The sequence below is a fragment of the Cololabis saira genome, chromosome 6 (genome assembly GCF_033807715.1).
Source record: "Cololabis saira isolate AMF1-May2022 chromosome 6, fColSai1.1, whole genome shotgun sequence".
Taxonomy (NCBI): domain Eukaryota; kingdom Metazoa; phylum Chordata; class Actinopteri; order Beloniformes; family Belonidae; genus Cololabis; species Cololabis saira.
In genome coordinates this window covers 24,657,862-24,729,950 of record NC_084592.1, presented here as the reverse complement: position 1 = coordinate 24,729,950, position 72,089 = coordinate 24,657,862, and the positions used below count along the sequence as shown (strand labels likewise).

The 72,089-nt window shown below is 40.3% G+C and overlaps 3 protein-coding genes across 3 annotated transcripts; 2 read left to right on the top strand and 1 right to left on the bottom strand.

Annotated features, from left to right (window-relative positions):
* The first annotated feature begins 19,789 nt into the window (after positions 1-19,789).
* On the top strand, positions 19,790-31,590 carry pou1f1 (POU class 1 homeobox 1). The gene is made up of 7 exons (XM_061724513.1): positions 19,790-19,925; positions 21,282-21,443; positions 21,802-21,900; positions 29,237-29,497; positions 29,640-29,804; positions 31,203-31,263; positions 31,350-31,590. The coding sequence occupies exons 1-7, from the start codon at positions 19,790-19,792 to the stop codon at positions 31,588-31,590; spliced, it is 1,125 nt and encodes a 374-aa protein (XP_061580497.1).
* A 2,923-nt stretch (positions 31,591-34,513) lies between these two features.
* chmp2ba (charged multivesicular body protein 2Ba) lies at positions 34,514-47,671 on the bottom strand. Its single transcript, XM_061723780.1, has 6 exons — positions 47,484-47,671; positions 41,607-41,698; positions 38,256-38,450; positions 37,392-37,494; positions 37,112-37,218; positions 34,514-36,085 (listed from the first exon to the last, which is right to left on the bottom strand). Exons 1-6 carry the CDS (start codon positions 47,515-47,517, stop codon positions 35,972-35,974), a joined length of 645 nt encoding a protein of 214 aa, XP_061579764.1. The 5' UTR covers positions 47,518-47,671; the 3' UTR covers positions 34,514-35,971.
* Positions 47,672-60,697: 13,026 nt separating this feature from the next.
* On the top strand, positions 60,698-63,347 carry vgll3 (vestigial-like family member 3). The gene is given in 5 exon segments (XM_061724512.1): positions 60,698-61,047; positions 61,049-61,162; positions 61,687-61,996; positions 62,110-62,664; positions 62,764-63,347. Coding segments are annotated over 5 exon segments (1,182 nt in total). The 5' UTR covers positions 60,698-60,885; the 3' UTR covers positions 62,805-63,347.
* The last annotated feature ends 8,742 nt before the right edge of the window (positions 63,348-72,089 follow it).

Below are 72,089 nucleotides of genomic sequence, written 5' to 3'. Positions count from 1 at the left end.
CTGTGAACATCATCCATATTTTATGTGTCCCTATGTTACCCCTCAGGGAGTTGGGGCATCAATTATTGACCCACTGGCTCAGTTATTTTGAGTTTTCTTAAACTTATTTGTTTGTTTTTGCCCACATTTATTGTATGTCAGCTTTTAAAGAATTTGGCTTGTTACGAATGGTGATGGTAAGGTTTTGAACGGGTTATTTTTGGAAGATTTAAAGATATTTAAAATGGTTGCAATAGCTTAGAAAATGTGACCGTGTGAAGTAGGTACAATACAAGATCAGTGTACTGATGATGCCCCATGATCATCAATAGGGTAAGGTAGGTACAATGAATGCATGAGTGAATTGACTGAAAATGTGGGACCCTTTTTATTGAACACACACATGACTAAGGAAAATGTGTGATCCAAGTGTCATCTGAGTAATATGAGGAACATTTGCAAGAGCAAGATCAGTTTTGAAAGTATATAACCGTCAATTCAGTCCTTCTCACTTCTAACAAAAATGTTTGTAGAGCGCCTTCACGAGTGAGAAACTTCAGCTGCCAAACATTGTTTCTTCCCCAGAGGCCGATCTGCACAGTGAGGGCACGGGGCTCACAGAGTGGGTCAAAGTCCATGATGTACCCCTTTGGGCAGGATGGGAGAAGACAGATGCCAAGAGAGGAGCCCTGGAACCAGTGAGAAGACATCTTCCTTCTTCCATTCTTTACTCTTAGGACCAAAGACGGAGCAGAACTCAGGTCATGCAGCATATTTTTACAGTGTAGCCAAAGTTGGGCCAGTGGTTTGGACTTCTTCCAGGAGAGTAACATCACTCTTTTGGACCATCCTGCATGTGCCCCTGATCTAAATCCAATTGTGAACATTTGGGAATTAGATGGCAAGGGAAGTTTATAAAAAAGTTCGAGACAGCTGGATACCCTTCCTGAAACCATCTTCACCACTTGGCACAGCCTTCTAGACATACTTGCATCAATCATGCTGAAACAAATTTTTAAGTGATCAACAAAAATGGTGGAGCTAGGCATTACTGAGTGTGTTTTTTTTTAAACCCTTTAATTTCTGTTTTGAGGGCATTTTAGGTTTTTTTTTGTGCTATGATCTTAAACTTTTGATCAGCTGAAATGGGCTGTTCATCAGCCCATTTCAGTTAAATTGTTATTTTCCACAAATTGTATGCTCAATTTTTTTTCTCTTGCTCCCATTTCTTCTTTTTGCATTTTGAAGCTCTAATTACCTTCTTAAAGGTATTGTGACATAATTTTTAACATGCTTTTAACACTATTAAAAGTCTTGGCCAATATCCCTCAAATGTGTCTAAAAGGGTGTAACAAGAAAAACTTCACTCCAGTACTCCATGCCTGGCTTTTTTCATGATGGTGTTTTTTGCCTGTGAAAAACGCGTCCTTTTCCCCCTTTCCTGTCAATCATTGCCCCGCTCCTCCTCCCTACCCCCCCCCCCCCCCCCCAAACTCCCCGCACACAGCAGACAGTGGATCAATGGTATGTGATTTTGTCTTGCACACCGTCCACGGGCTGAGCCTCCATCAGACTCGGGCACCCGACCGCAAGCGGTCTTCCGTACGCCACATTTCCCCCGCCCGCCGCTCGGACGGGGATTCGGCGCTGAGCTCTTCCCTCTTCGCTCGCCGCTACTGAGCTGAGTTTCTTTTCCTCCGCTTAGTAATATGCTTATGCAGCGGGTTGTCTCGTCTGATCTGAGGTCGTAGGCGAAAAAAAAGCAGAGCGCGGGTGGAGAGGAGAGACGTCTCTCTCCCTCCAGCCCGCGGCTCAGTGCTGATGGGCAGGGAGCTGGGTGGAGGGGGCGGTGATTTAGCGGGTCGTGACGTCACGACCCGCCACCAAACCAGATGCGCCGTTTTTGCATAATTATGCGGAAAATCCCAGAAAGCACACAATACACTGAATGTTAAGAGTTCGTTTTTTTTTGGGTGTAATTGATGTCAAGACACCCAACAAAACACAAAAAATCAAGAAAAATTTGTTTTTCATGTCACAATACCTTTAAGACACCTACATACTCACTCCGCAGTTTTAGGGGACAGATAGTCGCGGTAGCCTAGCTTCGATTCGGTCCCGGGGACCTGGGATGGTTGCTGCTTGTGTCTCTGCCTGGTCTCGTTTGTTTTTTCTCTTGCAGATCTCCGTGTGCTTGTTGTGCGTTTCCCTGTGTTTTTCGCGTCTTGGACTAGCAGCGGATATCACCCCCCCAGACCTACACTGATATACAGTGTGGGCAGAGAGGCTAGCCCCAAGCCAGAGAATAGGCCCTGGACCGAGATTCATTGTTTTTTCTTTTTTATAATCAGTGGTGGGACTAACACGTTATTTAGTAACATGTTACAACAACGCTGTTAGTTTTGGCGGTAACAAATACTGTAACGCATTACTTTTTAAATTCAGTAACTCAATTACCGTTACCAAACGGTGCGTCACCCTGGATTCACACTGAAAGCGTCACGGGCGTCATAGGCAGCCATTCATTTTCTATGAAAGCGCGTGTCGAGAGGCAGCGGGAGCAGCGGAGGCAGCGCGTCAATTTGAAGTTGAAAAATCTCGCCGAGGCAGCATCCAATCACAGACCGGGATTCCCGAAGCAAGAACCCTCAATGCAGATTGTATTTTCGTGTAAACACAAACTACACTCATTCACATGCGTACATGAGCATAGCTGTGCACTAACAAACTTATTTAATCAGAAATTAATATATTTCATCCAGTAAACTGACATTTTTGCTGATTTGACTTCCATTTTTACCTGAATTGCCCAAACAATTTTATTTGCTACATCGATCCAACGCAAAATAATCAAAACCCGTGCTTATTAATCACAAAACACAGTTTAAACAATATGACCAAATCTTTTACAACCCGGTGTGTCAGTGGTGTCATCGCAGACAGACTGCAGCTTCACCGGGAACAACGGCTCTGACGGTTGCTGTTGATCCACGGACCAAACTTGTTAAGGAGCAACAAACTCACTCTTATCTAAGCGGAAATAACGCTAAAATATCAAGAAGGCTTCCCAAAGAGTGATCTATGGTGAAATAGGAAACTGAAGATGTGCACGCTATATATAGATATATGTAGACTATATGCACTCTGTTCCCTCCAGTTCGGCAGCGCAGCTTTAGCCCCGCCCACTGCATCCGTCGACAGTGCATGCAGCTTTCAGTGTGAACGCACCAAGCAGCGCGATGCTGGCGTCAGGAGATTTTTGACGCTTTCAGTGTGAATCCAGGGTCACTCCGTTATTTCTGGCCAGCTACAGTGAAGCTTTTTTTACCCACACGCGGAGACCCGAGGAAATGTAGTGGGCGTGTGTGTGCATTCAAAAACATGACCCGTCATGGCGAGCAAGGCGAGTTTCGCAATGTGGAGATATTGTCATTACAGTAATCCCTCGTTTTTCACAGGAGTTACGTTCCAAAAAGAACCCGTGATAAGTGAAATCCGCGAAGTAGCAACCTTTTTTTTTTAACAATTATTATAGAAGGCTTCAAATTGCGGAGATCAGCACCGCCTCGCACGTATTTTACTGCTCTTCTGACTGCGCCGCTGCATCCCGACTTGCTCTGTAGCATCTTTTTCTTGTAAAGCTCGTGGTGCAGGTGTGTTCTTTCGAGAGAAGAACATAGTTATGGGCAGTTGTTGTCGCTCTTTTTTCTTCTGGGCAAAAAGATTCTTATAAACCGACATGCCACCATTGGTTATATTTGAGAACTGTAATGAACGATTCATCAAAGGCTCCCGTTCTTGAGCTGCTCGCTGAAGCTCATTGGCCGTTCTCAGCTTGTTGCTAAGCGACCAACGATATTGACACAGTGAAGAAGCGGGGAGACTGTTTAGCCAATAAGAATGCAGAACACGATGCACAATGCAAATCCATACAGTACCATGCTGAAATGAAGGCTAGAGGGGCATTAATGGGAGCATTTAAAATAATGTTGTTTTTTTTTTAAGTAATTAAAAAGTTACTTTTCATAGTAACTCATCTGAAAAGTCAAAAGGACAATTATGTACCTGTTCAAAAGTAATAAAGTCACCACTGGGGTTATGTTGTTACTCTCAGAAGCTTTCAGTTACTGAATTCTGAATTCTGTACTCTGTCGTGCTGTGACAAACCTTCATTTCGCTCCTTTCCTACCACCACCGCTCTAGATATTTCTCAGCCTGGTCCCTGCTCAGATCCTTGTTGCAGTCCCACCTCCACTGTGAACTCCTCTTTCACACCTACAGCACACCTCACCTTTGTCTTACGAAGACACCGTGCGGCTCCGACCATATCTGTACTTCTGTATCAACATCCTCAAGCAAAAATTGCACTCTTTTTTTAGCATGAATTCATACTGCTGTTCACAAATCCTCAATTCTACCCTTTGTCTAGATTCTACAACCTTTTCCCAAAACTGTGAAGTTTACGTTAGAAGTTATGGCTCATTCAACTATATTTGTCCGTAGTTGCCACAACTCTGCACTTCTCTATTGTTCTTAAAATTTGCAGGAGAACACCTCTCCTGCATTATTCAGGCTATCTCTCACTATCTAAGATCTTGTTGAATGTCTGAGTCAAAAACACTTCTGCCACTTCTCCTAGACACTTACAGACCCCCATAGGGATATCATTAGGATCAACTGCCTTTCCACTCTTCCCCCTGGCTTTCATGCTTCATTGCCCTCCTCACTTAACCTTACTAATCTTTAATACTTCCTAGTCCACAATGGTCGTTTCTGCGAATCTTTGTTCTCTTTCATTTTCCTCGTTCATCAACTCTTTAACGAACTCTTTCATTCTTCCCATCAGCCCTTTGGCACCTGTCAAATCCTTTTAATCTCTATCCTTAATCACTCTAGCGTGTTTCATATCCCATCTCTCTCTCTCTGTGTGTGTCACCAAACTGTATAAATCATTCTCTCCCTCCTTGCTGTCTAACCTAGCATACAAATTATTTTACTCCCTTTGTCTAACCTTTGCCACCTCTACCTCTACCTTCACCTCATGCTGTATCTCTCTGCACTCCTATCTGTATTTGTCAGTCCTCTCATTGTCCTATTTCTTCTTAGCTAACTGCTGTACATATTCCTGCATTTCCTCATTTCAGGTGCCACGTTAAACTGACGAGAAAAGACATCTCTGACACAATCAGGGAAAAGACACAGCTCCGGCCCAATTTAACCTTTTCTTATGACAACAGCATGCAGTAAAATCTGTTCATGGATGCAGTGGAGATAGCCTTGCCAAAAACATTTGCATTTAACTGGATGACCTATGTTGATATTAACAGACAATTCATTGATGCACAACAGCTTTTATTACATAAAACGGATCATGATACAGTTTAGCAATTTCAAACTTACTTGGCTGTTTAATGTAAAGTTAGACAGCGCATTATTTCATTGGACACTTACCTTAAAACTAACACTGGCATGCGTTGAAGTCTGATTGACATCATGTAGCATACCCCCCCCCCCAAAAAAAATAAAAAAATGAAATGGCAAGTCCTCTGCATCCTCTGCTCTGCTCTGTCTTAGTCCTCCTCTTCATCCTTCATGACCACCAGTCATCCATCCTATGCTGTCTGGCCACTACTTTGCAGTCACTGATCTCCTTCAGGTTAAATCGTTCCTACTGCCACTTTTAAAAGTCACCATTATGTTATTCCTCTCCTGGAACAAGCATCACTACACCCATTTTCTTCCTTCTTGCAAAGTTTAGCACCATCTGTCCTGCATTTCTATTTTAGATGCCAAACTTGCCCACTACTTCCTCATCACATGTGTTGCTTTCTCCAACATGTCCATTGAAGTACAGTATGTGCCAATCAACTCCCTTTCATCTCTGGGGATACTCTCCATCACTTCATCAACCTTACTCCAGGATTTCTCCTACTCTTCTAACTCGTATTCCATCTGTGGAGCTTAACCACTCGCCACAATAAGCATCACACCTTCAGTTTCTAGACTCATTGCTCTATCTGAGACTCTCCTCACCTCCAGAACATTCCAGAACAAGCTTCTCCTTCAAGACTCCTACTCCATTTCCCTTCCCAACCACAAGATGATAAAACAACTTGAATCCTACTCCGAGGCCTCTACCCTTGCTACCTTTCCACCTGGTCTCCTGATCAGACAGAATATCCACGTTCCTCTTCGTCATGTCAATCAGCTCTCTAGCTTTTCCTGTCACAATCCCAAAGTTCCGACTCTCTGGCGTAGTTTCTAGCTTTTCCTCTTTTCTTTCTGCCTCTGGACACTGCTTCCTCCTTTTTTTTTCAATCAAACAGTTGCCCATTCTCCATCAGCACTCATCACTCGTCAGCAGCACTGATGGCGGTTGCTGTTAACCCAGGACTCAACCAGTCTGGCATAGGGTTCATGTTTTTTGTTTTTTTTATTTGCATGTTTAGTTTGTCATAGATTTTAAGTTGGATAACCTTCCTGACACAAGCCCCTGCATATATCCAGGCTTGGGACCAACTCACAAACTGGCTTGTGACTCACCCTAAAACTCCATTCTTCATTAGCATCACTGTCTGTTATTATATGAAACACCTACAGTAGTTACTTTATGATTCTGCTTTGCAAATCCCAGGCAAATGTCCTCACAATTTCCCAACCAACCAGTTATGTTTCTCCTTCCTTCACACCAAGTCAAATATCTGCGTAACCTGTAACGATTTTTTATTTTCAAATCTTCTCACTGTTTTGCCAAATGAAATAAGACTACATTCTTTTGGGCTTTCATTTTCTTATCCAGGTGCACAAAGGAGTGAGAAAAATAAAGACCAGTAGATTATGTTTTGTAACATTTTCAGAAGCCTCATTAGTGCATCGGAATTAATAATTAAATATGTCTAAGAGAAAAAACATAATGGAGAGGTGACTCACCACTAATGTCTTTTATGGTCACATCAGACATCTGGTCTTGATTCACAACCTGCTTGGAACATCAAAACTAATGAGCAAAGTTAGCAATTAACTGTTAAACCTGTTGGAAGCTTTGAAGGCTTAAGATACACATTCCTTTGAGGTTGATTGTACAATGACAGAAAACGGCAGATGTCTGGAAAAGACATCTGCCTGACCGCGAAGCAAAATTAATTGAAGGGTTTTGGTGAGCTGTTCACATGCTTCAGTTATTAAGTTTATATTAATTAAATTGCGTGCACATTTTGTTTAATTTGTACACACACACAGCCTGGACAGCAAATCAGTCATCTTAGAGTCGCCTCCGTGTAAATTCCAGGACCTCCTCCTTTAAATATGAACTTAAGGTGCGGGTATGGTTCTGCGTCACACACACGCAGAGCACACGGCGCACACGTGACGCCGTCACGAATCGTTCAGAGTTCTCCGTCTCTCCATTTGGTCGCAGTGCAGTACCCCCCGCGGCCACTAGTTAGCGATCTTTTTCTGAATGGTTTATCCGACTTTTTCCGGTCACAGTAAATCAAAGAAATAAGGACAACTATTGTGCAAAAAACAAAAACAAAAAAAATCACACATAAACGAAGAAAAAAGCCCTGGAAGTTCACTACTGCTTCAAACCGGAAACCGGAAATGCTTCGCTTTCAAACAAACCAATCACAGCCCTCTCGGTCTGCGTGTGGTCGGCGTCTCCTCGACGCGTAGTTACAATTTTCGGGAGGTGCACGTCAGTGACGGCGCATGTGACGGCGTGTCCTCTGCGTACAAAAACCACACGCCGTAGACACGGCGTCGTTTTGACGCAGAAGCATAATTCAGCCTTTAGTAAGACTGTTTATAGAGAATAATAAAGAAACGTGATGCAAAATGCCTTGAGCTATGGGTGTTTCAGTATCACAGTCACATAGGGAGATCAATAGATAGATGGATATAGATGGGAGCGGCACAAAGAAATTAATAGTTATTTAATTTGAGTAGTAATTGTGTTGATTTTACACAGTCGATGCATTGAAATGCATTCAAAAAGATATATTTGACTTTTTTGCATCTCAAAAAGAAGTCAACCTTCTTTAAGCTCACACTTTACTGTAGCTTCAAGGTGAAAGAGTTGTCACCTCTAACAGCAGCTTTTGTTTTTTGTTGAGTTAAGTGTTGCGTCTGCAGGGGAGGGATAAGTACCAAGGGTATTGTTGAGCCCCATTTTATACTTCAGTTTATCTGCTTGTACCTGTACATGTCACATTGGCTTTTATAGTATGTGAACAGCTGCCAGTCATAAGTCATTTTATAAGCCTGAATGGATCCAGATAAATAAATAAGCTGATGTGACGCTAACAAGCTTGTCTCAGACCGCCACGATCTTGTCAGCATCTGAAATACATCCTTCAGCTTTCCTACTATTATACCAATCCAATGAGAATGAGGATTTTTTTTTTTTTAGTGTACACCAGCTGTAATAAAATGTGATTTAAACTGCATGCAGTTGAGCTCTGCGGCAGAGGGGAGCACCTGTTGAATTTGCTGCTAACTGACGGGCTGAGCTCGACTCAGTGCTTGTCATAGCTTCCTGGTGGTCAAGTAGGCAACAGCTCAATGTCTGACAGGGGAATGCAATTCTATAGATGGATGAATAGCTTCATTAGGAGGTCTACTGAGTTCAAGCCTATTGTAACACAAACATAAGTCTACATTCTGAAGCCTGGGAAAATGATATTATATAGTAGTGCCCTGCAACAGAAGCAGAGCTCTGCTTCTGCAATCATAGTCCATGTGTGAATGAGAAACACATTGTAAGATGCTTTGTGGAAGATAAACAATGTTAAACAAAACTCAACATAAGCGCAAATTATTTTCCATTTTTTTCTATGGAGTGAATTGTTAAGATGCTACATTGTAAGATGAGATGTTGGAATGACCCAAATGCAGGAGATTTGGAGGCAGATAAGGATGCCTCGATACCGATACCGGTATCAGTATCCGATACCGGTATCGGTATCGGGGCCAATACTGCTCTCATATACTCGTACTCGCAAAAATTCTCTGATACCACGCACCGATACTTCATTGTTGTAGTTACTGGTTAGCGCCACCAGGGGGAGATGTTGAGCCTCCCCGCGGCTCCCCGGGTCAGTCTGCAGCCTGGCTGAGCAGCAGCAGAGCGGCTGCTCAGCCAGCTGTTCCATGTTTCAGTTTGTTCTATCTTCCTTAACAAACTGGACGGTTGAGTATTACCCTTACTCACAGGGAGCTTTATGAAACACTCCACGTAACTCACAGTACAACATAAACAATCCCATTGTTACATTCCGGTTAGCCACATTAGCCGGTTAGCTGCGTTATCCGCATTAGCCGGTTAGCTGCGTTAGCCGCGCCGACAACCCGCAGTCTGCCTTGCTTTTGTCGTTGTCCCTTATTTTGAAATATGTCCACCCTGCTGACATCCCGCTTGCATTAATTGTCACTATCTTGCCTGAAACGGCTAACCGGACTGTAACAATGGGATTGTTTATGTTCTTCTTCTTCTCTGTTTAATTGGCCGATTGGCAAACAACTTTATGGTGCATACCGCCACCTACTGTACAAGAGTGTGTAACATAATTTCATTTAGCCTGTTTTTTAAATTCTATTTGATTGTTTATGTTGTTTCACACAGACGGCTTTAGGTGAATCACCGCACATGCTCAGTTGATGTACCTGCGATGAGACTAAAGCGCGGAGGAAAGCCCGGCCGGCTGAGTTTTGCTTAAAATTGAATTTCTGTTGCAAATAAAACCTGTCTTCCAATTCATTGCATTTTTCATTGCATTTTTAGCCTAGTTATTTTTGTGGTAGAAGTATCGGATCGGTATTCGGTATCGGCGAGTACACAAATTAAAATACTCGTACTTGTACTCGGTATGAAAAAAATTGTATCGGGGCATCCCTAATAGCAAACAAGGTCTGTTATGTTAAAGCAGCACTATGTAACTTTTCCACCTTAATATAATATTTCCAGAGTCATTGTGATGGTACATCAACTTCCAACAGGTTTAATGACACCTCTGTCATGGTCTGAGGGGTCTGTATCGCCTTCACTGGCACTATGTAACTTTGAGGAGCATGGTAGGAACCCTTCCACACTAAAAAACTACAATTTTTTACGGCTTTGACTGCTTTACGGCATATGTCACTTCCCCCTCCTTCCCGATTCGTAGTCGAGACGAAAGGTGGGTGCTGCATGGAGCGCAGAGCTCATGGCCGAAGCAGCGAAAAAAACGAAGAAAATAAAAGTTTTATCGGAGGAGGCGAAAAAAAAAAAATGCCCGGACAAGAATAAACATTGGCCCGGCGTTCACTTGCTGGATGAAAGCCGAAGAGGGATGTCCGACCGATGGGGATTTATGGGGATAAAACAAGAGACAGAATTTTTATGATACAAATGTAAATGTAGAGTTCTATGTTCAATAAGAATCAAAATTAGAATGTTTTCACATACAGGGGATTCGTTTTGGGTTCTAGTATTTTTCCTGAGAACTGTAAAATTGTGCAGAGCTGATCTGCAAAATATAAGGAATGGGCATTCAGTTATTCACAGGTTATAAAGTATTTTTTTATTTTGTCAGTAAGTATGTTGGACTACTAATTTATGACGAAGTCCCTCTAAAAAACGTGACAGGAAAAAGGTGCAGAGCGTATGAGTTTGTAGGGCGCATTATCTCGCTGAAACAACTTAATAAAACCAAGTTGAACTTAGTGTTTTTCAACATCGTCATATTATATTGTTTAGACAAAAATAGATACATTACCTCTTCGCTATCCATCCTGCAAACGACCGCTGAAAACAGAAAAGTCGTTTTGAAAGTCTGTCCCGTCTTCTCTCATCAAAACAAATGCACGCGACGGTGACAGGAGTTTTCCGGCAGTAAGCGCTGGTGCTCATGGGAAATGTAGTGTTCTTTCTGGTAAAGCACTACCGACTTTGTCCAAAGGAGCCGCCAAACTCAACAAAAGCTAAAAGTTACATTCTGCTGCTTTAAGCGAAAAGATCATCCAAAAGATAAACGAAACTAACAACTGAGAAAGCTGCCCAAACAGCATAGGAACGCAACAAGGTCAGACAGACAAGGAAAGACAGAACAATATATACTCGTGCAGGCTGACCAGACACAGATGTCAACAGTCAGTACGGATGGGACCAAGGGTAGTCAAACAGACCTAAACACACAAACTGACTTTCAAACTAAAACAGGACGCAAAGCGACCAGGACTAAAGCAGGACACAAAGGACTACAAGAAAACAAGACCAATGTCAGGATAACTAAGAAAACCTCAAGAAACACACAACTTATGAGCCAGGTCCTGCTCAAGGTTTCTTCCCTCCTAAAGGGGAGTTTTTCCATTGCCACTGTTTATGTTTATTTAATAATTGCTCGGGGCTCATATTCTGGGTCTCTGAAAAGTGCCTAGAGACAACATATGTTGTAATAGATGCTATATAAATAAAATTGAATTAAAAAATGTTTAATTCATTTTTTATTTTAATTTTTAAATTAAAAAAATGATTGTATTATGGTCTTTCAATTCTCATTTAGATGGCTTTGTTAGACGTGATTGATGAGTAGCCGTTTTCGGGCCATTGATTGACCAACTATTAAATGTGAACTATGTGACCCTACATAGTATAGATAATGGATACATGGACTTTTAAAAGTAATCTTAAGGTTACGGACAAATTTCCAGAGTTGGAAGAAAAAATTCCTAAAGAGTGTTGTTTGGGTTGAGCCCTGCTCTTGTGATCTCAGTCATTAGATGTGAGGCTTTAAGTCGACTTGGGCTTTTACATCCTGCACTTGTACGAATCAAGTCTGCCGCACGCATCCTGGGATCGTCTGGTGTGTCCGTCGCACTCTTCCTCTGAAAGATGTGATGCGGATATGAGACGCACATAAGGGAATAAATACCAAAACTGCACATTTAGCCCGGAAGGTTGTAATCAGCGCGGATTACAGGGAGTATTTTCTTTGTCTTTTCAGTTACATATGTAAAGTTAAACATATTCAATCACAACCAAAAGCGACTCTGAAAGGAACAAATGATGGACTATTTCTTAGGCATTCCTCCTCTGTTCTACCATCAACATACCAAATGATGGAATATGTTTTGAAAAACTTGTGTGTAGTAAAGCTGTTCTGATGCTAAACTCTGACCTGACACCTTTCATCGAGACTTTTATGATTGTGTTTGCTTTAGTTAGTTCCTCATTTGTTTGTATCAAACTTACAACATTTCCAAAAAAAGTGATGTTCAGTAACCAAGGATACTGAAATATGCAGAAGAATCAAGCAGAATTTAAATACATAATAATATATGCGTGGCGCATCTTGGTTTACAGACAAAAGAATAAAACACACAGGATATCACCAGGACTGTAAACTGTCATGCCTACACTATATCCACCACAACTGGCACAGTTCTGGTGTAAAGTGTCAAAAGCAATGACTTGCAGGGATATTTCTTTCAACCTAAGTTAACTAATGACATCTACAGAGGATGACATGCGCATAGAAAATGTGTTTCCTCCCCAGCAGCTTTCATTTGTGGACACCGACGGGGCGCAGTCCTTTTTCAGCAAATGAAAAGATAAATGGAAACTCATAACGCTTGAAGACTTACAGGGCACATGAGTAAACTCCTCTCCCTTGGTGTCTGTTGCCTAGATACAGACTGTTCAGTCTGGAGGAAGTTTATTCTATAACGTTGTTCTTGTTTTTATCTGTGGGTGCAGGGACACGACTTCGGTGAAGATGATCGTAACACATAGAACAGTCCACATGCATGTCAGATACATTACTGGGCTCCTTTATGTCTCGTTATTTCCAGAAACTCCTCCCGAGTCTCTGCATGTCAGTCCATCTTTGATCCACTCGCTGTACTCTGAACTTGCCACACACCTGTTCGACTGTTTTTCATCACAAGCCATTAGGACAGAAGATGTCGTGAGGACTGAGTTTGAAATGCACTCTTGCCTGTGTTATTTTAAAATGGTTCCTAAATCTCAAACGGCATCATCCCCAGACATGTACAGTACATGATGTTCCCATCAGCGCTGAGAGTATGTATAATTATTCTAAAACCTGCCTCAAACACAGAGTCCCTGCTCTCCCTTCTTTTTATCTGTCCGTCTTTATCTGTTTTCTTTTCCTTCTGCAGCATTTTGTTTCTAATCTCATCCGTGGTTCGAGCGGTTCGGACAACAAAAGACAGAGGAGGAGAAAGGAAAGGTCTGAGTGACAAAGAACAGCGTGCAGCAGCAGCAGAGACGTTGACTATGTAAAGGCGATGGGCGAAACTCGGCTGGTGCCACAATTGTGTATGGATTGTAAAATAAAAGTCTCTTTAAAAATTCAGTACTCTGTTAAATAAATATATTAAGCAAGTCCAATACCGTTAGTGTGTTTTGTCAGAGGGAATAAAGCTTGCTCCCACAGCTGGGACTCAGTTGCTGAAATCTGACTGACGGGTTCAGGAGAAATGGAGGAAACTGAGTCCCCAGGTGGAATTTCACAGTAGGTTCAGGCACTAATTATACGTCTGTGTTTTTCTTGCACGAGCGTGATTATTACTGACTCTTTTCAGCAGATTGTATTTGCTGGATACGCTGTGATGCATGTTCTTGGTTTTGCACATGAATGGTGCTGTTTGGAAGGACGTTCCATAACTTTTGATCGATTTTATAGTACAGTTTGAAACCTTTCATGCAACCTTCTTGAAAGGCTCAATGAAGTTATAGTGAAAAGATAAGACATGGAGCCTTACATTTGGATTCAAGGTTAGCTGTCTGTTTAAAGCGCTTGTTTTTTTCTTATTAAAGTATCGAAGGGTTATGTTGGCGATATTATCATTCATGTTGTTGAGCTTGATGGAGGTTTTTATGGTCTATTGCATTTTTATTTTTATATGACAGACATTTCAGTTGAATTTGTATTTAAATACCTGCTTATAAATGAACAAAAAAAATAAAAATTGTTTACTGCAACAGGATCTCTGAGGAGTACAGAAATAACGTTACCACCAAGCAAAGTTGCCCTTTGATACTTAACCAGGATCTGTAAATGAGGATTGGCATTTTGTCATTTAGCAAGCAAATATTTGTAGCTGACATTTACTTAATGAAGAGAGATAGCGATCTGTGAGAGACAAGGACCGTGCATCCTGAACCTGCTCATGTTTTCTCCTATGCACAGTTAACCTTTGCTGTTCGAATGGGGTCTGTTGAATATGTTGATGAAATTAGCCATGTTGTACGTGTCCAGGCGGTGTTTGTGCACTGGTTGGTGAGTCAGGCACAGCTCTGGGCAGATGGTGGCCGGGGCTGTGCATAAGGTTTGCTTGATATTCATGAAGAGCTGACCTTGGTGATGAATGTATTCAAACATCAAGCAAACTTCACTCCATGTTCCCCTCTGCAAAATGAAATAGATGCAAAAAAAAACTCACCGCTGCATGTTGTGGAAAAATAAATGTAGAGATATTTTTAAAATCTTTAATCTAAATCTTGACGAGGTTATGAAGAACATGGGTCAAGAAAGTGCCCACACCAAATTATGTCACATATTTATTTACTTATGATTAAATTAATTTCCTGTTCTTTCTTTGCTTATAAGTAACAGAAAATCCAAATTGTTTCACTGCACAGAAATAGGAATAGTTTAACAAGTTCAGGCCAGGAAGAAGATCCATAACAGCCAAACCTTTAAGTTAGCTGATGACAATGCAAAGCTCTATAGGACCAATAGATTTGCTTTCTTTTTTTTTTTTAATATTTACATTTTTCTTTTAACTTCTTATGTAAACTGGTCTGGTCCACACAGGAACCATTAGATCCAAACCAGATTTGGAGTACTCGCTTGTCTGACTAAATTTTTTCCATCACAAACTGATGTCAGTGCGGTCTCAGGTTAACCAGAGGCTTTACTTTATTTTGGGCATAGAAAGGTTTTAAAGCAGCACAAAGGCTCTTTTGGCCTGCTACTTGTGGATCCTTCTTTGGGACTTCTCATTTTTATGATGCTACCTAAGATTTAGCCTCTTTCTGCGTAAAACCTGATTACTCTTCCGTCATTATGTTCCTGAGCCTTTTAGTCGTCTCTGCTTTCTTATCCTCTCTGTAGTTAGCATGGATATATTATAATGTGAATCAATGCAGGGACAACTGGGATGGTAGTCCAAAACTGTTTTGGTTGGTTTTTGCTGTTTTTGCTTCTATTACCTTGGTAGTCATCAGTATGTAGCTGATGAGAAAACAAAATAAACAAAAAAAGAGAAATAAAATGCCATAGTGTCCATGGCAACCAATCAGTTAATTCAATTCATTATACTTTTTGATATGTAAAACTGCTACGTTAAGGTAAATAAGAAATTTGTATGCTTTTATATATATATATATATATATATATATATATATATATATATATATTATACTGTACTTTCCAGACTATTGAATATAAGCCACACCCACTAAATTTAAAAAGAAAACAGATTTTGCACATATATAAGCTGCATGCAAATCTAAATGTATCGGCGGCATGAAGCTCGTTAGCCCGTAAAAATCCATAAATCAGCCACATTGTTGTTAAAGCCGCACAATATATATATATATATATATATATATATATATATATATATATATATATATATATATGTATATATATATAAATATGTGTGTGTGTGTGTGTGTGTGTGTGTGTGTGTGTGTGTGTGTGTGTTATGTCTGTGTCTTACGTTGTTCACCGGCTGTTTCTGTGCACAGAACCCGACACGCACGCTATGTTTACATTATTAAGCTGTTGGAACAGTAAATATGTGATATATATAATATGTGATATATCAAATCATGCTATTTTATTTCCTGCAGTTTTATGTGGTGCCCTCACATTTTCATCAACACACACACACACACAAATAAACCCTCAAATACGTACATAGGCATGTTTGTTACACACCAGAATAACCCCTTGGAGATGTGACAGCTCATTTGCAATGTGCTAATGTTCTCTGTTGTCCTCATGCTCACGGAGACGGGCGAACACACCTGGTACACTGTACGTATGGAGGTGATACCTGTGAGAATGTGTCACCTTGCACTGTTCCCACTGTGCTAGTGATCAGTGGATCAGTGCCTTTTATTCTGTATGTGTGTGTCTGTGTATGTGTGTCGGGGTGGGGGATATGCCTGTGTGATGACAATTGTATCTGTGCTTTCCTTCCTTTCTTGTTTAAATGTGTTCTTATTGTCTATATAATTGTCTTTATAAAGATCAGGATAATTGTTTTCGAGCTCTGCAGAAGTGCGTTGTGTGTTTGTGTGTGTGTCTCCGGTGCGTGTGTGTGAGCGAGAGAGAGATGGTGAAGGAGGGGGGTGTTTTAGGACAGGTGCTTTAAGACAATCCCTTTGTCTCTTCACTAATTACGTTTAGGCTCTTTATGTGCATATTTACCTGCATGTTTGTGTGCGTGTGTGTGTGTACGTGAGTGTGTGTGTGTCCATGGGAAAGCTTTGCCTTTTCCATTCACTCATCCTCTGATTATCTTCAGGAAAAAAAAATCCTTTTAAAAGCACATTGCTTTTACATTTGAACGGAGTGATATATATTTCCATAGAAAAGCTATTAAAAAAAAAAGCATTCTGAATGTTTACCTTGATGCAGATAGAAGTACACAAGCATTAAAAAGAAACACTTTGATTTCAATGTAATTTACATTTCTGCTGAGTCTTCATTATTTAACAACAACGGTGACATTCTGGTCATATTTTATTCTTGAAAGTCCACATTTTATGAGAATATTGTTCTGTTGTTTTGTCTTTTTTACTGCAACCTGCGCATCGCTTTACAACAGAGCTGGCTCTGTCTCAGCGTGTGGAAATAGTTCTGCATTCATCAGCTGGGAACATGCTCTTCAGCCTGCGTAGGAGTTGTTGGCCGAAAGAAAAGAAGACAGAGGGACAAATATTTTCACGGTAATTCTGTTTTTTCTCTTATAACACACCAATCTCAGGAGTCTTCGTAGCACTCTGGTATCTTTTTTTGGGGGGGTTGTTGCTGTTTGCTTCTTTTTGATTGAGTTCAAAGCTAATCTAGTGAAAATAAAATGATCAATTATAAATCAATTTTTAATGTTTTTAGGCAACACCACCAATACTATCATTGTCAGAGCTAAATTTTTGCATGTTTTGTTTGATCAAAGCCTTCAAGTTTTTACTTCTGACAGGGTTGCAGAATGATGATTAAAGCCTTCAAAATAACTGCTATCAATAAAAAGAGTTCTCTATATCTTGTATTCATTTTTTACCACCCTAGAACTGAGCAAATTAATGAATTCAGTAAACAGAATTTCCACTAAATTTCCACTTCCAAGAAAGTTCATTTTTAGAGGACTGAGTTCAACCAATCCGACTTGGCCCCGTGTTTGAGCAAGCTGAATCGTGCCTGCCACCCACAAGCTATTTTCCACCTGCTGCCCACCTACATCAACAATAGTGAAGTAGAGCTCGGGATAAACACAACTACAGACACAACAGAAGTGCACATGGTGGCCACGCTCGCCAGATTAACCTTTATCCACCCCGATGAGACCCGCTGTCGTTACCTGGAGCTCTCAGCATCCAGCACCAAGTGGACACCGCAGTGAAACAATGGTAACACTTTCCTTCACTCGCTCCCCAGCAGCTCCGCATTGGTTTGAGCGGTGAGCAGTAAATAAGGTGGAAACAGTTGTGCTGAGCTCCAGGTCAATCAGGGTCAACTGAAAAACAAGCGAAATGTGCAATTCATATTAGAAATCTCCTCCAAGTCTGTTGTCAAAGGAATCTCTGGGCTTTGTTTAGGGGGGCTCGGCTTAAAACAGAAAAACAAAGCAAACAAGCAAGCAGACTCACTCCTACAGACAATTTAGAATCACAAATCAAGCCAACATGCCGGTTTCTGGACTGTGGGAGGAGGCCAGAGTAGGAAAACCCCATGTAGTCACAAGAACGTTCAAACTGCTCAAATATGTACCCCAGCTACGATTCAAACCAGGAATCCTTCGCCGTGAGCCCATGGTTCAGATCAACACATACCGAGCATGCAGATACAGATACAAGTTTCCTTAATATTTCAACACGATTACTTTTGTTTTATTTCCAAACTTTACAGCTACTGAATAACAATGAAGGCAAAGAACCTTGAAAAGAATTTGAGCAGAGTTCAGTGTCAGCTCTTTTCAAGTATCAGTTTGCAAGTGCTTTCTGAAGTCTGTGAAGAAGTTGTCTTTTATCTTTGTATTTTCTGTTTTTTCTTTAGTTTTTTTTGTGTGTAGGGGAATTTCTGTCATCCTTTCTGTCAAACGATTCGAGTTCACAACACAGCTTTCGTACACCACTATTTTGAGATTTATCTGGGGATTTTCCATATTTTCTGACAGCGACTGCAGGGGCTGTTGTAAGTCCTCTAGTTTGCCCCGTTTGAGGTGGTCCATTGTTCATCTGTCCTTAGAAATCGTCCCTCCGCGTCTCGAGCTGCGTTCCCCTGATCATTCTCCCATCAAGATAATATTCGTGCAGGCGTGGCAACTATGAGTCTGCCTCGGCTTTATTTATAGGGAAAAGGAGGTTTTCATTTGCCGCTTTATTCGATTCTACGAACACCTCCTAGACCTCAACTTGACCTCCTTCATTCCTGTTAACTGCCTTTTTTAAAAAAAAAATAAAAATGATGGTATGAATTAAATTATAAAGACGAGGGCCACCTCAGTAGCACGCAGCCTGATTAGTGGGACAAGGTTACAAGGGTCAGACCATTAGTACGCACATATTATACATTTTAATCATTTGCATCATGAATGAGTTGTAGACTGAAGAAGATAAGTAACAAAATAGAAGAACTTGAGACCGAAGGGTTCCCGATGCTGTCTTTTGTCGCAGGTCATACTTTTTGTTTATTTTTAAGCATTCGCTTTATTTCCCTATCGCTTCAACACAATCCTCTAATCAGGGAGAGAGAAAGAGACAGAGCAAGAGAGGCAGAGAAGAGGAGGAGATCGGGTTTCCCAGTCGCTCTGTACCCTAATCCTGGATTTGGAAATGGGATGACAAGAACATAGGTAAGTAGGAACACAAGCAATTACAGCACTGACATGGAATTGGAAGGTGGTGGGGGTGGTAGGGGTGGGGGGGGGGCTGCTCCGCTCAGTAGGAAATAGGGGATCTCATAGGTCGAGAGGGGGGCTGGTTGGTCCTGGGTGGGTGGGGTATAAATACCTGCAGTAGACCAGGGCAGAAAAATGCTGAGGGTATGACAGATGCTGCCTTCCATGCATCTATGATCGTAAAATGAGACAGGGAGCAATAGAGGCCTTCATGGGGAGGGGGGCATCTCCGTAGCTGAGAAACTTCATTCAGCAAGAAGACAGGTGATATTACATCTAACGTGACGCTCTTCACTATTCATCTGCGGGCACAGTTGTGCCAGAAACTGTGAAGAGTTCTGGCGGCGGTGCTGACACTCATTTCTCTCTGAGAAAAAAGTAACCTATTGCAGTTTTCTACCCTCATACTCCCCAAGTGCCTGAAGGGAGACGTATCATGCTTGACTGAGCCAGAGAAAGAGAAAAAGAAAAAAGACGAGGCAAAAAGAGACCATGCTCACGAAAGAGCAGATGTAAGAGAACTGCAGGAAAGAAAAGCAAGAGTGGAAAAGACAAAGGACAAGTACAGCAGCAATGGGAGGCGAGAGCACATAAATCAAGTGAAGTGAAGACAAGACACCTGTTGAGGGACAAACACCAGTAGACCATTGGGACCGTTCGAGGAAGCTCGAGAAAAATGGCATGTCAGACGTTCGCTGCTGACTCGTTCACCCCGCTGGCAGGGGATTCACCTTTACCAATCCTCATGCACCACGGCTCCACCACCGACTGCCTGCCAGCCAGCTCCCACGGTCACAGCATGGTCTCCGCAGGTACAGTAGGCTCAGAAACCTTCTTCTGCCTTGTAATGCTAAAACATATTTGCATTTGAATGATTCTCTTCTAGTTTGGGCTCTCTGTAATGTCTTCCCCAATACAATGACTATGTTGTCTTTTGCAAGTGGAAAAGAGAAAGTCTGAATGACATGACCCATAATCCTCACTGTGCTGTCCCGTTGCTAAATCCCAGCAGGACCAAAGGCCAGTAAATATCACTCCAATCTTCCTTTTGAGCAGCTGATATTGACAGCGTACCATTTCCTGCACACTCGCACACTCTGGAGGGATTTATCTGATATTGATCAGACATAGTTAATTGCAGGGCTCTTATACACTGTAAGTTGCTCCTATATTACATCATTGTCCCAACTATGCACAGCCACTGCACCAAAAAAGTGAGCTTTATCATCTGATGTCTGCGTTTGTAAGCAATGGAGAGAGAAATATCAAATTAAATCTTCTGTATAGTCATTCAAATGCAATCTAGAGTATGTAAATGCAACTAATCAGTTTTCCCAAGATGTTTGTGGGATAGTTGATTTGAGGAAATGTTACCAGTTTTGCCAACTCCCCAAGCTCTTTGTCATGCTGCAGAACAGTAGAGAAAACTTCCTCGAGATCTCGGAGCAAGCTGATTGTTGTTTCTTAACATAGAACAGGACAGATCCCGCTGAGCATTTTTACTTCTGGAATATTCATAAAACAGCAGGGAAAATGGCTTGTAAACATATTTTCCACTCAGGAAATACAAATGAACTCATGAATGACTACTAAGTGTGGCCTTGTCTTGTGAAATAAGTCAAATGTATAATGAATAAATGCAGAAAATCATTAATTATGACAGAACTGCCTCGAGTGGTACAATGCTATTGATGTTTCTTTGTTCTATTGTCAGTGACACTACCAGATCAGAGAGCACCTCTACACCAACAAGTGTGTGTCAGAGACGGGGTTGAGCACCCAACTACTAGACGATGGATGCATTAATAATTATGTAATGAGCAGCAAAGGAGCACACTCACAGTAACATGCAAATTCAGGAAAAGTCGTCATCATCAAAGCGCATTTGCCTGTTACACCCGTGAACAAGTAATACAGTTGTTTTCAGTAAAGGCTTAAGATCTCAGATAACTTATGGGTCAGGGAGCTTAGGAGCAACTCAAAATCGCTATAAAACACAAGCAACACTAACTATGAGGTAAAACTTAATTGTGGTTTGTGTTTTGTGATGGACAGCTCGCCAGTCCATCACAGGGTCCTGTTTGAGTTGTATTCAGAACCTGAAACGATCCTCCGGTTCTTAATTTCTTCTTGTCCGCTCAGATTGCAACTTTTTTTGTCTCTGTCAGTGTCATCTGGGCTCTCCCTGGGTCAGACCTCCAAGCGCTCCCACATGCACCTGTCCACGTCCTCCCTGGGCAACGCCCTTGGCAATGCGCCCCCTGGCCTACATTACCCCGTCACCCCGTGTCACTACAGCAACCAGCAGGCCACCTATGGCATGATGACAGGTGAGTGGAGCTCCTTTGAAACGGCAAAGTTGTTCATTCCAAAGTCGATTGAAATGAATCATGTGGGCTTTTAAGAAGCTTGATGAGATGGTAAAATGGTTTATTTACACTACGGGTTATCGCCACAATTTCTCCAACTGTCATGTGGACTCGTGTTTGTGTCTGAGGCTACAAATCTGGTGTTTTATTGAAGTGTCACGCTGAAAATTGCAATGCCACTTTAACACGGCGTGGCATTGCAACTCATAGTGGTCTTGAAATAAATTATGAAACTGCTGATGACACTAAGCAGTAATGAGGGTAGTGATTTTGAGTAGAAAAATAAAAGGTTTGTGCCTGTCTCCCTCTTTCTCTGCAGCACAGGAAATGCTGTCCGCCAGTATCTCTCAGACTCGCATCCTGCAGACATGTGGTGTACCTCACCCTAACATGGTGAGTGGTGCAAACCCATTGCAAGGTAAAGAAAAGATTCACACACTCTCTGTCTCTCTCTATGCACACACACACACACACACACACACACACACACACACACACACACACACACACACACACACACACACACACACACACACACACACACACACACACACACACACACACACACACACACACACACACACACACACACACACACACACACACACACTTCCTGGCATCCGTTTAATCCAGCAAATTGAGCTGAAAGAGCGTTTGGTTTCCATTTATTCAAATTTGCCCCCAGTTAAAATTAATTTCAGCCTTGATTACCTTTCTTGAACTCTTGCACTCTTCTTAAAAAGAACCGTCAGAAACGACTTGCCATTTCCTTTTTAATCCTTCTGGACTAAAACTGAAGGAGCAGCCACTATTCCAGAGCACAAGATTCAATGTGGGCGTCGGCCTTTTATGCCTTGCAGAAAATGTTTAAACGATCGCCGCACCAAAAAGATTGAATGAAAACAGCAATTTGTAACAAGAGTCATTGAAAATAAATGACTGTGCTCAAGTCGTACTGAACACTGCAGCTTTTCAGACGAATGCAACCAGACCTTAACAGCTCTGAGCTCGTTTTCCAGTGTTTACAAGACTTAGGGCCCGATTTACTAAGATCCTAAATAAAGAGTACTAAATTGCGTGTGCACTGAAAAAGTTTGCACGTGCTGTTGTTGTGTGTTTTGCGGGTGATCAACTAAGATTGCGTGCGCAATTGATAACAGGTGCAAACCTCAGTATTTAAATGAGGTGTTGCGTGTCTTAGGGTTTGCGCCATGGAGAGTCTGGATGGAAAGCAGGAGTAGCAGGATAGTCGCAAGCGCAAAATGAAATTTGACGAGTTGGAGTTAGAGATTGTTGTGCCGTATTCAGCACCCTTGCCGTGAAAAGCACCCCCTCGTCGACATATATTACCCACAGATCTCTTATTCACGAGTAAATGTCAAAAAGGACTAAATGCTCATGTTTAATTTACTACAAATGACAACATACACACAATGACAAAAATGATATTCTCATTCCGTGTCACATTCTGTTTAGCGTCCAGTTTTGTGTTAATGATTCATGTTTAAATGCGCTCATGGATTCCACAATAGTCATACTTTCCCACAATCACAGTCACACATAACAAAAATCGGGTAAATGGTTATTGATGTCATTAATTAATAGCCTGCTTACTGTGTTGTCTTCCATAATATTTGTAAATATATATAATATAAACTCCTAAGTATGTGTTTAAGTGAGTGTGTATGAGGGGGTGCTTTTCACGACAGGGGTGCTGAATACGGCACAACACCACAAAAACAGCAGCCATCGGTGCGTAATGCTGGGCAGATTAGCACCTTCCTTTCGAACGTATTAAATACAGACGCAATCACAATCCCCGCAAAAACTTTCAGGCTTGGTAAATCTCATTGCGTGTGGTAAATGAACATATTTGCATTTTCCCCTCCCAGTATTTAGCGCTTTTCTGCCGGGTACGCCCCATATTGATTATTCATCAGGGCAAAAGTACTAAATGAACGGGGTGTGCTATTTTGCTCATTTGAGAGACGCAGTCCTCTTTGCACGCTGTTAGTAGATCAGCTTGCACATTGGTTTGCGCGTGATGTCAAGTTTGCACACGTTTTTACACACGCAAACCTTTAGTAAATCAGGCCCTTACTGTAATGTCAAATCCAGAAATGATAATATCGTCTTTGCATTCCAGCCAAATCACGATAAAATGATGTGAAACACTAGTTTTGTCAGGAGTTATGTGTTTAAATGGTGATTCTTGTAAGTTACATCAAAGATAAATATGGAAGAACACAGAATAAAAAGAAGAAAATAAAGTACAACAAATGGATTTAAACTTGTTAGGCTGACTTCAAAATGAATGCTGTAGACCAAGAACAATTAGCCTTTGCATTCTGTATCAATTGCAATAAATAGTCTGATAGAGTTTATTTCTCCATGAAATCAAAGGTTAGTTTCAAGACACCCCCTGTTATTGCCACCAGCAGCTTGGCTAATTGGCCTCTTAAATGATCTCATATTCTTTGATTTAAAAAAGCACCATAAATGGCTCTTGTGTTGCAGTCTTTAGTCTGTAAATGTAGAAAGATTAAACGGTAAATCGGGCCAATAAAAGATGTTGGCCATCAGCTAACTTTGATTGTGAGCTTGCAGTCATCAGATGATGGTGGTTTAATCAATCAATCAATCAATCAATCAAACTTCATTTATAAATCACTTCTCATACATATATGTAGCACAAAGTGCTTTACATGTTTAAAAATGTTACAATTTAAAAAGTTAAAACAGGCCCAAGGGTTACGTGGTGACTAGTTGGAAGGCTCATGTATTAAACTCTATGATCACCGGGCTGTACACTGCTGCCAGACAATCAGCACTGGTAGATCCCTTTCACCCTTAAAAGATTTAGAAATCACTCTTTTCAATAATCCTCTTCACTGGGGAGGCATATGAAGTGGTGCGTTTTGTAAAGCCGATGTCAGAAGTCACCTCTGACGACGAGCCTCGTTCAAAGCAGTCAGCAGAAGGATGGAAGAAGAAACGCGGATGCCGAGTTTGATCAGTTGAGCTCAGGTCTGGAATTATCAGAACTGCGGTCAGAAAAGTATGACTCATCTCTTTTATTGCTGCACTAATCCATTTTTACAACATGGATCAAATGAAATAGACGCAGGGTCACAAGCAAGGAGCCATTTACCATCCTATCAAAGAAATAAATTATGAAATAACTGGGTAAAAACAGAAAGCTAGCAGGAAAACACAATTTTTTTTGTGTTTGAGGAGACCAACAAGTGACATTTACAAAGCAGAATGTTTCCCATGCAGGATCTCACCTGTAGACTCTGTTTCATTACTACAGATGCGCAATTAGCTGAAACATGTGCAGGATGTGTTTTGACATTGTCCTGTGGAGGTAAACAAGGCCCTACCTGTCTCGATGGCACTACGCGGCGTTCCCAAAGGTGCATGTATTCTTTAGCCCCAAAATGCATCTTTATGTTTTTATTTGCAAGGAGTAATCTTCACATTTATTAGTACATTTTGTGATTATGCAGTTATTTTTATTACAGAATCTTATTTCCGGTTTCCCACAACCATTTATTATCACTTTTAGCCTCGTACCGTTTCAATGGTTGGTCCTGTCCTATCTTGAAATTCTTTCATTTTTAATAAGCGTTTTTGTTCCCTCAATTATGTTGAATTGATATTATTCAGAATTTGTCCCATTAGGCTTGTCTTTTTTAGTTTTGAACCACAGTGACTTCTCATGGCTTTGGTTATGTTTGGTTTGTTTGCTCCGTTTGCTCTCTGGCTTCGCTCGACACAAACCCAATGATGCTTACTACAATCATTGGCGGGTGCACATATAAAGCAGCTGGACGTCCACAGACGAGCGGACCAGTGAGGGGCTTTCAGGCTGACAGTAAGCCCTGCGGTGTAATGAGTGGAGCTCACTGCCCTCTCTGTCTGCTGTGTTCACCGCAGCATAGCCCTGGGGAAGCTCAGACAGGCATCAGGTAGAGACAGGGAAGGGTCGGCTCTCTTCTGCCCCTCCGTGGGGAGAACAGGACGCCTGCAGGTGAGACAGCTGAAGAACGGCTGCTACTCTCCCGGGTAAAGAGTTTCCTCAAATCCCTTTTCCTCCATTTTAAACAGCTACAAGGTGCACTCGTGCTTTTCTGCCTTTAATATCGTGAGTAGTTCATGCCAGTTTGTGGATTGTATTCTTTAAAAAACATTTTAATAATGAAAGGCTATGACAGGGAAGAAGAGATATTATATTTCTGCAACCTTCTTGAGAGACCTTTGAGGGAGAGAAAGGAGTTCTAATCGCTCTGTAACACAAGTAAAAGTAACTGGTGCATTTAGTGACAAGTTTGCAACCTCGCTCTCCAGCGTGACATCCAACTGAAACACCCGAAGATGAAGGCCTCCTGCTCTCTGCCTGCTGGTACATGTGAAATGTCTGCCATTATATTTGAGTTCAGCGACTCCAGAGACTGACATGACGCAAAAATCTCCATTTTCAGTAAATATTTCACTAGAACTGAGATTCTGTGTAAGCTGCATGTGTGTTCTTTCATCTCAGGTTCAGAAGAAAAGATGTCGCTATGCCTGAGGGAGGGGGATCAATCAAACACTTTTATACGACAATTAGAGTTCAACTGAAAAAAAGAAAACATTTCACATGTCAGTGAACAGTCTCACTTTACAAGAAGAGAGGGTATATTGAACACATTATCCCTGCTGAGCACTGGGAAGAATACTGTTTCAGAGCTCATCCTGGGCTGGTATAAGGGTGTAAGGGCAGAGAAGATGTGGTTCTATAGTCCAGCTGTGCCTGTGTGGTTCAGTCCAAAGCATTTCACTTGTATGTTGGTCGATGATTGTCCCTCCGTGGGGAGGCTTTTTCAGTCACAGCGCTGCTAAATTTCAGTGACACGTCCAGGTTGTGCTCCATTCCTTATCAGATGGCTGTTGGGTTAGGCTCCGGTTCTTAAACAATATAAAATACAATTAAAGCTGCAAGCAGCGATGAACGGGCCCTCGCACTCATGGCCACCGCCACCGGTCAATAATACTATAAAAAGTGCCTTTGCTGTTCACATAAAACTCAACTTATCATCATAAGCAAATCAGAAATGACACCATCCACGACTCTCTATGTCAAACCATTCAAAAGTTATGGCAGAAAATAGGAACTATGAAATATCGACCAATCAGAAGAAGGGGCGGGGCTAATTTGTACCAATTATGGTCAAGGACTCAAAACCATTTCCGATGACACCACCCACGAGTCTTTATGTCAAACCATGTAGGAACTATCAAATATGGAGCAACCAGATGAAGGCGGGGCACGCTTTTTGGCATCTACCGTCGCCACGGTAACGCTTTTGACTGAGACAAGTAATGCGCATCGTTGCAGGATCTAGACGCACATTTTGATGTATAACACACCTGTTCGGTTTCGGCCATGGCGCCAAAAGACTTTTCTTTAAGTTGCAACATGATACAGGTGTGTACCGATTTTTGTGCATGTACGTCAAACCGTATTGTGGGGCTTGAGGCACAAAGTTTTCTAGGGGGCGCTGTTGAGCCCTTAGCCCATTAATGCAAACCTTTAAATATCACATTTTTCGCCAGGCCTGGCTTGCGTGCCATATTTGGTGACTTTTGGGGCACGTTTAGGGGGGCAAAAAGGCCCTCATTTTGTCGGAAGAAGGAAAAAAAAAAATAAGAAAAAAAGGAGAAAAAAAATTCCTACAGATACAATAGGGACTTCGCACTGTAAGTGCTCGGGCCCTAAATACAAAAGACGTGATTAAATGATTAGTTTAGGTTATTTACAATGGACTGATGATCCATCCAAGCCATTTCCGCCGGCTCAGAACGTACCAGACCAATAACAACAGAGTGGGGGAGCCTTTAAGTGTTGACTCATTCAGGAATCAAGACACTGTAGAATTGCTCATAAAACTCGGATCAATAAGTTCTTACTGCAAAAACCTTCAACAGTTGTTTAACAGCACTCCTCCTCCACCACATCATTTTGGATGTCTCATGTGGATACTACTCTGAGCGCGCCCCACGCTTCCCTTCCCTTCCCTATGTAATGGTCTTCAGAGCAGAGTTCTCATAGTGAACAGAAACTACAAATATCAGTGAAAAAGTATTCAAGTTAACTTAAATAAAAGATAAAAACTGAAGATTATTATAAAATTAAAACTCAAAAGAGGCTAAAATCAACAGCGCAAGACTAACTTTATCATAGTTTTTCTGCCTTTTTTATGTTTGTGGCTTCATTTTTCCAATAACTCGTTCTTTTTTCTAAATCTTATTACTCAAAGGAAAGAATTAAGCATTTCTGAACGGTCCAGCGTTGTTGATAGGATTCTTTCATTTAAGATTTGTTTGTCAATCTTTGTAAGTCAACACCTGAAAACCTAAAGTTAAGACTAAAAACTAAACTAAAACCATTGATCCACTTGTTAAAGTAAATGAAAAAGGAAGTAAAAATAAAAGCTATACAACTTGTCCAGAGGCGGTTTCTTCCAGATCCTTTAGTGCTGCCACCCGGGAAATCAAAGTCTAGATCAAAGACGAGGAGCCAGACTCATTCTTTGTATTAAAGATTAAACATCCCACTAGCTGGCCAGCCTATGCAAGAACGGATGGATGGAGAGTTAGTTTTGAAAATATACGGTAAAGTGGGTCGAGCTTCACGTTAAGGCAAACAAGTGTTAAACAGATCTATTAATTCACCCCAGTTAACTGAGACTAAACACAGGATGATTCTTATAATCACTGGAATGATGAATTCTGCTTTTCCTGTTGCGCAACACAATTTGAACCCAATTAACACATCAGGCGACAGTTCCAATGTCCCTGGTGGCATTAATGATCAATATGACATTTACTTTTCACAATTAGCAACCCCAGGTATTAAAACTGCAGGTACGCAGAGAAGGAAAGAATAGCATCACATTCCGATGTACGGTTTAATCATCCACCCATACGGTGCCCCTGCAGGCACCTTTCATTAATCTGTCACCCGTGATTAACAGCAAGAGTCATCACCCCCACTCCCACAGAAATAATGAAGTCTGGAGAAAATGAACCTGTGGTTTGCATAACACAGGGCAGCTATTTGTAGGATTTTATTCCAACTGAACAGAGAGCCTTTAAAACAAGTATAGGAGGAGAACTCTGCGAGAGGAGCTTGTTAAATTACGACTATATCGTGTTAAGTGACAGTTAAAATAATACCCGTTCACCGAGCTCCAAGAGCACATTCAGATCCTTTTAGCACACAGTTCACACTCGAATGTTTTCACATTAAGCTACCTGTTTCTATCAGTAAATGGACCTGGCTTAGGTGTCACAGAAGTGTGCAGCTTCAGAGTGGAAATCCTTTTTCCTCACGACAAATATCTGCACAAACACGGCAGCGGGTAGCGGCTGCTTCCATCTGTAGATGTTAACAGTGGTCACATCAGTCTACATGCTGCTTCGGGGGCAGAAAAGGATCAAAAGGAAATTGTGAGCAAGAAGTTGATGATGAGGTTTGAAAATTCATTTCAGGAATGGAAAGGCAATGTCATTATCAGCAATCGGGTAACTATCAGTTTGGCCCCAGGGTCCCTCTCCCAGGGCCATATAAGCTTTTGTTAAAACTCTGAGGAAACACGTGGGACTAGTGGACGTGCAGCTTTTAAAACCTTTCTCACAGTCTGGAGGCCTCTCCTGTGTTTCATAGCTTCAATGTTCCATCTCTTTCTGCCTCTTTATTCTCTCTCCAGGGTCACTGACTCCCTGCATTTACAAGTTTCCAGATCATGGGCTAAGTAGCAGTTCTTGTGCATTCAGCCACGGTTTCTCCTCGCTGCCCTCTGCCCTCCTCATGGCTGATGAGGCCCCCGGAGGCCCCAGCGCCGAGGTGAAAACCGACGCCCAGAGGAAGAGCACACGGGACCCAGAGGACGTTCCCACCATGGATTCCCCACAGATTCGAGAGCTGGAAATGTTTGCAAATGACTTCAAAATACGCAGGATCAAGCTCGGTGAGTGTGACTTGAAATGGCGTTAGATTATCTCGCTAATACACTGCAGTGGTGGGATTCGTTGTTATTCACCCACCTTGCACCTCTTCTTGCATAGTGTATCCTATGAAGTACTTCTATTTCTGTTTCATTTTGACCCCAGGCTACACTCAGACTAATGTGGGCGAGGCTCTTGCTGCAGTGCACGGCTCAGAGTTCAGCCAGACCACGATCTGCCGCTTTGAAAATTTGCAGCTGAGCTTTAAGAACGCCTGCAAACTAAAGGCCATTCTGGCTAAATGGCTTGACGAAGCTGAGCTTGCTGGCGGTGAGTCACACACATCCACTCCATCAGCCCCCACAGAGTGTTTATTTACAGTAGGTGCGATCTTTATCCATCTCAGTGAGGTTAAAGCTGCACTTTTGAGTCGGGGAGAGAATGTTTTATGGGATACTAGAGAGAGACAATAAAAGGCGGGATGTTTCTTTTTTCCAGTGTTGAGATTTTCCACTCTTTTGCCTTATTAAATGTCTAGTTTTTTGGTTTGTTTGTTTTTTTTTCCTTTGGTGGTGGTGTTTTCAGATAGTGTTAGAAAAACATGATGTGTCTATTTGTTTGACAAACATCCAAATCAAAGTGTATTAAAATTTTCAGGCAAAATCACTAAGCAATCATTTCTCAAAAAACTTTTTGTTCATACTTTGAACCACATATTTCAAACTCAGTGGTATTTTAAATATGTATTTATTCAGTTTTATCCTAGTAGAGTATAACTTAGTGTTTTTAAAATCATATAAACTTTCTTTTTCTAGCTTTTGCGAGTTCATTCTAATTAATTTGGAGATAAAAAAGACGTTGTGAGTCTTTGACTCCAATGGTAAGAACCGTAAGAAGAATGTTGAACTTGGCTAGATAGCTATTCTGATTTAAATGTATATATTTATATTGATAGACGATTCCTAATATGCATATATGCGTTTACGTGGGTTTTCTCCGGGTAGTCTCTCACACAGTGGTGATGTATGTTATGTCAAGTCTTCATTTTTAATTGTCCTTGGCTGTGAATGTTTGTGTGAGACTTTCCTAAAATAGTTTAACAGGTTTTAAGGTTCAAAAATGAATAAACTATTTTATTAGTGCAACAGGTTTTGCAACTTTCTGTCTAAAACTTTCCGTTTTGACCTCTAAGCATTTGGAGCACAATTGCTCCAAATTGCAGAACTTTTAGGTAGTTCTGCAGTAACATCTGTCGAGAGAGATAATAACTTTTTTGACATGAGTTCAACTCTGGAGATCTTTTTACATACACTAAAAATTAAAAGCAGTATCAAAAATGAAAGAAAAAAAAAACAAATATAAGAGGGCCACCTGATGTAACAGCACCACTACTGACCACAAGGGGGCGTTTAAAGCTGCCCTGCTGACAAATAGGGCTGACAGTTTTGTACTCATCAGTGGAGATGGTCCAGCAGGTGCTGTGATACCACTTTGCCCTAATACAAGTACAGTATGCATTCTAGGGTCTAAAGCAAGTGCTGAAACATGAACTTTTTGTGATATGATGACCTCATGTGGTCAGAATCGGTATCGCTATGTAGAGTGGCTTTGATAAACAATAATTCATTATAGGGAACAGTAAGTAAATTGTCTATTGTGATATTTTCAGTCTTTTCTTGAATCTCGTCTTTTTAATCCGCTAATAAAAACATTCTGGCTTTTTTGCAGCCTTGTACCATGATAAAATAGGAATAAATGAGCGGAAGAGAAAAAGAAGAACAACTATCAGGTATGTACTGTGAAGATGCAAAACATACTGTACGATGGACTCAGCTTTACAGGGTCTTGCTCTCTTCTCTGCTCCTTACACTGCAGCCTTGGAGCTAAGGAGGCCCTGGAGCGCAGCTTTGTTGAGAAGAGTAAGCCGTCTTCTCAGGAAATAGCCCGGATTGCCAAAGGCCTCCACCTGGAGAAGGAGGTGGTCCGAGTCTGGTTCTGTAACCGCCGCCAAAGGGAGAAACGCGTTAAAACCAGCCTTAACCTCAGCTCCTGTTTGGCAAAAATCAGCCCTAACTGCATCACACAAATGAATAAAACACAAAGACCAATGAGCTGATCTAACTTTCATATTTTGTACTAGAATATAAGGTGTTATTTTCAAATAGAAAGACTAACAAAAAATATGGACTGGGAGACTTTAACACAACATGAAACGTTATATACATTTTTTTTTTCTTTAAATGCATCACTTTGCATTAAAATTACGGGGACCGATTTCTGATCCAGAAGTCCAAAAGGTTGTCAGTATAATATGAAAAGGAGGGGGTTGACAGTCTTCATACACAGCCCTACACTCCAAAAACTGTAAGCAAAGTGAGAGCAGCAGCATCCAGAAATCACATACCCTACCTTTCAGTAAAAGCTGAATGTTTTCTTCAGCCCTCAAGGCTGACTGACCTTCACTTTTTGGATGTTTCCAGCCTGGCTCAGATTAATGGGTCATTAATAACTTGCACAGACCTCGAATACAAGCTGCTGGTGAGCCGTTTATTTGAATCAGGTAGGTTGGAGCACAGAAATATCTAAAACATGCAGGGAAGTAATCCTTGAATCCCTGAATGTCATTTTGAGTTGCAAATCTCCATTTCATTTCCACACTCATTCAACTGTACTTTCTCTGAGTCATGTTGTTATTATTCCCATCATGACTCGGAAAAGTTGAGTTTGATTGATTGGGTTTGAAACTGTGAGTATTAAAATATATATATATATATATATATATATATATATATATATATATATATATATATATATATATATATATATATATATATATATATATATATATATATATATATATACCAAAGCTACCAAAGTTGCAAGTTCTGAGATGTAAGTGTACCTGATCTCGACTGTCTCCTATTATTGATGAATGAATTTAAAGGCCTGTTAAAGACCAAATGTAATTTCATTCTTAAGCACCAGAGTGCAGACAAGTGCTGGTAAAAACTCTGTGCCTTTCTGGAAACAGACATTAGACACCGACCTTCACTGTGTCCTTGTTTTCTTTTTTTACCCAAGAGACACTGAAAAATGTTTGTTAGTATTTAATAACTCTGTTTTGTGCTGTCATATATGTGTGTTCATTGTTCAAACTGATGCTTTTGTCTTTTATGTTCAATGTTTTTTTTTTTTTCTAAATGTGATCTGTACGGTGAAAACAGTAACCCAATATATTCTAACACTGTATTTATTTAAGAGCTAATATATTGTATTAATGAAGCCGCTTTCATTTGGTTTAGGGACATGAAACATTTTAACAGCTCATTGATTTGGGCTTTTTTCTTTAGTTTTTGTTCTCCCCTCTCTGGCGCTTTTCATTTTTATTTTCCTGTTTGTTGTTTGGTCTTGACAAAGTGTCACACGAAAAAACCATCAACCAGCCAAGACTGGTTGGGATGAATGATGTGAAATTCAAACAATGAATCAAGGGAAAGTATTGAAATGCCACAATCGCTCAGAGAAAAGACTGGGTGCACTTTGTAGAGCGGCTTGTATGAAGTGGGGATAACTGTTATTTAAAAGAGCTTGAAATTAACTGACTCATTGAAAAAATATGTTCTCAGAGAATGCCAGCTATTAAATGTCTTTTTTCATGCCAAACGTATGACAAGTACTTTCACCTGTTTCAAACCAGTAAAATGTGCTTTGTAACTAACTACACCACCTGTGCCAACTTGTGTTTCTCCCTATTGTTTTACTAAATCAATAAATACTGTACATTGGGAGGATTCATAAATGAAGACATAAGACACCTTAATTCAATAATAAACATATTTCACTGTGACTTCATGTGTGTGGCTGTCGAGTAGAATAAATGCAACTCAGTCTTGGACTGTTGATTCCTGTGTCCAGGCAACGTTAAAAACAACTATAAAGAAAATGTTCAAGAGTGCCTCAAAAATGCCAAAGAAACATCCCTCAAATTGAAATCACAGTCTTGTTATATTTCTTGAAGATATACTGGAGGCTTGCAGCTTGAATAAAGCAAGATGTCAATAGAAATGATTGATTTTTGATTTAAAACAAAAAAAAAACAAAAGAAAAACAGTATTTGACCTCTATCCAGTTCATTATGATAAGCATAACTCACGATACTCTAAACATCAGCTGATGCTGTAAAGAGGAGTTACAGTGAGATTTTTATGATAATGGAGCTTCATTGTTGTCTGGCCGCGATCCTTTTCCTCTTCAGTACAAAGAATTAGTCTGGTTGGTCTGGGTTCATCTTTGACTTCCAGGGGACAGTACCAACAGACCGAGAAGAAGCTGCCTGTGGATGTCATTGGATAGGCATCCAACCAATCAGGTAAACTCTCCCAAACGCAAATGGCTTTTATAATCTGTACGAGGAATCTGTAGGACGAAATGGGAGGTAATGTTTATTCATAAAGCACCTGTTAAAGACAACAAAAGTGCTTTTCAACTCAAACAAAACAACGAAACGAAAAAACAATTTTTTTTTTTAAAGAAATAGTAAAAGAAAATAACAATGTAGATTATATATACCGTATTTTCTGGACTGTAAGCCGCTACTTTTTTCATAGGTCTTGAACCATGCGGCTTATACAAAGGTGCGGCTATTCTGTGGATTTTTCTTCCACCGCTCGGGGCGCTCTAACCGGAATTAGAATCAAAACTAAGACAAAATAAATGCAAAGAAGAATACAACATTTATTTTATCACTGGGGCTATCAGGAGCAAAAATTAAAATATAACGCATGTGATCTCCCAGACTCATCTCATTTTATGACACATTTTAGGAAATAAAGCGAATGGTTGACGAAGCTTGAACCACTGCAGACTGAATTAAGAAATCTGAACGGCTGAAAACCTGAGGCAATTGTGATGATTCTTGCAGTTACATAGTAATAAACAGAATGAAATGGCTGAATAGTATTTAAAATTAACGTGCGCCATTAAACTGGAGAGGAAGCTCAGACAAAATTGAAGTATTAAGGGAACGGCAGGTCGGAGGCTCTTAGAATAGTACCTGAAGAAACTTTATTTTTTATAAAACCCATAAATGTTTTACACAGTCAATTTACAAAGACTGAGAAATAAACAAAAATGAGAAAAACAAGGATGCATACACCTCTTAAAACATGAAATATCCTGGCCATTCAACTGCACTTAAATGTCAAAACCTGTTAAAAACATTGATGTTTCTCACAATTACCAGAGGCAGGTACACAGTGGAGGAAAAAAATGTGATCTGTTAATGTTAGGAGACGATATAAGTCATACACATGCAAGAATGGGACATTTTCAGTTTGTTTTGGCAATCGGGAATTGATACGGAAACAAAAAGGCCAGAGAGAGAGAGCGACGGAGGGAGATGGACAAGATTTCAATGAGCAGATGCTTCTCACAAAGCCTGAAGCTGCTGGCATTAATAAATCACCAGAGAAGTCAGCTTCAGCTCTGGAGAAGAGAAAACATGTCTTATATCACAGTGTCATTTTAATATATACATCCATTATTTTTGCTGCTGTAGTGTGTGTGTGTGTGTGTGTGTGTGTGTCAGCTTGAGATAACAATGACAGTAACTGCACAGCAGCTGAAAGAGACGAGGGACTGCAGGCCCGGTAGAGTCCTGCAATCCCTGTTTAAGTCAAACGGCAACCCAGGGGAACTAATTTGATTAGTAACAACAGAAAAATGAGTCAAAGCTAAGTGAATGCTTGATCTTGTTTGTCCTCCGATTAAATCAAATACCTAGGTGGCCAGGTGCTTCACCTGTAGTGACAGTGAGCTGTTTTGTGATGGTTATTGATTGAAATAGCTCATCACTAACAAACAGGAAGCAAAATGAGGTTTTTCACCCACAACGTGTTGCAAAACTAGTATAAATCGGGTGATATAAAGCAGGTAACTGGGAAAAAAAAAAAAAAAAAAGTTCCATCTGTTTCTCAACCTTACTGCTCTTTTTAATTTCCATCATATTTTATTCAATAAAACATACCAAAGATCACCCATATTAAATTACACAAAGGCTGACTGTTTACAGAAAAATCTAGAGTAACCAAAATACCCCCAGCAGACGAGTAAAGCCGGCTCCAAGTTCACATATGCCCTTGTAGCTCTTATATAGGCAGAGAGGATGACAGACCATGGTCTAGGTGTTTCTTTTCATCAAGCATCCTTTGTTTCTCCGTATTCAAGCTGGGACCCCTCCAATGTTATAAGAATAATTAGTTTCACATAAATAAATGGTCTGTCTCATTGATATTTAAGGCAACCAGCAGAAGAATGTGAGAATGTGAGTGAAGATGCATCTGTCTGCCTGCATGCCTTTGAATGCCAGAGTATGTGTGTTTGTGTGCGTTGCCACCTGCAGCATTGACATGATAAAAACCAGTGTTCCCCACACAGTCTGTCAATCAGTATTAATGTTGCACTGGTTTGAAATGTGAACATTAATACAAAATAGGTAATTAGTCCACTCCCAAAGCTCTGAGTTGTCTCTCGATCTCGTCATCAGAGATGGTAGCTTGTTTGGAGGAGGCGGCACTGGGGACGGACTTTCCTGCAGCTGGAGCTCTCACCATCTGGAATCGCACATTGGCAGAGAAATACCATTAGCATTGAAACCCACTTCAAAAGATACACACAGAAAAAAATAAAATACCACAGAGCTTCAGTCACGCACAGCTGCCCACTGACACTCCAAACAAAACCAGAGAAAGTCTTTTCAAATCTATTCACAATTGTTGTCACTTAAACTAGAAAACTATTTAGAACCCCCACCACAGCATATCAATCTCAGCTTTAAATGAGTACAGAAAAAAACAGCAAAAGTCAAAAGAATACATTTAAAACTTTGAATAAAGGTTTGTTGGTAAATAATCAAAAGATGTAGCCTTTACTGGCAAATCCACTTAAGCCAAACAAATGTTTTCCACTTAAGTGGTGGTTAAAGGGCTAAGTCACAACCCAGAGAGATCTGTACATCTAAAGATTGTTTCAAGTGAAACTGTTTATTTTCTTATATTAGATTTCCCTAAATCCCCATACTTTATGAGTCTCAGAAATTCCCCTCAGCCTAGGCTCGACTGGGAAACCTCTTATTTTATAGCACTGCTCAAAAAACTGAGCCGTCAGGATGCGACGTAGTTGGTGTATTACTGAGACGAAGCAGAAAACCAAACATAGTTCTAGAGATTTTCATAAAACTGCGTGTTTATCTTGTGCAGTGGTGGACGTTTACTGGACAGCGTGGGTTTGTGTGATGCGTGGGGGGAGAGGTAATAACTCGTGCAGCACCCCAGGGGGAGCCAGACACACAGCAGCCTGGCAGTTACAAAAGCATGAAGAGCTTTAGAGCTGTGGGCGAGCCCCACCATGTGGCAGCTGGGAACCATTCTAACAGCTGAGGAAAAGCCATGTGGAGCACTTATGGAATGAAGGCCCCCAGCAGAAGGGACAATAAGAGAGAAAAAACTAAAACAAATGTAAAATAAAATGCTAAAAAGTTATTATGAACTTACATGAATGCCACAGGCTAATGTGTATTTCAACTGCAGGATCACCAATGGTTACATCTGGAAACCATGAGCCAAATGTTGCTTTCTTACCTTTCCTGAGATCTCAATGCCGATCTCATCCAAGACCTGGTTGACAATGTCCTGAGACTCCTCTTCATCCCCGGATTCTTCAAAGATTTCATCTAAGGTGTCGTTGACTGGACAGATGGAAAACAGAGTGAGGGGAATTAGAGGGAGTAAAGGTAAACAAATTGATGTGTAGTTGCGTGGCAACACAGGTAACTCCTCACACCATTTACATATATTCTGATATCTGCTTTTGGCAGACCCGTAAACACCACAGCTGTGTGCGTGTATCATGTGTCCTTACTCATCTCCTCGGTCATGCCCATCTTCATGTTCTCCTTCTGGAAGTCCTGCATGGTTTTCAACGTCTTCTGTGGATCCATCTTTTTATTTACTGCCTGCATGGTCTGCAGACATTATTAAAAGATGTAATTAATCTGTTTTACTTAACATACAGGAGAAACAGAAGACACCAAGAACTGTTTGAGGAGGAATTGTTTTAAGCTACTTTTGACCTTGTCTACAACTACAGAAATGACGCCTCTTCAAATCCTGCTTCATTGTATTTGACCCGTTTGTGTCTTGCTGAGCAGCTCCTGCATTAGAATTGTGATCACAGTACTACATACTTAACACAAGCATATCTAGATGAAGTCAATAAATTACACTGAAATATGAAATATTGCATTGTTGACAAACTTTGAATCCACAGAAGCGAAAGTCAACTTTTTATATTTTGTGCAAGGTTGCACACTGTCCTTTTCCAAACACACGTAGTAAGTCTCTTGGTGCAAATTTCACCATCTCTAATTGTTTATCATAAACAGTGAAGTTTTCCTGCTTCAAAACTTGACTGAGTAACAAAAATGTTCAAAAACATGAACTAAGGTAGGACTGGGTGATAAGATCTCAAATACATCACGATTACTTGAATGTTGTAACTTTTTCATGATTAATAAGCTACTATTTTAGTATCATGTATCACTGGCAGGATTTTTGCTGTAAATATGCTATTGAAACCGAGCAGTATCCGTACAAATGTCTATTAAAAAGGAACAGTGCATGAATATTACTCGGTTACAGGTTCCTAAAGTACGTTTGGAATTGATTTTTGATCAATTGTCCAGTCCTAACCCCGGAGCAGTTTACAGAGATCTTCAGATGTTACCTTGGCTGAAGTAGACATGGCACCAGCCATCTTCATTTGCGAGTGCATGACCTTCGTCTGCGTAGACATGGAGGTAACCTTGGAGCTGACGGCATACGTCCGGTTCTTCTGTTTCCTCAGCTGGACGAGCTGCTTGGCGAGAATCTTACAAGCCTCTTTGTTACCGCTCTTTGCCATTTTTTTTATCTCTGCCTCCTGGAGATAAAAAGAAGAAAAGGTCTGAGCATTTACTTCTCTGACACTATCTATCTAGAAGACCATCTCATTCTGAGTGCTTCTTTATCAGCATCATTGCCAGCATGTAAACTGAATTGCAAATATAACAGAGATTACTGATTCCACATATAAACTTTCTGGAATTCAAAAGGTTACTTGAAACAGGAGAGAACAGCCTATGACTCCAATTGTTCATTTATAACATAAAGAACATAAAGAGATGGATGTACTCTGGAAACAAACAACTTTCTCCAACAGCAAATTCAAGTATCCTTCTAATATAGTTTCCCCATAAAAGATTCATGTTTTAGTAATGCATCTGCACAAGGATTTACAGTAAGCACACGTGTCTGCTCTTCTGCGCTTGTTTGAATAGAGAACACACCACCTGTGAGACGCAAACATCCCCATCACACACAGACCAGAGTCTCACAGACATGGAGATGTGGAAATCGGGGGTTTTCAATTCCGGTCCTCGGGCCCGCTGCTCTGCATGTTTTAGATGCTAAGTATGTATCACGCTGCTTTCAGCTCACCGTGATACAAGGAGCTGTGTCATCAACAGAGGTGTGCAGACCTTGATGACAAGATAATGAGGACCATTAATTAGAATCAGGTGTGTTGATGCAAGGCAACATCAAAAATGCAGGGTAGGGGGGCCTGTGGACTGGAATTGAAAACCTCTGGTGTAAATTATAAAAAAACAACATTGCAAATAAGTAAAAATTATTAAAAAGGTCATGCTTTCATCCATTATGGTTGGATTGCTTAGTTTTTGGCCATCGTATGTGATGTTTCAGGGATACGCCTAAATGCGCAGATGTCAAACCTCCTTACATCGTGGCTGAATCCATTTCCCAAATAAGTGACAAAAAGAAAAATATTTAAATAGAAATTGTTATAAGTAAAATTTACATTAAACATTATAACAGCAAAAGTAATCTATTTAAGTCACAAGTTATTTGGTCCAAGTTATTTGGCCCATGATAATCATGTCATCAGAATCATGACATTGTTCAATCCCTCAAACCCACAGATGTTTTTTCCTGATTATAAATTAAAAGCCACACTATGTTACCACTCCAGACCAAATGTGGGCAGCACATCACAAGAGAGTTGATGCATCAGTCCCAGGCGTATAGTGAAGTGCACATCTACAGACAAATTGGTATCACAAGTGTTGCTAGACACACCACACCAGGATAGCATTTTCTTTAAAGGTACTGGGGCTTTTTGTTAAAATGTAAATACATTTAAAATCTTTCACATAGCAACTTTAAAGTGGCTCTAATATGCTAATTTCCACCATTTTTCCCCCCTTAATATAATACTCTCATAATACTGTATATTACTAAAATATACATTGTAATTGTTATACAAATCTTCACAAAGCTCCAAAGTAACCAATACAGAGCTGAGAGTCATGCAGATCAAAAGTTACTCAGCCGCAAACAAATGCACGCATTTAGCTTTGGTAAATATGGATAAGTATTCCTTATAAGTATGATGCCTACAGGGATTCTGCGTGTGGCCAAGAGTCTATTAGAGCATCCCGAGAGATGTGAGCAGAGCTGCAGTATACAGTAAACAGTAAACACGGCAGGCCTCTCAGCATCAGCGTGCCTCGTTCATTTTTTGTGTGTCTTGAAAGCATCCACCTCAGAAAAAGAATTAATCAAATATTAATGTCTGATGCTTAAAAACGTGTTCCCCGCAAGTGCACACATGCACAGGCATACACAAGGTGCATGAGGTTTATTTTATATTTGCTCGCCTGTAAACCTCTCAAATGCCCTGGTAGGGCCGCAGCTTCAAGGAAAAAACAGTTTGATAGTGGCAATAATAATGTCAACTGCAGTTTCATGTGAAAACTCAAAGTGAATTGATAACAAGAAAAAGAGAGACTGGAACAGTTGGAGTGCTGCAGAAGGGGAAACTTGATGATGTCTTATTTACCGCTCTGTCAGAAAATAGGGAGGAGTGATAAATAGTGTTCTCCTAAATGTGATGCAAGCATCGCCCGAGAACGAGGCTGGGAGTCTTTCCTGAGTACGAAAAAGGAATCTTAATGCATTAGCAGAGGCCAGTTTGTGAAGAGCTTCCTGAAGAACAGATGGATGTTGTGAGGCAAAAGCAGCTCAATCAAGAATTAAATCAGATTTTAAAACTTCTGCTACAAACAAAAGACGTGTTTTCATTGTTTCTTGGAGGCAAACGACCTTTTTGATTTATTTGAAAAAATTGTCATATTTTTAAAAACTGAATTAAAAACTGTTTCACAGAGAAGAACAAACATTTGTAAAATAGAATGAGTCCGTCAGTTAGCACTTCTGTTAAATAATATCAAATCGATGTACAATTAATAGTATAAATAAGTCCAATATGATTATAGTAGACATGTATGGCCTAATTTTAACTGTTTACTTTTTCTTTTATACACTCATTAATGCATCACATCCTAAAGAAATATAGATAATGAATAGCTTGACTCTAAATGTACTTTGATCTTTGGTGGATAACTTCTGTCCTGTACCATTTTTAATCAAGCATGTGCAAATGTGTGCAGTTTCACAATAGGGGACACTTACGATTGTGCTAACTTGCAAATATATAGGTCATTTTAATTTCTTAGCCGAGGCATTTTTTATTCAAAATGTGCAACAAAGCTTTTAAAAACCAGACTAATTAGCGGAAAGCATTAATGAAGAACAAAAATGTGGTTCCCCAAGGAGGTAATTATGTCCCAAACGATATTTACTTAATACAACTGAGTGGGGAGGATACATTCAGCCTCTTTCATCTTTTAGAGAAGAGAAATTTTATGTGTGACTGTGATTATAGCTTTATCGTGTCACTCTGAGTGACTGCACGGCTCTCAGAGAGAATAGTCTTACTTGCCTGAAGCAAAGCCACCATACCAGATCATTTAAACCCATGAGCCAATCAACCTCCATCTCTCCATTGTAGGAAGTGGCTGGAATGTGTGATTGTGTATGTGGAAAAAAATACAGGGTGGCGTCAATAAAGCTTTGATGCAATATGCATAAGAGTAGATTAAACAAAATGCTTTGTATGCAGATCCAGTTATCCCCTTGATTTTTGCATGCGTGTAACAATGTAAGCAGGAACTCCCACCATTTGTTTCTCTTGTTTCTCCAGCGCTGCTCTGTCTCTGGTGATCTGTCTCTGAGTGCCTCGCAGCTCCTTTGACTGTTCCTTGATGATGTCTTCAACAAAAGAAAACAAAGAAAATCTAAGTAATACTAAACAAAAGATAAAATACAACAACCAACAACTGTTTGAAGTCACATAAATCCTAAAAAGAAAATATCCACATTCGCATTTAAAGATCATTGTGTTCTCCAGCTGGACATCAGTTGGACATTACTGCATATCTTTGTCAGTTTAAAGTCATGAGGAAGTGCATAGTCTTGGTCAGCTGCAAGACTTTTGAAGAAATGTAAAACACATATCATAGGCCTTAATAGAGAGTATATTTGAGTCTGTGTCCAGATGCCAGTGAAATACCGCTGAGTAGTCAGCAGCGCATCGACTGCATACCAAACCTGACAACTGTGCAAATATCAGGGCAGCTCACACTAACACTGAGACTCTCCTCTTTTTTTCTTCTCAGTAGAAAAGTAAAAAGTAGTTGCCACTGCCTGAGATTATCCAGTAGATTAGCAGACAGCCAAAATGCATTAAAATCTTTCTTTTAATATAAAATGGCATTTGATTGAGTCTATTAGCGCATTATTTTTTTGTGTGTGTGTGTTTTGGGGTCTTTTGCTTTTGTTTTTAAGTGTGTCATTGTATGGAAGGGACAAAAGAAAACATATCAGCTAATACATAAAATAAAATAGGCAGCCTACATCAAAATCAGCCACTGGCTGTGTTAGGTTTTGTTAAGTTTTGGGATAATTTGAAATAATAATAATAATAATAATAATAATATATATATTTTTTTTTTATTGGCTTTGTCTCGAACACAACAAAACCCAATCAAATTAAAAGCATCAAAATATTAAAAAAAGCAAAACAATTTAACAGTCTCATTCAAAAATAAAACACACAGCAAAACAATGTGTTCGAGAGGGAACAGGAGGAAGCAGAACGCTTATTTAGTCCTGTCCCTTCCTCACAATATCATATCATATATAACCTATGAAACTTAAATAAAATTAAAAGAAAAGAAAGAGAAGAAAAGAAAAGAAAAGAAAGGAAAAAGACAAAATAACAAAAAATAAATAATAATAATAATAATAATAATAATAAAGCTTATAAATAATCATAGGTTTATAAATAATAATAAAATAATAATCTTATAAATAAATATAATAAAATAATAATAAGCTTATAAATAATAATAAAATAATAATCTTATAAATAATAAGAATAATAATTAGAATTAAAGCTGCAAGCAGCGATGAACGGGCCCTCGCACTCACAGCCACCGCCCCCCATAAGCATATCAGAAAAGACACCACCCACGACTTCCTATGTCAAACCATTCAAAAGTTATAGCAGAAAAAAGGGACAACCAATCAGAAGAAGGGGCGGGGCTAATTCAGGCCAAGGAAGGTCAAGGACTCCATACAGAATCAGATGACACCACCCACGACTCTCTATGTCAAACTATTCCAAAGTTATAGCAGAAAATCGGGACAACCAATCAGAAGAAGGGGCGGGGCTAATTAAGGCCAACGAAGCTTAAGAACTCATTACAGAGTCCCATGACACCACCCACGACTCTCTATGTCAAACCATTCAAAAGTGATAGCCGAAAAAAGGGACAACCAATCAGAAGAAGGGGCGGGGCTAATTCAGGCCAATGAAGGTCAAGGACTCCATAAAGAATCTGATGACACCACCCACGACTCTCTATGTCAAACCATTCCAATGTTATAGCAGAAAATCGGGACAACCAATCAGAAGAAGGGGCGGGGCTAATTAAGGCCAACGAAGCTTAAGGACTCATTACAGAGTCCCATGACACCACCCACAACTTCCTATGTCAAACCATTCAAAAGTTATGGCAGATAAAAGTATTCTAGGGGGCGCTATTGAGCCGTTAGGCCACGCCCATTAATGCAAACCATGAAATATCAAATTTATCGCCAAGTCTGGCTTCCATGCAAAATTTGGTGACTTTTGGAGAACTATCAAATATGGACCAATCACATGAAGGGGGGGCGTGCCTTTTGGCGTCTAGTGTCGCCACGGTAACACTTTTGAAAGAGAAAAGTAATGCGTGTAGTTGCAGGATGGAGACGCACATTTTGATGTATAACACACCTGGGTGCACGTTACGGTTCGGGCTGAATTAACTGCCGAAGGAATGGCATAAATTTCGCCAAAATGACACAATTTATTCAAAATGGCCGACATCCTGTTCGGTTTCGGCCATGGTTCCAAGAGACTTTTCTTTAAGTTGCGCCATGATACAGGTGTGTAGCGATTTTCGTGCATGTACGTCAAACCGTATTGTGGGGCTTGAGGCACAAAGTTTTCCGGGGGGCGCTGTTGAGCCATTTTGCCACGCCCATTAATGCAAACCATGAAATATCAAATTTATCGCCAGGCCTGGCTTGCATGCCAAATTTGGTGCCTTTTGGGGAACTATCAAATATGGACCAATCAGATGAAGGAGGGGGTGCGCTTGTTGGCGTCTAGCGTCGCCACGGTAACACTTTTGAAAGAGAAAAGTAATGCGTGTAGTCGCAGGATGGAGACGCACATTTTGATGTATAACACATCTGGGTTCACGATACGGTTCGAGCTGAATTAATTCTCGAAGGAATGGCATATATTGCTCCAAAATTACGCAATTAATTCAGAATGTTCATAATGGCCGACTTCCTGTTCGGTTTCGGCCATGGCGCCAAGAGACTTTTCTTTTAGTTGCGACATGATACAGGAGTGTGCCAACTTTCGTTCATGTACGTCAAACCGTATTATGGGGCTTGAGGCGCAAAGTTTTTTCTGTCTGAACCAACCAGATGAAGGGTGGGCGCGCTTTTTGGCGTCTAGCGTCGCCACGTAACGCTTTTGAAAGAGAAAAGTAATGCGGGTGGTCGCAGGAGGGAGACGCACATTTTGATGTATAACACACCTGGGTGCACGTTACGGTTCGGGCTGAATTAACTTTCGAAGGAATGGCATAAATTTCGCCAAAATGACGCGACTAATTCAAAATGGCCGACTTCCTGTTCGGTTTCGGGCATGACGCCAAGAGACTTTTCTTTAAGTTGTCCCATGATACAGGTGTGTACCGATTTTCGTGCATGTACGTCAAACCGTATCGTGGGGCTTGAGGCACAAAGTTTTCAAGGGGGCGCTGTTGAGCCATTTTGCCACGCCCATTAATGTAAACCATTAAATATCAAATTTTTCGCCAGGCCTGACTTGCATGCAAAATTTGGTGACTTTTTGGGCACGTTTAGGGGGGCAAAAAGGCCCTCCTTTCGTCAGAAGAAAAAAGAAAGAAAGAAAAAAAAAATTCCTACAGATACAATAGGGCCTTCGCACTGAAGGTGCTCGGGCCCTAATAATAAACAGAAGGAATAATAGAGCATACTTGAGCATGGAAAATGAATTATTCCAACCAATATCCTTTATAAACTCTAAAAGATGGACAATACTCAAGCTTCTGATTGTAACAAAAAGGGGAGAAAAAAAAAAATCACAAAAAAATACTGAAAAAATACTGTAAAAACAAAACAAAGGTAAGATGCACTCAAAGGTAGAGAACAATTTTACACATTAGATTAGGGAATGAATATTAAAATATGGATTGCAGAATTCTTTTTAAAATAACCTATTCAGCTCTCTCTCATATGATCTATCTATCTATCTATCTATCTATGATTTCTTGAATACTTCAAAAAACAACTTTTTATTTAAAAAAAAAAAACAACAAAAACAAACGTTAACCCTTCTGAAAAGTTCATTAACTATGAACTTGGGTGAAAAGCATCTTTCCAGAGGGCCACTTGTGAAAACGAAGCATACATACGTATAAGGTGACGTGCCGCCAACGTCTCAAAGTGGGAGGGATATCGTCCTACAAATACGTGTGATCGTACCCCCCCACCAGCCAAATTTGCCAAATATCTAGAAGCCACTTCAACCACCTGACCTGGCCTACTGTGACCACCAAAAAACAAAAAAAAAAACCTGTGTCGAGAATATGAAGGATGAGGGCAACACTGCAAAAGAAAAAAAAAAAGCCACAGCTGAGAAAACCTGGCGACAACTCAACATGATGAAGAGGCAACGCAGCACAGTGAGTACAGCATGCAGATGATCGCTGTGGGTGAGGCTGGAATGGCTGAGATGGGAGGAGTAAGTAAGCAATGCTGTGGAAAGATTGGATTTAACCAGCTGAGCATCATTTTATGCCGCTACTGTATTTTAAAGTAAATCTCCTCAAAGATGTGTTTCATATCCAGAAGTAGGTGGAAAATCAGTCTGTCTGTCTTTTCTCTGGAAATTCAAACCTAGGGGGTCAGTATTTAAAAGAGATTAATGTATCAATTAATTTTAGAAAGAAAGAAAGAAAAAAGAGTGGAATTTTTTCCATTTATCCCTTATGATTGCTTAGCCTGTGAAAAGAATGCTCAAATATTCATACAGAAAGTCTTTTCAGAAATGTGATACTAAAATTAGGTCAAACTCTATAGGGCAGCAGGGCAATTATGTCACACAACTTTAATCACACAATTTTTGTGAATATCAGTCAAATGTTGAAAGCAATGTGAGACTTATGCTTCAGCCTATGTGTTTCACACAAGTAAAGAGTAATGTAGCCAAATAATGAGGTGTGTGTGGGATGGAAATTAGATAAAGCAGCACCAGTAGTGATCTGGAGTTATTATTTCATATCAAACATATTAAAGACAAATAATATTTAGTGTGTTATTAATTTGGCCGTTTCTATTCATTTGAAAACAACCACACCAGTTTTATTTCGACCGCCAAGAGATTAGGTTAACTTTATCAGATGGTTATGTTCAGTACTCGAGTTGTAAAAAAAAATCAGGGGGGATGGTGGGTTTTATCATATGGGGACAGATAATTTGTGCTGATTACAAATAATATAATATATTACAAATAATAGTACTGACCAAAACACCTGCAGAAATACTGCAGGAATGACATAGCAGCAGTTTAAATGCAGCCTTCTGTAAGCTTTAAATATCCACTGGGTTTACATCAAAACACAACAATAAAAAACAGTTTTCTGAATTTATCAATATGACTCTGTCCTTCACAGGATAAGTAACATGGATCACTGCAAAAACTCAAAATAAGAATATTTGTCATATTTCTAGTTAAAATGTCTCATTTTAGTAAAAAATCTTATTACACTTAAAACAAGACTCAACACTGGAAAAAAAAACAAGTTTCAAGTAGATTTTCACTTGAAATAAGTAGAAAAATCTGCCAATGGAACAAGATTTTTTTGCTTGTAATGAGAAGATAAATCTTGTCCCACTGGCAGATTTTTCTACTTATTTCAAGTGAAAATTTACTTGAAACAGGTGAAAATTGTCAAATAAGTTATTTTTCTGGTGTTATTTTTCTGGTGATGACTCCAAATGTTGAAATAGCAGTAAAACCACATTCATTGATGAAATGACATAAGGGAAGGCAGTTTTACAGGGGGGATGATTTTGACCATTTTTATTTCAGGGGGGATGCCACCCCCCCTCATCCCCCCTCAACTCGAGTACTGGTTATGTTGTAACAAACTAGTTATTTGTAACATGTATGACTGCATATAGCTGCTAGTTACATTGTAAAGCACATACATACAAAAATAGCATGTTCACTTGAGCTATATTGAGTTTGGCAGCACCAGAGCGCCATTTCCCAGCGAGTAATGTGACTGGTGACTCAACAAGACCGTAAACAGGTAAAACAAGTTGAGCGATGACAATTAATTTGAGGAGGGAGCAACACAGCTGGCTACAAACACCCCGGCTAGCTGTTCACACAGAGCAAACTCACCGTCGACAGTCTTCTTCTTGAAAAGTGAAGCCATGTCGCTGCTCTGTATTCACCTAAACACTCGATAAAAGTCGTGTACTGATACACAGTGTGATTCCCGAAGTGAAACCCGTGGTTTATCCGCCAGACCGGGCCGGTGGGTGAGTTTTTAGCGGCTGCTGCTTCCTGGTTGAGTCTGTTGTCGGAGTTCCTCCCTCAGCTGACTGACTCAAACATACACGTGACGTCACGGCGGGACTGCCGTGCTGCCTTCACGGATTATTCGTAAAATGGCTTATTTCGTTGCTAGTAACTAAATAATTGGTATTTAAGATAAATTATTTACTCAAAAATGTTTCCATGTGGTGTTGGTGTGCCGATAATTATCGCGTTTATGTTAACCAGTCGTTTAAGAATCGTACGTACAGTGCAGTTGGACAAAAAGGATAAACCAAGAAAAAGAAGTATAGAACCGGTTCTCACGACATCTTTTCTAGAACCCGAAGGCGGCATAAAGGCAATGAAGTTGTTTATAAACCATCTTGTGGTAACGAAGACATATTTTCTTTTTGCTAATATATGCCAAAGCAATCAAATGAGGTCGTGGATATCCGTAAATATTAAATTCTATCTTTAAAAATTAAAAAATAAATAAATAAATAAATAAATAAATAAATAAATAAATAAATAAATAAATAAATATATATATATATATATATATATATATATATATATATATATATATATATATATATATATATATATATATATATATATATATATATATATATATATATATATATATGTGTGTGTGTGTGTGTACATACTGTTGTTTATTTTAATCGGTTAGTCTTTTCTATCAAATGTTCTTTCCTCCCGGCCATGAACTGAGTGATACAATTGTCATAACATAATATTTCAAACAATCCACAGAGGGAGTCTATAAAATCACCTACACAGCTTCTTATGGCATGATACATAACATTCTCAATTTTGTTTTGTTTTTTTATTCCCAGAAGAGAGCAATCCTTTCTAATCAAGTTTGTATTCATATATTCATATTGATCTCATATGCTGAGAGGAACTTTATGATGGGTGGTGGGACCCTTGAACCATAACCAACTCAATTTTGCGCATGTGTGTGTCTAAACAGGGTTGTGAGTGGGGGGCACAAAAGAAGATGTTAGGTGGAAGGGGGATGTCATTCCAGACATGTGAGAGATGCCCAGTTAGGGCTGGGCCATTGGAGAAAAGAGTGACTTTGAAAAGAGTTAGAGGAGGATGGGTAGCTTTTTACCTTGTTTCTTTATCTTTAAGGTGTGTGCCATGTGTGCAAGGGCACAGTTCCCTGTATGCATCACTATGTCGACCTGAGGCATTACTCTTGTTAAGGTTATTAGGGAAGATGTTGTGCACTAATCAGTGGCGGACTGTAGGGACCCCGCTAAACGGCTTCATCATCAAAGGGCCCCGGGGTGATAAATCTAGTTTCAAGCACACAAAGGACCCTCTGTGACACTGAGCCCATATCTGATGTTACTGCTGCAAAGCGTTATCAGTATGCAATTCAGTATTTCAGATCAAATTTGGTAAATTTTTTTGTATCTGCTCATAGACATATTAGCATTTGATTAGAAACAAAACGGATGAACTAATCAGTGGTAAGGACTTTTCTATAATGGTTTCATTTAAGTGAGACATACTGACTAGGTTTGGTGTAAATATGCCTTTAGTATGGGGGTGTGTACTTTATTTTGTGTTGCTAAGGAAAATCATGAACTAAAAAGAATAAACAGGAAATGAAACAGGAAGATTTTTCCTTTTTTTCTTTTTCTGTGATCCTATCCATTAATTTGTCTTACTTTCTCCATCTATCTGTCCCTCCTATTCCCCTTTTTCAGTCTGCAATCTAGCCCCGAGCAAGCAGACGCGTAATGTTAAGGCACTAACTATGGGGTGCCAACACACACCTCAAGCAGAGAGACGGAGAACGAGACGATCATGTGTGAAATGAGATCTCTGCACAATCAGTGGGAGTTGAAGCCATAAAGCACATCAAGCTTTTCTGCTTTAAGGTATCATTGAACAACTTACACAAATCCCTTCACTTGATGACTGTTGAGTTGTTGCAGCCCACTAACAACTGTTTATGTTCTTCTTCTCCTCACAGATAAACCCATTTGTTGGCAACCAGCTGTGAAACTGATTGTGTCCACAAACTCCAGCATCCTAATTGTTCCCCACCTTATTTTAGGCAGCACATTTGAACCACAGAATTAGAAAGAAAACCATATTAAAACAGTTTCAAACCTAACACAGTGAAAACAGAACCCTGATTCGGTGATGTCTCATTTTTACAGCAGAGGGTCACAACAAATCAGCGGAGAAAAAGACTTCATTGAGATTCTACGATTTGTCATTTGCAATAGAATGTCAACAAATCTCCCCCAGGCCTCCTCAGTCTGCATCTTATTCTCATATACTGCAAGTATGACATAAATTCTGAATCCTAACAGGATATAACATATGGGAATATGCTGTAGTCTCCCCTTCACCCTGTACGCTGAATTATGTTTGTTTGCAATCGTGGAGAAACAAGGGACCGTGATGGGAGATGTGGGATTTTAGCAGCTCTTCTTTACTCTGATAGATTGATGGCGTATCAGTGCTTTCCAGAGGAGGGAAGAAGAACAGAAGGATGTGGAGTAGTTGAAGAATAGAAGACAAAGGAAAAACATTCATCAGTTATCTAAACTAACTGTAAGTTTAACTTAGTAAAATTGTAGGTGTTGTCTTCCAAGCTTTAGCTACATGTGCAGAAAAGTCATGAAAAATGACTGGCTGCACATCAGACTCTTGATGAGTGAGAGTTGCAAAAATTCTGCTGGCTTGCACATTTTGCAAAATGGGCCAGTCCATACTTTTCATATAAGGAAATGTTGAAAAGCGGATTGCTTTTGTTCATTTTTTCATTTCTTAGATGCATAGATCAGAGTATGCCCAACGGAAAATTCCAATAGTTGCGTTTACTGCTTTAGCAGAGGTCAAAATCAGATATACAGTCAGCATAGACAGCAAACTTAGATTTAGAAAAAGAAAAAGGGGGTTGGTAGCCTAGTGGCTACAGAGGTGGACTTGGGTCTGGAAGACTCAGGTTCAAGTCCATGGATTGCAATCAAGGTGAACCACCTTGAGCAAGGCCCTTAACCCTAACTGCTCCCCACTGTAAAAAAAAAAAAAGCAGCCAGGAGATTATTCAAAATTCAAGACTTTAGGAAAAAAACAAGCGTCAAATATCAGAACACAATCAACAATGTCATAGGCAAAGCAAAGAGCTAAAAACCATGAAAGGCTTGTGGCAGGTCACAGGAGACTGGCAAGATAGTGAATTTGATTGAATTTAAGCAATTTGGCAATGGATGACAGAAGCCAGGGGAGTTTATATGGTAACAGCTCAGTTGGTCCATCTCAGTGTGTCCAAAATGTTGAAGGACAACGTGGAGGCCCCCATAGCATGACACACAACACACAGTAAACCCTTAAAGTGTTTGAGGCATGCATGTTTAGTGTGTTGTGACCATGACCGCTGTGTGGACATCACTGACACATACGAGCGTCACAAACAATCAGAGAACTCATTCAGGAATGTACCATATTGGAAAAAACTTTCCAGTAAACTGAGATCAATGAATCCTCTGAGGACGAAATGTCAGGTCAGTTCAGTGATAGTTTGAGGGATGCAGTTAGTAAAGATAAAACTGTTTAAATGCTCAACAGATCTCCTGAAACAAATTCAAAACTGACTGATAAAGTATCACAAATGCAAAAGACATGTAGCAGGAGCAGACAGGCAGCTTCAACAGAGAATGAAGAACCATGACCATTCAGACAAACCTCTGTGTGCCCTTAAAATAAGGCTAAAGCTACTACTCACAATTATTTGTGCTGAACAGGCTACTTCAAAACCATGCAGTATTTTTCTTCTTTATTCTTAGCAGGCCGACTGCTGCTGTTACCTGTTCCGTGCATTCCTGATTCCAAGTGCTCACTAGAGGCAGGTTTCCATGAGTTGGGCCTGGGCTAGATTTACAGGGCCCACATGTCTCCATTACCAGGAATGCCACTGCAGTGAGAATATCTGGGAACTTCTCCGGGGCCGAGACAAGTCCCTGCCTTGGTTCAGGTACTTCAGAGCCTCTGGAAAAACTGCTGGCTTGGGAGTGGTGCTGGTGTTGACTCAGTGCAGACTGGATATGCTGCAGGAGATACCCCTGAATGTCCCTTTCAAATTCCAGTGTTGTATTCATATTCACTGTCACAATTCAGGAGTCAGTGGTGCATCAAAGATTTTAATTCCTTTGTGTTTATCTTGTCATTGTAATTTGATTTTCCTCTTTTTTCCTCTTCTTTATTTTATTGGCAACTGGGGAAAAACAAAGGCTGTTTACCAATTTGGAACTGCACATACCTAAATATGTCCAGCTTTTCTGTGTTTTTCAAAAGGATTTCAGCTTAATTAATATCTAATTTTCTTCTGTATTCAAATCTTTTGCAGGATGTTTCAACATTTTTTAATAGATGACTACATCCTGCACAGTGTCCTGCAGAGAAATTCTGTTTTCAGCACAAGAGACGAGCAGGTCTTTGTTTTGTTCTCATTCCAGTGTTTTTTTACATCTCCTTATTAGAAATTTGCTATGTTCCAGAATAAGCGGTTTTCTCTGTGTCTGTAGCACTTTTATTCCACCTTGTTGTGTATTGAATGCATACAGGTGAAACTTAAATTAAATTAAAAGAGGATCTAATGTCTTCAGTCAGCAGTCTCAGTGTGAAAGCTATTTCTTCATTCATATTACTGCTCCATCTGGTCACAATACACTTTAAAGGATTACCACTAATCTTAAACTATCACATCATGAGCCACGTCAACTTTAGCAATTTGGATTCATTTAGATAGAGGACATTAGCTCTAAATTAACAGCGTGTCTGAAGGGAGTATAGGTTAGCTTCAGTGTTGCCAATTTAGTGACTTTGTCACTATATGTAACAAATTGTCAGATGTCTCCAGTGATTTTTTTTTTTTTTTTTTTTTTTCAAAAAAGCAACTAGCAATAAATCTAGTGACTTTTTCAGGTTTTATTGGAGAATTTTGGCAACTCCAATGTGAAAGCACATATAAATTTCACTTGTTTCTCAGCCAGGAGCCAGTTCCTCCACGGGCCCCTCCCCCTGTAACAAAGCACTCTCAAGACAAGCTAGTGGTCCTGCAGCCCCGGCCTGCTCCAGTCAGAGCTGGAGATGTTCACACATACTGCAAAAAAAAAAAAAAAGGTGTTCAACCCTCTGTGTCTTTCAAATGACTTGTGCACAAAGCCATGGCTGATACTGACCCAGTGCTATTGAGCAATGATTATTTATTTATCTATTATTTTCTTAATTTATATGTACAGGATAGTCTCAGTGAAACGTGGAGTCTCATTTTCAAGAGAGACCCATTTTTACACAATGAAAATGTTACAATCAATAAATAATTTAAAAAAGATTGTCCAAATATATGCCAAGTTCCTCAATAACATGAATTGCATATAAATCATCAATATCATTGCAAAGACAACCATACATTTAATTAGAAGAGGATATTAATTCTTATTAATTCCATTATTATAATAATTATTCAATGGCACTGCACTGGGTTATAGGATAAAGAAAGAGGGTTGGAATTTTGACATAAAAAAAAGAATAGACAAAAATAACATTATTAGTTATAAGTTCTAAACATGTTCAGTGTTTATTGCCTTTTTTATCTCTCCCACCATTGTATTCCTTTCTCTTTTAGTTGGTAGCCACGTCTACCAACTTTTAGGACGACCATCAGCTGCTTTCCTTACTGAGGCGTGAACAACAGCTTCAGGCGGCGCTGTGTCTGGCATATACTTCATTTGATATGTTCTGGTTAAAGGAGCATGAGGCAGGATTTATGAAAAAAATGCGTATACGTTTTAAGTTTTCTAGTAATAATGTCAGATGAAGCGTTCCAAACCAAAAAGAATGAGCCCTCTAGCGTATCTCTCCGTTGCCTTGAACAGGCTGTGTGCTGCAAAATGCGCTGCAATTCTGGACCCGAATTTCCCGCGCTGTCCTGCGGATGTGACGTCAAATGACGCTGCATGCGCATCCCCGTTCTCCCGTGCCGGCTTCGCTGTTGGCTGCAGTACCCCCGACGGTCGTCGTGGCGCTAATGAGTCTCATTTCTTATTCTTGCCTCATGCTCCTTTAAAGGAGCATGAGGCTCCTTCTAAGAAATGAGACTCTCTAGCGCCACCCTTCGCCACGACGGCCGCCGGGGGTACTGCAGCCAACAGCGAAGCCGGCACGGGAGAACGGGGACGCGCATGCAGCGTCATGTGACGTCACATCCGCAGGGCAGCGCGGGAAAAGCGGCCCCAGCCTTGCAGCACATTTTGCAGCACACAGCCTGTTCAAGGCAACGGACAGATATACTAGAGGGCTCACTCTTTTTGGTTTGGAACGCTTCATCTGACATTATTACTAGAAAACTTAAAACGTATACAATTTTTTTTCATAAATCCAGCCTCAAGCTCCTTTAATGAAACTATGTTTTTTTTTCGGGAAAAGTAATACCTTATGGAATACAGTGTTGGAGATTTATTGATAATGCATGCAAGTTTGTTGCTGGAGCTTCATGTGTATTGATATAAAGTAGCATGTATCAGCAAGTGAATGCACTTGAAAAGTTAAATGCCTGTTAGTCCACTTCCAACACACAGTCAGTCTACAGCAAGAGACTTTTAACATGAATTATTAACAAGAAAATGTCTTCAGATTCCAAATAAAGTATTGGAGAGGACAGAGGACACATGGAAGACAGCATGTTGTATTAGCGAGTGGGAAGAGACGGAGGGAGGGTAGCGGGGAAGCAGGGTGGGAGCAGCAGGGGAGGCAGAGGGCAGGGGAGTTTCAGATAGTCTAATAAATCGAGTGAGTGACTCCACTCTTCTTTTTTCTGCCTGTGGGACAAATCTACTCGCGTTCACGAGCGCAACACAGCATCAGGGAATTGTGGGTAATGAGAGATTATTTCCCCCTGTAGTGTGCTCATCATCATTGCCCAGATCCAGCCTCCCCTGCCTCCCAGCAAGCACACACAGCGCTGTACACACACAGGAAGAAGTGGCTTAGATGCAGGTGTGGAGGGGCGTACCAAAGAACAGAAATGAACTGGAAACACACTCACACACACGCACACACAAATACACACAGAGTCCACGCGTCTGCTGGTGTTGAGAGTGAGGTCAAACAGTGATTTGTTATTGTTTAAATCTGCTGCTGGCGCCTATTTTAGATTTCACACTCAGCGAGGCACACACGTTCACACAATTCAATGACATCCTGTTTTATCCACAGGTCCTTCTTGCCTGGGGATGCTAATCTGTCTGAGGGTGGGTCCTACATGCATCAAACCAGAACCTTCTTTTGCCCTTTCTCTCCCCTTTTTTTTTCACTTTCTCCTGTCTCTTCAGCCCGTGGTCCTTTTTGCCCCCGAGCGAGGCTGAAACCAAAAGGAGTGGGCTGGGAGTCCCAGCAGGAGCCCAGCCTCAGAAACACCATTTGCATGAGGGAATTAGAGTCATTACTGCTGGAAGGGCAATGGAGGACGAGTCATTCACTCTGCAAAAGAGGGATGAGGATTGAAAAGTTTTGCAAAGGTAGTAACAGACAGAATGAGAAGATTTATTAAACAGATAATTAAGGGAGGTGTATGGATGCATTGATGTACTTTGCATATGTTTAAGTGTTTGGGTTTGTCATGATTTTAATAGCAACCACCTAAAAAGTCAGAATGTTGAACTTTTCATTGTGTTTTGTAGCACGGATCTTTGTGTAAGTAATTATCCCAAAGCATAATTACTTACACAAGTATAAATAGGAGATTCACTCATTGTGCTGGCACCACAAAAAAAAGGACTCACGTCTCGTGTTTCATTCATGACGCCTCTGCTGAGGAGCACTTTATCACTGTTACACTGTTACAGATAATATGAAGTTTTGTACTTCCTGTCATTGTTTGAATATGAAAAATCATGAAAAAGTCACTCTGAAAACGTACGCCATATGTTTCTAATTTCACACATATCAAGTGTTTAAAGAAAAACATCCTTTATGAACAATACAGTTATTTTCTGCAATTTGCCGGAGATTTTCATACTTGAGTTTTTTTAATCCGCATTAATTTTGCGCAAAAGGAAACTTTTTCCCAGTGTGACCCTCGAAAAAGAAGCCTCGCCTGTCAAGAAAATTCTCCTCCGTCCCGGTGACCCTGCCTTTGAGTCGCCATCATCTCATTAACTTCTTCCAGGCAGCGCGAGCAGCTCCCATTATCTTTCCACATGCAGAAAGTGAGTTAAAGCCAGAGGATCGACCGAGTAATTATGCGCTCTTTAAGCGGGGTCAGCATGCAGACACTGAACCCGGCGTCCACTGGCCGCTTTGGAACACACAGACGGTATGGCCGCAAACACAGAAGCACACACTTACACGCACAGTATAGAGACACTTTTCTTTGTCCACAATTAGGATTTTAAAAGTCTAATTTCTAATTAAGAAAATGTGCAAAAACTGCAAGAACAATAAAAAACTCAATGCGTGTGATCACTCAGATAATGAGTCCATTGTAAGTGTTTTTTCTCCCATTTTGCTTAACATGCAAATTTCACTTCCGTTAACTTACAAATTACTGTCTTTTGCTCATTAGTCGGGTGCCAAAGTATAAATGATTCCATCAAGTTGTTTCGTGACTTTGTTAAAACTAAATGAACATCTTCTGGTTTAAAACAGAGCCGTTTCATTGTGAAATCAAGGTTGAGTTTTTTTCCATCCAACTTGAGTGATAATGAAGAAAAATTCCCTCATGTTGCATCACTGTGTGTGCTCGGAGCTGCATTAATGGTAGTGTAATTAGTATTAGGCTCCTCTCCTCCCCCAATGCAGACACACATTATGAAGACACCTCATCTAATTAGAGGACAAAGCACCGCGAAAGCTCCTTCTGCAACTGAATCACTAAGCTGTATGTACAGGCACCTGAAAGCAGGTGTGATGTGGAAGATTTTGACCAATTAAATACATAAGTTAACTTCAAATACATGTTCTGCCTCAATAGAAACATTTCAGTCATTTTACAGCTCTAGCTCGCCCCTTTTTTAAATTATTGGTGGTCATCTTGAAACAATCTTAGGCTGCAGATTGACAAACAAGCGAGCTCCCCCCCACTTCTGCAGCCACCTTGTGTCTTCACCTTGAGACTTGCAGTTCAACGTAACAAACAGAAACAAAAAAAGCAGTATGATAAAATGAAAAAATGCATTCCTTTGAAAAATCAATCAATTTCAACTTCTATATTAGCACACCTGCAGTTTTGAAAGTCTTCTTTTTGTGATTATTATAGTTTTAGACCTATATACAGTTATAGAAATAAAAAATAAATAAAAATCCACATTAAATGAATGGTATACTAATTAAATGTGTGTCGTTTTTAACATTGTGCCGAAGAATAAAATTCCTTGAGTACAAAATATCATCATCATCATTATTACAAGGTAATTGTGAGAGTTCGCCCATGCAGGTGTGCATTTCTGCAGACTTCCTCCAGGGCAAAAGACTGAGAGCAACCACTCTGCAAAAGTCATGATGTTGCACTTTGTCAAACGTGCAATCTAATCAACATCGGTGCTCAACTCCATCTCACACCTGCCTCATCAGATGTGCAGTGTAAGGGAGAAAGAGTAGATTAGTCTTTTTTAATTAATAATTCTGAAAATGAAGTTTAAAACAATATGACGTAAGTAACATTTACAAAAGATGTTTTTTACTTGCAAACTTCAAGTCGGCAATAGTTTTTCCTGTACATCCTAGACTCAGATCTAGGGCAAAACCCCTGAGACCCCTGTTTTGATTTCTTGGGGTTTATCCCTCAAATCTCATCTCTCCCTTTCCTCTGAAATGACTGTTTTCTAACGTCGTGGAGGTTTATTGGAACCTTGAAGTTTCTTCAGATCTAAGGCACTGGAGCTCTCCCTCACCCATGCACGGAAAAGCCAACAATTCTCCACTCGAATTACAGCGACTTCCCCTCTCCTCTCTCTTTTACCCCAGTAAAGCAGCCACTAATAATCATCTCTGTGCCTCATTAAGGCGCAGAGGAGCGGAGGCACCGGCTGCTCCAGATGTTTGGTGGAAAACCCCTGAGGTCCAGTGTCTTGTGTCAGGCAATTTGAGTGCATTTGTCTGTTTTGAAGCGCTCAGTGAACCATGCAGGGGTTTGATACTTCCTGTAGTGTCTTGCGGCTTCACTCTTTGTGCTCCAGTGCCCCACTTCCAAAGCAAGCGGACACACTCAGGGAGTAGATTTTCTCTGTGGGAACACTAGGTGGAGATGTGGACAAACGGTGCCATCTCAACACTGTTTTAGGATCAGTTTTTCTGTGCCCTGCTGCACTTCGACTGGGAGGTGCATTAGGTCTAAATGATTGGTGGCATTACAGATGATATGGTTGATTTAAGACTTGTTCCCCACAATATTGACTCAATCATGCATCCCTGTCTTACTAGCAGTGGAGGATCAGAGGAATTTTGCTGTTTGTATTGCATTTGTTGCTTTTAATCCGTTGTAGCACTTGTGTTCCACATGTAATGTGGAAAGTGCCGTATCAATAAAGTTTGAGTGATTAATCTTGTTTTGATGGCTCATTCATTATAAAACTGATCAGTAAGTTATTCTGGCAGCATCACAAAGAACACAGTTAGTAATTAAACGGTTAGACAAATACCAAAAGAACATGAAAATACAGCCGCTGATAATTTTCCAATTATTTTCTTATTCTTATTCTTGGGAAACGTGGTGCTACACTGACATCATCTCAAGGTCAAACCTACAATGTTAAAGAAACTAAAATAGAATAAAAAATCTACAGCTCATATTTTACGAGCTTTGGAATCTTACTGAAGTAATCCATGTTTCAGCTGACAACAATTATTGGTTATTGAAGTCTTCATGATTGAGGTCACATAAAGATTCTAAATGTGTTAAAATGTGAGAATGAGAGCATTCACACACAGCTCAAATTATTGGGACTAAACAGAACTAACCAGCAGTGGAGCCACTTGTCAGTGAGGTTATTTGAAAAAAAAAAAGGAATACAATTACAATACAACTCTGTAATAATAAAAAAGAGGTCATATGGTGTATTGAATGCAGATTTAATCTGTTATAGAGTGACAGGCCCATCAGGATAAGAGGAGCTGTGGGTAAAGTGATGAACCCATCATGTCTGGTGCTTATCATGTGTGCCTATTGGGGCAGTATTATGATATGGGGTTGCTTCATTTGGTCAGGTTTGGGGTCAGAAATCAGATGATCAAAAGTAGCCCAGCTGACTGACTGTTTTTTAAGCCTATCGAAAGATGACGAGACATCATTTTCACACGTGGATTAACCGCCACCAAAGTCCAGACATTACAGTATATATATTTAAGATGGCCTGCATAGAGAAGACCCCCTGTATACACATAATTCACACTCCGCTGTGTCATCAAAGTGAATTAAATATAATTTTCAATGAAGCTGCCGCAAAAGAAAATTTGTGATAAAATGCCATCCATCCATCCATTTTCCCGCCGCTTATCCGGAACCGGGTCGCGAGGGCAGCAGTCTCAACATGTGATAAAATGACAGGAGATAAATGTTTGTGAATCAGACATGTTACAGTTCTTTAAATAATGATGTTATTTTGAAAAAACATAACTATTTAGCAGGAAGAAAACATATACTTTACATTAGGAAATAGCTTCGACTGCCCTTTCATTTTCTATACCATGCCGATGAATCAGTTTTTTACATAATGCTAATGAAACAGCTTCTCTGTTTTAAAAATGTTGGCACCCTCTTCAGTAAATGACACATAATTGTGTGTGCAACTGTTTAAGCAACTAAATTCACATATTAGAGTTTCTGGCATCATATAGCGAGGTTTCTTCTGCATTAAGCAGGTTTGAGTCTGGCTAATAAACCTGTCATGTGATTGGTCTTGTCAATAGATGGCAGCAAATATCTCAAATCAGTCAGTCAATTAACAGTCACCAATAAGCGCTCACATGCGCACACACGAACACACTCTTAGATACATTTTTAATTCATGAGAACGTGTACATTCAATTCTGTGTATCTCGAGCGTTGTAGGTCTTAGTCATGAAGGGATAAAGAGTTTAGAGTTTTTTTTCCTTTCCACTCCGGGATGCAAAATGCAAAACAGTTGCACCTGTTGCCAAACGTTGACTGACGGATAACACGTAAGCTCTTATGTTTCTTGTAAACATGCTCTCTCAAATGAAAAACCAAAGTGGATAATCCTTTAGGGGTTACCAGAAATATTTGAATCGTACAAGTGGGCTCCTTGTGGAATGTTTATGAGCTGATATGACCTTAAAAATAGATTTGATCGTATTTGATGTCTTCTTTTTTTTTAGACTGTGATTTTGGGAGAAAGAATGACCAAAACGAGTAAAATTATTTGAAAAATGATATATAAATCAGTTTTAGGGACTTTGTAATAATAATAATAATAAATTGTATTTATAGAGCGCATTTTCACCTGAATAACAAGTCTCAAAGCGCTTACAATAAAGATTAGAAAAAAAGAAAAATAGAAAATAAAAATAAAAGAGAAATAAAAATAAAAAAATAAAATAAAATAAAAAAAAAGCTAAATTAGCAAAAAAAAAGCACAAGGACATTCTAAAAGACCAGCACATCAGGGATAGGCTGGATGGATGGCGTTTTTAAGTTTCTTTTAAAAGACTTTGATCCCTGACTAGAATAATTCCTGAGTCAGCTCTTTTCTAAAATCTTCTCGCGTCATGAGAATAAAATGCTTTCACCTGTGGACTGAATAAAAACACGCAGCTGGGAAAACAGCCCTCTAAAGTCTGATTTATGGTTCTGCGTTACACCAACGCAGAGCCTACGGCGTAAGGTACGCGGCGACGCGCAACGTACAGTGCGCGTCGCCGCGTACCCTACGCCGTCGATTTAACGCAGAACCATAATTTAGGCTTTACTCACAGCAGTTAAAATCTTTCCAAACTTCACTTCGCCACACTGGCCCTTCCCCGGTGGGCGTGCGTAATGACCACAGCCCCCCTCTAAATATAACTCCCCTTCAAAACAGAAGGAGAGGGGGGGAAGAGGGGGGGAAGGAGGAATTCTAACGCAAATCAAAAGCAGTCTGAAAATTTGTCAGGAAAAGAATTTGTCCGGATTTACCGTGTGTCTTATACGCTCCTGGTCCACTTTTCTGTGGCCCCGGGTGGTGCTGGCGGAGCGCGCAGCGGGAGGCGCATTGTGCGTATGCAAACTGGACGACATGGCTATTGTATGCGTTTGGGCTTATATGGAGCCGCTGCCGGCTCGGGGGACACAGCCCGTCTGAAGTCGGAAGGAGAAGTCACCGTCGGTCGTTTTTCCGCCACTTTCTCTCCTCTGACGTCTCCCTCCTCCGTGTCCGAGTCGCTCCGTCGCTATGAGTTGCCTGGATGTGATGTACCACCAAAGCTATGGAGCGCACTATCTGCCCGCCGCTGCGTACAAGGCGACGTATTACAACCACCATCAGCAGCAGCAACAGGTGAGGGAGAGAGGGACTGACACCTCACAACTTCTGAGAGAACAAGGGATCTGAGTGTGGGAGTTCTTGTACAATCAGGATGAACTTAAGTCTTTTATAAACTTTTTTCTGTGGGCAGCAAAGACGCACAGCCGTAAACTAATTTCACTTGGAGCGATGAAATTCCAGTGCGCGTCTCCGTATTCGCCTCAGGTCAGGCGTAATGACACGGCGCTATTAATCCTGTGGTCAAATGGTGATGTAATGACAGCCGGTCACTCACACAGGAATGTGGATCAGGGCTTTACAAACAGTTGGAATGCATTATGGGGGAAAAAGAGATTCATTATCACAGGATCTCAAAACTATATTATTGGTATATTTATTTGGAAATCATTCATGTCTAAAACTTCACAAATTTTGACAAGTAGTAGTGTGAAGTGAAGTGAAGTGAAGTGTGAAATGTTTTTTCTTGAGTTAAAAAATCAAAATCCAGTTGAAATGTAAAGTCAGTTAATCTCTATTTGCATTCTTTTCTCTTCTAGAGGAAGCTGAGTGTTTACAGTAAGATGCAGGAGTGTATGGAGCCCCAAGCAGGAGGAAGAGGGATGCTGCCCAGGGATCAGGGCCTCAGATCATCTTCGGATTCAGAGATGAAAGACGGCACCCAGCCCGCGGAGGCTGAGTACTTGAGCTCCAGGTGCGTCCTGTTCACCTACTTTCAAGGCGACATCGGGGATGTGGTGGATGAGCACTTCTCCCGGGCTCTCAGTCAGTCCAGCACCTTCAGCACCGAGAGCAAACCCATCAGAGTGACTCAGCCATCTGCTCCAGCATCTGCTAACTTATGGAAAGGTAAAGGGGCAAGACATTTGAAGGGGTATTTGTATTTTTTTGGTTTAATAAAACTCAAGACGATCAAAATATGTGCACTTTGTGTGTAAAACGCTGTGATGTGGTGGTTTCAGATGGCGGCTCGTTACCGGAGGGTCAGGGAAGCTCAGCTTGGAACAGCGCTTTTCAATCTCAAGCCACCTCCTGCCTCCCCTCGGTCTCCGTCTCAGTCAGTCCAGATTTCTCCCCGAGTCCCGTTTCCTTCAACTCCCCGGATGGAACCATATGGGCCAGCCACATGCTCTCCCCGGCCAGCCTCCCGTCTGCGGCTCCCCTCCCCGATAGCTGGGCCTACAGCTTGAGCTCCCAGAACCCAAGCGGCTACCCGAACGTCCACGACGTCTACCAGCCCCATCCCCGCCACCACCCTCACATCCACGCCAGGCACCATCCCTCCATGCTTCACACATACCCGGCCCATAGCCACGCAGCACTGGATCCCAGGTTCAATACGCTGTTGCTGCCTGGGGTTCGGAGCCAGAGCCAGTCCACCACCAGCGCAGGAAGCTCCCCGCACAGCGAGGGGGGAAAACCAGAGATGGATCCCGGCAGCAACAGCCCAGTCACGGCAGCCTCTGTCACCTGGACCCCCTCTGCGCTCCATGGATCTCTGGAGGTGTACGACTCAGGTATCTTTGACAGAACGCTAAATTCAACCAGCATCACAATGGCAAAATAAAACACAATAATCAAGATAACAATTTAGTCTTGTCTCTTTCTCTTTGCAGCTCTCGATCAGACCAAACCAAAGACATCAGTTTGGTTCTAACTGATAAACTCAAGATTGAGCACCTAAACCAAAAAGGACCTAATAAGTGGCTTTATCAATATATGGCTGCAACACCAGCACTGTAATGTAAAATGTAGATAAAGAAAGCAAACTGTAGCTTGTTCTGTGTGTCCTGCAATGTCCTCAAAATCAAAATGGAGACAAACTCAGGCTTGGACTTCTATGACAGTGATGCTCGGGGCTGCCTGTTCACATCCTTGAAGAATGATTGAGGAAAAACAAAAAGACTACTAGCTTTAAGATGAGAAGGCCTGTTCTCCATCAGCACAGAACTCTTTCCTTTTCATTCAGTGTGAGACCAAGCGGTTCTGTTTCAAGAGCTTGATTTTGATCCACATTTTGTTTTGTACAGTAAATGTTTGTCAGTGACTGTAAAGTGATGGTGTGCTCCATTTATTTGACTAGGTTGCTGTTTGCTGAATTACTTCTGCTAAAATTGTTGCTTGAATGTCGTCTATACTGTTGTGTGTAAATACTGGTACTGAGTAATACATTTATTAAACTTTCTGTGGAGATCATTTATTAATGTCTTTTTTCCAAGATTGACTAAATTCCTGACAATACCGGGCCGAATTCAAGCAGCCGATTTATGTCCGGCTCCAATTTTCTCTCAGAATATATGAAAGAACCTGCTCAGTACTGAGAGCTCCCTCGTGGAGTAGCGAGGGGGAATTTGTTGCATTCCACAGACAGTTCTTGTAGGATAGCAGGATATTTCTTCCACACAAACACACACTCTGAAAACACATACACTCCCCGACTGACAAAGACACACAGAAGAATGCGTTTCCTGTCTGGACGGGAAGTTTGTGCGGCGGTTGCAGACTGCTCACATGTTGGAGTGTGCCTTTAGAAAGACAGATGTCAGGTATCACAGTCAGGTTTGCTTTGGTTTCAATTTGTTTCAAACCTGCTCAGTCAGGCTGCTGAATGAAGATGTGGACCGATTTCTAGCTGGAAGAATTCATGGATTGATCACTATGTATGTTGGTATGAATTCTGGGAAGAAAAGAAAGCCATGCTGCTTTAAACACATCGTTTACGGTTAAGTCCTGAACATTGACTTTAACTGTCTGACATGATCAACAGCTGATGGGCTTGTGTAAGGATGGATCCGCCTTCATTGCAATAAAAGAAAAAGAAAAAAACAGACAGATTTTCATGTTAAACTCTTGGTTTGAGGTTAATTTCGGGGGGTAAGAATAAGTCTGCAGGAAATGAATTTAAGTCCCTGTAATGACCTCTGAAGTGATGGAAACAGGACCGGGTCTGTGTATGTGTCATGAGTGGTCTGACCAGGTGGTCTGATCGGCAGTACCAGCCCACTAACATTCCAGCCTCCGCTCCCACGTATCTCATTCTCCGTCTCGACTAAACAGCAGGACTTTAAATCTGGAACACAGCAGCTGCACATCCAGCCAGAGAACCAGCAGATCGCAACGCGAAGAAAAGGAGAGGAAAACGAAAGGGAGAGGGCTGATTTCCGATTCAGTTATTCAATCTGAGAATATCCTTTTCATTATAATTGTTTGTATTGCTAATGAGAATTCTCCAAAACACAAAAGATGACATGGTCAGACAAAGTTCAGAGTACAGTCCAAACCATGTCACAGCGACACGCTGGTGATAGTTTAATTAGAACTGTCCATGAAAAAAGATGTCAGATGAAAAAAAAATGATTATTTTATTGAAAGTTTTACTATACATGTGTCTTTTCTAATACGTCAAGTTTAGTTTGGGTAAAACTATAAGAGTACCAGTTACCCGTATCAGTTTAAGTCAGCACAAACTGAACACTAGAAATCCTTCACTTTATCAACAAAACAAGTGCTTTTGGCAAATATAACCTCAGATGGAAAACTATTTCTAAATTGATTCATCAGGAATTATTTATTTAGCAGCAAGAAAGCCAAAATGAAATAAATTGTGTGGAGGAAATAATAACTACCCCTTAACTGCTAGGATTTATGGTAAGTCACAGACAGGTGTTGCTAATCATCAGACGTTGGTGAATTGAACATTAGCAACTGTGCTGATCTTAAGAGAAGCAGGTGTTTTGACAGTTTTCTCCTGTGTGTTAACACAATGCCAGGAGGAAAAGAAATAAGAAATGGTCCTAAAGAAACAATTGATTCTGCATATCAGTCTGGGAAGGAGTACAATTATTTCCAAACAATTTGGAGTTCAACATTCTATAATGAGAAAGATTGTTCAAAGCAACGACGACAGCTGCCAATCCTCCCATGTTCAATGCTCAAAGAAAAACAAAGCAACCCCAGATTTACAGCTCAGACACTCCTTCCCTCACTGGGCATGTTAAATGTTACAGTCCATGACTGCACAATTAGAAAAAGACTGAACCAGTATGGCTTATTTGTCATGGCTGCCAGGAGACATTCTCTTCTGTTTAAAAAGAACGTGGAGGCACAACTGAGGATAACAGAACTGCATCTAACCAAACCACAAGCCTTCTGTCCTATAGATTGGTGAGACCAAAGTGGAGTTATTTGTCCTTAATGACCAAACATGGTGGAGCGGTTGTGATTTTGGGTTGTTATGCAAAACACAGGGCCTTGACACCTTGCAGTCATTGAGTGGACCATGAACTCCCCTGGGATAAACAAAGTATTTCTATCTATGCAGAATGTATAGAGTCAAATGTGAAGCCTCTGTCTGAAATCTAAAAAATACGATAGGACAACAATCCAAAACACATCAGCAAAGGTCCATCAGAATGGCTGAAAAAAATAAAGTAATTAAACAACCATGGTTTTTGAATGGACGGGTAAAACTGCAGCCCTCAACCCAGCTGAAATGCCATAGTGAGACGTTTGCATAAGCAAATGCCTGAAGTAATGTTGGAAAGAAGAATGGTGCAAAACCTTCCATGCAGAAAATTACTACTTCACATTATTGCTGCTAAAGTGTGATCTACAACAAGGTTTCTAAACCCTGGTCCTCGGGGGCCACTGTCCTGCATGTTTTAGACGTTCCACAGCTTCATCACATCCTGATAGAAATGATTGTGTCATGAAGAGACTTGTGCAGACCTTGATGACATGCTGATGATGACCATCAATTAGACTCTGGTATTTTAATGCAAGGAAACATTCAAAACATGCAAGACAGTATAGGCCCAGAGGACCAGGGTAGAGAGACACTGATCTACAAGCTATTGAATAGTGGGTACTCAGTATTGCCCACATGTTTTGTTTTTTGTTTCTATTTTTGTTGAGTAAATAATGATATGGTAAAAAATAATAATACTTTTCGTGTGAGTTTAAAAAAAGTAAAATCCATTACAGTCAGAAGACTTTCATGATGTTTGTGCACAAAAATACGTAGGGCTGAAAGAGGGGAAGAGGGGGTACTGACTTTTGCACATGACTGTACAATCAGTGGCACATTTACATTCAGTTTGCTACATTTGTATTAGTTTATATTTTATTTTATATCTAATTGTACTTTTATCATAATGTCAGTTTGATTACAATTGAAATGATATGAGCAATTTTACCCAGTGGATTTTCCATCCCATTTATATTTGATTGTAGAAAATGACAAATGCCATGTTGCAAATGCAATGGATGTATTGCAGGTGTTTCTTAAAACTGTCGATTGTAAGTTTTTAGCTACACTTGTGCTGTTTGGGATCATTTCAGGGAATATATAAAAGGCTGCAGTTTTCAACAAACCACCTCATTAGCATTAGCATGTAGCTGCTGCATCTGCATTCTGTGCACTAACATGCTAACAGGCTTCCCACTGGCAGCCTTGCAGAATCACCACAGGCACTTCCACAGGAAGAGAAGCACTAAACATACACAACGTCATTCCTGGAAGGCGGTTAAAAGTGAATTGATCTTATTATAAAATGACAAAAAAGGGATTCATAAGTTTTGGAAATGTTGTATGTGTACCACAACATTTAATTAATATAACAAGTGGTTTAGTCTCATTAAAAAAAGGCTTCAAAATATTTTAGATACATAGGTTTGATGCCTGTTATCACTGAAGTGGTAAAATATATTTTACATGAACTGCTGTCTTTGAGAGTTTTATATATACTCCCAAATCGGTTTTGCTTTTCCTTGTTTGCAATCAAGTTCAAAAGTACACTTATATCAGACAAACACAATTACAAGCCCAGACACACACAAGCACATTCATCAATGATGTACTACACACAAAGGATACTAAATGGGAAAAAGAAGTACCTTGGGCCAATCTATTGTTATCGGTCCTCATCTCCCCATTGCCATAATTGCCTCTTCAGTGACGGGCCCGCATGTCCTGTCCATGACACAGTCATATTTATTTTCAAATATGACAGGAAATAGTTTTATTTCTCTTTTATTTTCTTGGAATCCACATCTGCTGCAGACCATCCGTCCTCCATATGAAACTCTTTTTTTAATGTCAATTCAGACTTAATATCTTTTTGTAGCTTCCCTCAGAGCATTGGTCTGGTTGTTATCTGTTTAGTTTTCCAATCTCGCAGTGTGTGTTCATTGATTATATTACATTATATTGTTCATAATCATTGATGTGTTCTTTCCCTTCATCTATTTAATTAACATGTTACTATAGCAGGGTGCCTTGATGTACAGTATACTTTGTTATGTAGAAAAAAGACAAAAACCTTGGTACATAAATTCTGGTTTGTTTTGTATTTATTCCTGACTTAATAAGAATGCATAAACTTTTAAACAAACTCCCTCACAAATTAAACCTAAGATCAAGCTTATGTCTGTGAATTGTCTTTAAATCCCCCTTATTTGTTCCAAAACTCTGCAGAGCCAAATGACCATTGAGTTAAAAAAAAAAAAAAGATTACTCATTCACGTGTCAGACCATTATGCAACCCTAGGAGTTAAAGCTCAAAAGCTTGCATTGCTATCATTATTGAATTTGAATTAATTGACTTGAAATTAATTGAATTGAGCGGAATTGTTCTGAAATTAAACAGCCTCAGTGTAAGAGCAACAGCAAGGGAGAAGGTGATGGAGAACAGATGCTTCAGGGCAGCAAACCAGAGTCCACGGAAAAAAAAGAGAGATGAAAAGAAAGAGTGAGAGGGAGAAATCTGATCAGTCATAACACCGCGCAGCCACACATTCCAGAGTAATTGAGCGGATGATTGGTATCACAATCAACAGTGTAACAGCAGCTGGTCGAATACAAAACTATACAAAAACTGATCAGGATTAGAGAAGAGAAGATCCAAAAAAACCGAAAGATATGAAAACAATAAAGGTAAGTAAGAGATGTATATGGCATCCATAATCTCTCATCACATCCTCTTTCACCATTTAAACACATTTCCCCCAACTCCCACAAGCCAGCTCACACGCCTACAACTCACTGGGCTAATTAGCACTAATTTACCCTCTTCGTACAAGTATTAAGGGTGTTAGAGGTATTACAGAAAGGCTCAGCTTTCATCATTCTGTTTGTGTCAACAGGGCAGCCTAATGAAGCGTGCTGGGACTGTCACAGAACACTTGTCTTGCTGATTGGGCTTGATTCTCTAAGTCGTCTGTGCTTCAAACGATACCCTCCTCTAATAAACAACTAGAACACCCATGGAGCTGAGAATGTAGAGAGACATTATTGCAGTAAAACTGTGAAATATTCAACCATTCACAGGAAATATATAGAATATATATATATATATATATATATATATATATATATATATATATATATATATATACATATATATATATATATATATATTTATATACTGTATATATATTTAGTATGTATGTATAATTATTATTACAGTTTTTGATAAGATAATGCTTTTACATTAACGCGGAGAGTCTGCCATGGTTTCCAGCATGCATTTGCTGAAATATTCATAAATATTCAAGATGTGCAAATTTTGCATTAATCTATATATTTTTAAAGCCTTTTTTAAACAAAAGACATGTATGCTAAATTACCTGCAGTTGATTCTCTGCACTATTCGACCAGATGGAAGCCATGCTATCAACTGCACTAGTTAAGTACAGAGACCTGGACCTGTGGCTAAAGATCAATTTTAGGCCGGGTCTGGGGTAAACCCAGCTGTAAAAGGACCAATTTCCTCCTCAATACTCTCAGTCTTTACAGTGCAGGACTTCATTAGGATCTGTTATGTTATGTTATGTTATGTTATGTTATGTTATGTTATGTTATGTTATGTTATGTTGATGTAATTGTTTTGTGAGAGTTAACATGAACACGAGTTAGGCCCAGAAAGCACATTAGAATGACAAGATCAACCTCAAAAGATCTTCACTGGTGTCTCCAATTCTGTTCACTATGTTTGCAAACATAGTTCAGGACAGCTGAACATCTTTTCTTGCCTACATCAGCCACAAAGTCTGCACCGTGGCCCATCCAGTTATTGTTTGGGCCAGCGGTGAAGTACCTAAAAAGCAGGGCCTTGTCTTGGCCCCGTGAAGTTTTATGAAACTTTTCTTTGAGGGATGGTTCCTGATAACGGAGACACGCGCCAGTGGTCGAAGCGTCGTAAAACTACTCCAGACACACTTAAAGGAAACCAGTCTAGTAAGGATCAGCCTATTAAGCAGACAGTTCTCCTTTTTTTTCTTTTGTAGTGTGATGTTAGGTAAGTATAAGAACTGCATGACACAGCAGTCACAGCACTCTAGGTTTGGAGAACAAGGGAGTAATTCTGATGGAGAGTCATGATGGTGAGAGCAAATCCTCTAATGAGAACAACATTTTATCATTACATATATGATGATATTCCTTTGTTGTTATTGGATGAAAGTGTCTGCTAAATGTAAATGTTTAGTAATGTAAACTGGGTCTACTGGATGATCTGTGGTAAAGAAAATTCTGTGACAAAAATCTGTATGTATTTATATTTGTCAGTTTGTAAAACATTCTTACCAACAGTACTGGAGTTGAGGGGGGATGAGGGGGGATGGCATCCCCCCTGAAATAAAAACAGTCAAAATCATCCCCCCTGTAAAACTGCCAATCCCCCCTTTCCATCCCTTATGTCATTTCATCAATGAATGTGGTTTTACTGCTATTTCAACATTTAGAGTCATCACCAGAAAAATAACACCAGAAAATTAACTTATTTGACAATTTTCACCTGTTTCAAGTAAATTTTCACTTGAAATAAGTAGATTTTTCTACTTATTTTAAGTGAAAATCTACTTGAAACAGGTGAAAATTGTTGTTTTTTCCAGTGATGAGTCTTGTTTTAAGTGTAATGAGATTTTTTTACTAAAATGAGACATTTTAACTAGAACTAAGACAAATATTCTTGTTAAGATTTTGAGTTTTTGCAGTGGTCCATTTTACCTATCCTGTGAAGGACAGAGTCATATTGATAAGTTCATAAAACTGTTTTTTATTGTTGTGTTTTGATGTATTTGATGTAAGCCCAGTGGATATTTAAAGCTTACAGAAGGCTGCATTTAACTGCTGCTATGTCATTCCTGCAGTATTTCTGCAGGTGTTTTGGTCACTGCTATTATTTGTAATATATTATATTATTTGTAATCAACACAAATTATCTGTCCCCATATGATAAAATCCACCATCCCCCCTGATTTTTTTTTACAACTCGAGTACTGCTTACCAAGATGCATTCAAGTTCCTTTCATCCCAGAAAAATGATCCTATGAGGAAGCCATTGTGTTTAAAGTTGAAGCTTGGTAGTTGGTACCCACTTAGTTGGTACCCACTTAATCATGTACAGGGTCACGGGGTCCTTTCTGTATTACCACTATCAAAAACTGATTACATTGAGCACACCTTCAATGAAATCACTTCAGTGCAAAGGGATAGGTGTTCGGTTGGTCTCAGCTGAGGCTGTGTTTATATGTTTGATTCCCGTGTGTGGTGAAGGAGGGAATGTGTGCAGTTGTCCTTGATCCTCTGAATGGCTACACCAGTCTTGTTGGAACTCCAACAAGTAAGGTAAGACCAGTAACTCTACGATGAATACACAGTTACGCCACAGAGAAACATCAAAATTGAGACTGTTTACAATTCACAGCAAAAACATCCACCCATAACGCGGGCCGGCCGCATTCCTCCGAGTGCCCACACACAGACGAACTGGGATATCATGCTTTCCCTTTTTAGTCATACAGATTTTGACATTTAAAAAAAAAAAAAAAAAAGGGGGGGGGGGGTATAAAAATAAAACAACATGCATTCCTACGAAGCACTGGGGTTGCAAGAGGGTCTGAAGCAAAATCAAGAAGAAGAAAAAGAGAAGGCACTTCAGATATAGCCCCTTGATGGACTGGTGACCTGTCCGGGGTGTAGCCTGCCTTTCACACAGTGACAGCTGGGATAGCCTCTTGCCCCCCATTCCCATGCCCCCATCCCCCCACGCCTGTGACCCTGAACAAGATGAAGTGGCTATAGAAAAATGGATGGATGGATAGCTTTGAATTATATATGGCTACAGACTTCCAGATGAGAGGATGAAGCTCAGCTTGTTTCGTCACGTGTGCAATAACTTCAAGATATTTAGTTGTTGTTAATTGGCTGTTGTCTTATTTTCTTCTATCAGAGGTAGATTCATTCATAAAAGCTGGTGTGGCTGCAGCAGCAGTTGGTTGTTTCTGTCAGCTCCGCTCTGGGTAGTGTGCCAGTAACCACAGAGGCCAGTACATAGTTGTCATTCCTCTGCTCACTGAAAGCACATTTAGCAGGCAGCACCTGTTTCCCTTGCTCAGTCTCTTCAGTAGGCTGCTCCTCCACAGCTCCGCCTGCATCTAAAGGAGTGCAGATTGCCCTCATAAGACTTTATACAACAAATTCCACAGTGCAGCTGAGAAACTGACTTTTTTTATCATTGTGATCTCTTACAGTTGTAGTATAAAGTGCGTTCCATTTACCTTGGAAGTCAGACTTGGTGAATGATGTCACAACCGAGCTGAGGGCGTTCCATTTGCAAAGCTGGGGGGAAAAAAAACCCACCACAAATCTTTCCACACATCTGATTAACTGTTGCCAGGGCTAGTCATTGTTAGGAAAAACTTAATGCCAAACTCAATGTAGAAAAAAAGAAAGAAGAAGAAATAAAAATAGATGAGTGTTTACTTTGTGGATGTGAGTAGCAGCGATGTTGGATTCTGCAGTTAGGATAGGTGAAGTATTTGAGTTGGAATTCCAACATCAAGAGGTTTTCCAGTTGATGTCTCCCACAACTTGGAAATTTAAACCTCTGAACAAACTATCAGCCCATTCCAAGTGCAACGTCAGCATTGGTTGTGTAAT

Bases quoted from the DNA above. Each gene is read 5' to 3' on its own strand.
- pou1f1 (XM_061724513.1), top strand. From the start codon at position 19,790: ATGGCATGTCAGACGTTCGCTGCTGACTCGTTCACCCCGCTGGCAGGG. The intron at 21,901-29,236 runs GTAAAGAAAAGA...TTCTCTCTCCAG, and splicing joins TGGTGCAAACCCATTGCAAG to GGTCACTGACTCCCTGCATT. The intron at 29,498-29,639 runs GTGAGTGTGACT...TTTTGACCCCAG, and splicing joins AATACGCAGGATCAAGCTCG to GCTACACTCAGACTAATGTG.
- chmp2ba (XM_061723780.1), bottom strand. From the start codon at position 47,517: ATGGCTTCACTTTTCAAGAAGAAGACTGTCGACG. The intron at 41,699-47,483 runs GTGAGTTTGCTC...CTTTTGTTGAAG, and splicing joins CAAGAAGAAGACTGTCGACG to ACATCATCAAGGAACAGTCA. The intron at 37,219-37,391 runs GTAAGGACACAT...CCATCTGTCCAG, and splicing joins GGGCATGACCGAGGAGATGA to TCAACGACACCTTAGATGAA.